This window comes from Microcaecilia unicolor, chromosome 9, assembly GCF_901765095.1.
Source record: "Microcaecilia unicolor chromosome 9, aMicUni1.1, whole genome shotgun sequence".
In the NCBI taxonomy this organism is placed as follows: Eukaryota; Metazoa; Chordata; class Amphibia; order Gymnophiona; family Siphonopidae; genus Microcaecilia; species Microcaecilia unicolor.
Genome location: NC_044039.1, coordinates 71,525,922 through 71,598,010, shown reverse-complemented (window position 1 = coordinate 71,598,010; position 72,089 = coordinate 71,525,922). Strand labels below are relative to the sequence as shown.

Genomic DNA, 72,089 nt, shown 5'->3' with positions numbered 1-72,089 from the left:
TCCCCAATCGAATCAAAAACCCTCTTACCCTCTGCCAAAACATGCGCACCTTGGGGCATTGCCACAATGCATGATATAACGAGCTGGGACCCCCTCCGCATTTAGAGCATCCCGAGTTGTCCGGCCCTAACATATGAGCCAGTTGTGTTCTAGACATATACCCCCGTAAGACCACTCTATAACCACACTCCCTCAGCCTCTCATCTGTTACCAACGCCCGTATGCCCTTCAAGGTAGCTGACACATCCCATGTTGCCAGGGAGATCCCCATATCTTGTTCCCATTTTCGCTTAAGATCAACGTATTGCCTCTGAGGCCTACGCCTAGCCAGTGCCCCATACAGTGCTGATACAGACTGTTTCTCTATCTGCAACTCCTCAATGAAAACCCTTAGCAGCTCTCCCATCCGCCCTCTCAGGGATATTTGGCTCAGGGACTTCACATAGTGTCGGACCTGTGCATAGGCAAATCTATTACCCCAAGCTGATCCCACTTTATCTTGAAGAGCGTCAAATGTTATCATTTCCCCATTGTCCAACAATAGGTGTTCCAATCTTGTGATGCCCAGCCCTTGCCACCTGCCAAATGTCGGGTTATCTATCCCTGCCTCAAAAACAGGATTGCCTACGATTGGGATTTGATCTGTAACGTGTGGTTGGCCCCCCATTTGCCGCATCCACCACTGCCACGCCTCCCGAAGGGGTTGTAGTATGATACTTTTTTTAAATTTAGAGGGGAGCTGACTTCGAGGTAAGTGGAGCAATGCTAATATATCATAGGGAGCAAAAAAAAGCTTCCTCCAAGCCCATAGGTGTATAATACTGCGTGGCATTCACCACATCTACTAAGTGGCGCAGCAAACACGCCTGATTATATAGGAACACATCCGGGATACCCATTCCCCCCTGTCTCCAGCTCCCTATTAACTGATTTTGGCTAACTTTAGGCTTTTTGCCTGCCCAACAAAATCTACTGAAAAGGCGCATCATCCGCTTCAAATCAACTCGCAATAGACGTATGGGTAAAGTTTGAAGAACGTACAACCAGCGCGGAAACAACACCATTTGTACTACATGTATCCGTCCCATTAATGACAGTGGCAGACTCATCCAAGAGTCCAATTTAGTTTTTGTATATTCCAGTAAGATTTTAACATTCAACTGATATAAATCTAATGTATTCATTGTGAGTCGGATTCCTAAGTATTTAAAGGACTCTCTGGCCCATCTCAACGGAAATTCGGGAGCCCAGTCCCTCTGGTTCACCTCTGGCGAAGCCAGCGCTTCTGACTTGTCTAGATTAATACGGAAACCTGAGTAGTCGCCATATTCACAGAAGGTTTCCAATAACGTATCTAAGGATTCCCTTGGGTTTGTGAGATGTACCAAAATGTCATCCGCAAATGCTGCAATCTTAAACATGTGTGTCCCTAAGCCAACTCCCCGGATCAAAGGGTTTGCCATGATGTCTCTAATAAGGGGATCTAAAACCAAAACAAAGAGAAGAGGGGACAATGGGCACCCCTGCCTCGTGCCCCTCCTAATACAGAAACTTTCCGATTCTATCCCGTTTACTCTCAGAGTGGCACATGGGTTGGCATATAAAGCATGTATTGCCTCAACAAATCTCCCTGAAAATCCATATTGTTCCAACGTGTCAAAAAGAAACTTCCAGTGAACCTTATCAAAGGCCTTTTCCGCATCAAAGCTGATCAGCAATGATGCTACCTTCGCCTGCGAGCTGTGTTCTAGTGATGTCAATATTGCTCTCAAGTTCTTACTCACAGCTCTACCTCCCACAAATCCTACTTGACTTTCATGAATCAACCTTGGGAGCAGCCTCGCCAATCTATTAGCCAAGATTTTTGCCAATAACTTGGTATCATAATTTAACAGGGAGATAGGCCGGTACGATGTCGGCTCTAGAGGGTCCCTCCCCGGTTTCAACAAAACTATTATTTGAGCCCTATTCAAGTCTGGGGGTAACCTTTGTCTCTCTATCACTTGGTTCAAAAATCTAGTAATTGCAGGTATAACCCCTCCTTCCATTAATTTATAGAATTCTCCCCTTAACCCATCTGGTCCCGGGGCTTTTAGTCGTGGGCTGTGAGCAATAACCATACTGACTTCATCTTCAGTAATTAATTGATTGAGACTATCCAGCTCTTGTATTGTAAGCTTTGGTAAAGCCAGATTTTCTAAATACATCTGGTTTAGCAGACCGTCTTCCTCTGGGGAAGCGTACAGCTCTTGATAAAAGGCCCGAAAAGTTTCACATATTGCTTTGTCTGATGTGTGGAGCCCTCCCCCCCTTTGTCTCAGTGCCAAAATATTCTTTGTCCCTCCCCGGGGGCTAATTATTTTTGACATCAACTTGCCTGTTTTATTACCATGTTTATAGAGCATATATCTATAGTATAACTGTGACTTGTGTGCCCTTTCTTGCAAAAGTACATTTAAGGCGGTCTGAAGTTCCAGCACTTGTTGTTTATCACCTATCGCGTGTGTCTCCCCATATCTCTTCCGTGTCTTACAAAGTTGGGTACTCAAACGCAAGATGTTTCTATCTCGTGTCTTCCTCACAAAGTGTGCATGACTTATCACTTCGCCTCTAAGAACCGCCTTAGCCGCTTCCCAAAACAAAACTGGGTCTTCTATGTGTTCTTGATTATGAGTACTATATTCCGCCCAGCAAGCTTGTAACCTGCCTTTAAGCATTGGATCTGAACTGAACTCCAGGGGAAATTGCCATTTGTATTCCTGTGGAGTTGTACCGCTTGGTATCCACTCTATCTTAACCCAGGCGTGGTCCGACACCATGTACGGTCCTATCTCCGCTGTTGTCACTTCCCCAAACATCTGACGTGATGTCAGAATATAGTCAATTCTCGACTGAGTGGAGTGGGCCCGCGACAGGTGTGTATAGTCTTTCTCACCTGGGTGCAGCACCCGCCACACATCAACCAGGCCCAACATCTGGCTCAACTGTAAGAGGCCTCTATTATTATAACATGAAGAGGCCGTCTCCGGGGCTGATCTGTCCAGAGAGGGGTCCCAAGTTGCATTTAAATCACCCCCCAGCACTATAGCTGCGTGCGGTTGCCTAAGCAAAAAGTTTATCAGAGTTTGATAAAACTTCCGATCATATCTATTTGGAGCATAAACATTACAGATAAGCAGTTTCTGTCTCCCAACTACCACTTCCAATATAACATAGCGGCCTTCAGTATCAATCAGAAGTGGATTAATTACAGAGGCTATGCCTTTTCTAATTAGTATCGCTACTCCTCCCTTTTTACCTTGTGCATTTGCTGCTATACAATCCCCGACCCACCAGGTGCTGAGCTTGGCATGTTCAATCTGGTTCAGATGCGTCTCCTGCAAGAGTGCTATGTCCGCCCTTTGCCTATTTAATTGCTGTAAAATCTTAGAACGTTTGATTGGCGAATTAACTCCGCCTACATTCCACGTTAGTATTCTTACTATTCTTGGATTTGAAAGTGTGTGCCTTTCTCCATAAATGTCCACTGTTGTACTCGAGGGGGACATCCCAGCCTCTGCCCCCCCCCCACTTGCACCTCCACTGTGTCAACTTCATTGTTATGTTCTACATCCTTACTAGTTAAGACTTGTGCCCTGCTTGCATCCCTCTTCCCTCCCCCCCCCCAAACCCTATATCCCTTATTCTCAGGTCCACCAATTAGGACCTTAACTTCCTTACGTCTCTCCCTCCCCCCTCCGCATTATACATTGTTACAATAAACATAAAACATAACTTTCTTGTCAAGCTGAGCAGACACTTACAGGGTCTCCCCCCTCTTACCAGGGGTTCAAATCGGTTCACCCACAGGCCATGTCTGCCATATAGTGTCTTAATTAACAGCAAAAAAAAAAAAAAAAAAAAAAATCAACATTCAAGTCTAACTCACAAACCATAGGACCTTAACTTTCCAACTGCAGCCTTCTTGCCAAGCTTTCTGCTACTATAAGTGGTCCATCTTTGTTCTTGGCTGGGAGATTACTGTAGTGTCATATCTTGACCAATCAGGTCTCCGCTGACCTCTCTGTATGACATTACTCAGTGTTCTCAGAGTGTTCTCTTTCTATGCTGTTCAACTTGCATCTGAAGATAATGTTCCCAGCTGTTGTAGAAATTCTTTAGCCGCCCCTGCCGTCTCATATGTCTTAGTAATACCATTATGCGTGACCCGCAATTTGGCAGGGTATTGTAGTGCAAATCTTATTTTCTTTTGGAATAGCGTTGAGCAAACCTCCGAAAACTGTCTCCTCCGTGTTGCTACCCCTGCTGAATAATCTTGGAAACATCTTACTGGGATTCCTTCATACTCCAATGCTTTCCCAGCTCTCAGCAACTTCATCACTTCTTGTTTTTGCGCATAGTTCAAAAATTTTAGAATTACCACTCTTGGCTTATTGGTGCCAGTCATTTTCATCCCGATGCGGTGAGCCCGTTCTATTTGTATCGGCCCCGAGGCTTCTGGGTATTGTAGTTCACTGGCAAACCAGCGTGCCAAAAAAAACCTCCAAGCCCCGTTCGGGTAACGTTTCTGGCAGGCCCACCACTCGGATATTATTTCTCCTGGACCTGTTTTCTAAGTCCTCAATCTTTTCCTCCATCGCCTGCAGCTTTTTTTGAGTTATTTCTTGTATTGTCTCCACCTCCGTTACTCTATCCTCAATTTCACTCACACGTGTTTGAAAGCCTGCACAATCCCGAGAAAGATCTATGAGCTGTTCTTTTACCTTTTCCAGGTTAGTATTTATGGGGGAAAGCCGGCGATCCAACATAGCTTCTAACACTGAGGACATTGCTGAGGTTATTTCGGCGATCCAAGCCGATGACACTGTTGGGCCCGGCGGACTTGCGGGCGGCGCCATCTTGTCTTCTGCTCCTCTACCACGGAGCTTATCTTTATGTACATTTTTCGCTGCCATTACGCCGCCAATTAAGTTAAAGTGTACGTTGCCGGCCTCTCTGCCGTTTCAGGCTGTGGCGAATTTCGTTTTTAGATCGCGGTTTGTGAGCTGATCATGCGGAGGGGGGATTGAAGCCGGAGAGATCTTTTTCCTTCAACCCCTCACGGTCATGACGTCACCGGAAGTCTTAATTAGGGGTTATTTGAAGGTACCAAAAAGCAAAGCAGGTATTCTCCGAGGACAGCAGCCAGTTAATCTCACATCATGTGGATAATGTCATCCACATCGCCCAGTGTGGAACACTGTTACAACATATAACATCTTTAAGAGGACATGCCAGCATCCCCACTGCGCATGTGCGAGTGCCTTCCCACCCGCTGCAAGAGCGTGGGACCAGCAGTACAGTAAATAGCTATACAAAAAACAACTCCGAGGGGAGGAGAGGGGATATGTGAGAATAACTGGCCTGCTGTCCTCGGAGAATACATGTTACTGGTAAGTATCTTCGCTTTCTCTGAGGACAAGCAGGCCATGTCATACTGACATATGGAAATCTACCAGGCTCACTGAAAACAACAACAGTAGGACAATTGTAATTCACAATGGCAAGTTCAAAATACTAATTAACCTGAAACTATATACATTCTGTGTGAGATTGCAGCCTGGAACAGAACAAAAAGGGCCTATGAGGGTGGAGTTCGATTCTAGACCCCAAACAAATTCTGCAGAACTGTCTGTCCAAACCGACTATCACGTTGGGTATCTTGCTCATGGCAATAATGAGATGTGAATGTGTAGACTGAAGACCACATTGCAGCCTTTCAAATCTCTTCTGTAGAGGCTGTTCTCAAGTGGGCTACTTACGCAGCCATGGCCATGGCTCTGACATTATGAGCCTTGACATGACCCTCAAGAGTCAGTCCTGCTTTGGCGTAAGTGAAAGAAATGCAATCTTCCAGCCAATTGGAGATTGTGTGTTTCCCAATGGTGAACCCCATCCTATTGGGATCAAAATAAATAAAAAGCTGGGGGGACAGTCTGTATGACCTAGTCTACTCCAAGTACAAGGCCAATGCTCATTTGCAGTCCAAGATGTGCAATACGCTTTTGCCAGGATGGACATGACATTTGAGAAAGAATGTTGGAAGAATGATCAACTGGTTCAGATGGACCTCCTACACAACCTTAGGGAGGAACTCATAGAACTGCTCTGTTTTGATGAAATTTTTTAATTTTATTTAATTTTATTTACTACATTTATATCGTGCCTTTATCCAAGGTGGGTCACAATATCCACATACATAGTCTTGAACACATAACGATCAACAAGTATATTAGCAGCTTCCATGTACATAACCTTGAACGTATAACAGTTGCTAGGTATATTAAGCTAAAGCAAGGCCATTAACCTGGTCCTAGCATACAGCAGATAAACAAAATGCAAAACAATAGGATAGCGAGAAAAAGAATCCTGTAATAGTCCAATAAGTTTTTATGTATTCAAAAAGGTTTTGACAAACAAATGTATTTTTAGCAGCCATTTGAATTTCTGAATGTCTTCACATGATCTGAGCTATCCAGGTAGAGCATTCCATATGGATGGGGCAGCGATGGAGAAGGCTCACAGATTTGTCTCTATGTAATTGTATGATTTCGTGGGGAGTAAACAGAGCTGATGGGACGTCTCATATCTTAGTGCTCATTTCGGTTTGTATGAGTGTAGGGTATTTTGAAAGTAGGCTGGAACATTCCCAAATATACGTTGATGAGTCTGAACCAAGCTCTTGAATTGAACTCTGTATGTCACAGGAATTTGGTGTAAGGTGGATTCATTACTAGGGCCTGAAGCTTGCTGACCCTGTGAGCTGAAGTAACAGCCACCAAAAACAAGATCTTCCAGGTCAAGTGCTTCAGATGACAGGAATCAAGCAGCTCAAATGGAGCTTTCATCAGCTGGGTGAGGACAACGTTGAGGTCCCGTGACACAAGCAGAAGTTTTACAGGGGGCACTGGGCCCCCCCAGAGGCAAACAGAGAAGGGTAAGGGACAGGTGGGAGCGGTTGTGCGAGTGGGGGACAGCGTGAGGGCGGGTCAACTTGCAGCGGTCCAGTTCTGCCCCGGGCCCAGCTATGTCTCTCGGCAGCCCTGACTTATTGCACTAAGGTGAACCCTTACAGAGCTGTTTTGAGACCAGACTTAGAGAGGTGCAGAAAGTATTCAAGCAGGGTCTATGTAAGGCAAGAAAGAGGATCTAGGGCCTTCTCATACCAGACAGCAAACCTCCTCCATTTGAAAGAATAACACTTCTTAATGGAACCCTTCCTGGAAGGCAGCAAGACCCTAGTGGCACCCTCAGGAAGATGCAAGGAAGCAAATTCTAAGCTCTCAACATCCAGGCTGTGAGGACCAGGAACTGGGGGTTGGGATGTAGAAGAGACTCCTCATTCTGCGTTATGAGGGTCAGAAAACATTACAGTTTCCAAGGTTCTTCAGAGGACAACTCCAGAAGAAGAGGGAACCAGATCTGCTGGGGCCAAAAAGGGGTGATCAGGATCATGGTTCTTGCCTGAGTTTCTGCAAAGTCTTCCCCATGAGAGGGATGGGAGGATACTCATACCAAAGGCCATTCCAATGGAAGAGGAAGGCATCCTGATGCTAGTCTGTTGTGTGCCCTGAACCTGGAACAGTACTGAGGGACTTTATAATTGAATGTAATGGCAAAGAGATCCACCGAGAGGGTGCCCTGCACTTGGAAGATCTTGCTGGCAATGCCCATGCTGAGTGACCACATATGCGGCTGCATGACCCTGCTCAGTCTGTCGGCCAGGGTGCTGGATTTCCCCACCAGGTAGATGGCTCCGAGAACTATCCTGTTCTGGATGGCCTCCTGACACAGAGGTTATGATCTGCTTCTTGGTGTAATGTACTGCAACCTGATTGTCCATTTGAATGAGTACAAATTGGTTGAACAGCTGATCTCTGAAAGACTTTAGAGCAATCCAGATTGCCCAGAGCTCCAGAAGGTTGATCTGAAGATCTGTCTCCTGAGCTGACCAAGCATCCTGAGTGTGAAGCCCATCGAAGTGAGCTCCCCACCCCAGGCAGGATGCATCTGTTGGGGCTGAGGAATTTCGAAAGGAAGTCCCATGATCAAACTGAATCGAATTTCTCACCAAAGGAGGGACTGAACCAACTCCAGGGTTACCCAGATGACATCCACTAGGTTCCTGGAGTCCTGACACCACTGAGAATCTAGAGTCCACTGGGCAGTTCCCATGTGAAGATGTGTTAAGTGAGTGATATGCCCGGTGGAGGCTATGTGGCCTAGTAACCTCAACATCTGCTGAGCTGTGACCTGCTGGCTGGCTTGAACTTGAGTGGCGAGTGCAAGGAGTGGAGGAGTGGCCTAGTGGTTAGGGTGGTGGACTTTGGTCCTGGGGAACTGAGGAACTGAGTTTGATTCCCACTTCAGGCACAGGCAGCTCCTTGTGACTCTGGGCAAGTCACTTAACCCTCCATTGCCCCATGTAAGCCGCATTGAGCCTGCCATGAGTGGGAAAGTGCGGGGTACAAATGTAACAAAAAAACAAAAACAAACTAGAGCGTCTGCCCTCAGCACAGAGAGAAAGGCTTACACCTGCTGTGTGTCTAGCAGGGCAGATGTGACTTTGGGTAGTTTAAAATGAACACTAGTATCTCTAGCACCCGGATAATCCTCCACATGGACTCCTGAGCACCATCCCTCGATGTGCTTTTCACCAGCCAATCATACAGGTAGGAAAACACATGGACTCACAGTCTGCATAGCAACACTGCGACTATTGCTAGACACTTGGTGAAAACCCTGGGAGGTGACGTGAGGCAATACATGGTAATATGGCCATACGAGGTACTATAGCAGTATGCGGCACTGGAAGTGATGTGTTCCCACCTGAAATCTGAAATGCTTCCTGTGGCCTAGAAGTATTTTTGTCTAGGAATTGGTTCAGGACCCTTAGGTCTATGATGAGGTGCATCCGTGAGAGTCTGTGCATCGCTATACTCTGAGCACACATTCTGGATGCCACACCTAAAGTATTGTAAGTGCCCTTAGCCAGAAACTTACGACACTCCTGCTGCCTGGCCAGCTGGCAAAGAGATATGGCCTGCTCCAGTGGGAGAGAATATGCCAAATCAGTCATACTATGCACTAAGTTCCACAAGTAGTGCCAAATAGAGGCTCGTATAGAGCTAGTATGACTGTGTATGGGAGATGAACAGAGGCCTGATACATTTTCCACTCAGTGAAGTCCAGAGTTCTAGCTTCTTTGCCCACAGGCACCAAAGCAAAGTCTCTGGAACTTCTGACTCATTTGAGCGTGGATTCTACCACCAAGGAATGATGAGGCAACTGTGGCCTATCAACCCAGGGGAACTCTGGATCCGATATATGGTATTTATCGTCTTAGGGAGGACAGGGACCGACAGAGGGGACTCCCAGGTCTTTACCTGAACATCATGCAACATCTTGTGAAGCAGGATTGTAACAGCCTCTCTAGTAGAGTCATAGTCCAGGACCTCGAATATCTCAGCCCTGGACTTGTCCTCCCTCTCCAAATAAATTGGGATGGCAGCTGCCATGTTCCTGACAAAAGCTAGGAAGGAGAGGCTCTCAAGTGGAGACCTTCATTTTTCCTCTGGTGGGGAGTCAGATAGGATACCATAGGACTGAGAAGTACCCATGAGTGCTCCGTATAGGTGTCAGAAAAGAACTCCTCATGGGAGGGCTGAGACCAAGCCTGTTTCAAGTGTGAGGAACTTGATCCTTTCCTGGAGCGGTGTTGAGATGCAGGCTCCACCTTCAACTCTGGCAAAGCTTTCTCCATCAATGTCGAGGGGGTACCCACATGGGTGACTGTTGACACCAGTACCGCGTGCAGCACTGGTGTCGACCTCATCATAGGCTGAGGGCACTGCAAATCAGCAGGTAGTGGCATGGCTGGAGCAAGCACCCCTTGATGCCAATGCACTCTGCTGTAATATGCCCACTAATTGCTCCTGGAGCATGGCCCAGATGCACACATCTAGGGCCGACATCAGGAACGGCTGGGGCACTGGTTCAGAGACAGGCAGCTGAACTGCCAGTGTCAACTCAATTACCTGGTCCTGGCTGCATAGAGACCCCAGCATGGAGACCCTTCCAGTGCCAATGCTTCTTGAGGACTGGATTCCTTAGTGCCCTGGTGCTCCCAGCACCATGCATCGAGGAGGATCAATGCTTGTGCTTCTTGGCCTTCACCCGATGCCAAGCATTGACATCCTTTGGTGCTGATGAGGACGATGCTGAATCCTCACTCCTTCTCGGTGTCAGGTCCAATTTTGACATGTCCCAGGGGCCTGCACAGCGGATAATGTCAAGTTAAATGGAGACTTGCTCAATGGATGTCCATTCCCAGTGTCATGGGTCTAGCAGCCATGGGGACCAATGCACTCAATGCTGGTGCAACCGTTAATGTTGATGCCAATGTCAATAATTCGGACCTGGCTCCAAAAGAATTTTTCTCTCTGAATCTCTCTGGACAGCCGTGTCCTTTTCTGCATATGCAGACAAAGAAGACACCTGGAAGGGCTATATTCTGGCCCCAAACACTGGATATACCAGGAATGGGTGTGAGTTCCAGAGATGGTCTGATTGCACAGCACTTGAAGCCACTGGGAACCTTCGATGGCATGGCCAAATCAAATTACTCGATGATAGTAAAAAGGGGTAAATCGCCAAGAAAAAAAGGAGGGGAAAAATCCCGACTGACGCTCAGGCCTAAGTGGGCCTTGTGAGTATAGGAAAAACAATAAAACTTTAAAAGTACAAAGATTATAGGAGGGGGGAAGGAAAAACTCCAGAAAAAGGAAAAAAAATCTGGGCAAAAAATACCCAAAAGGAAGACAGAACACAAGCTCAAAAAGCGGCAACATACCAAGCGCTGTGAGGAACCACAAACAGCATGTTATCTCCTCACAGCGGATGAAGAGAGACGACTGGTCCTGTGCTCTCATGGCAGGCAGGAAGGCACTCACACATGTGCAGTGGAGGATGCTGGCATGTGCTCTTAAAGCTGTTATATGCTGTAAAAGTGTTCCTCACCAGTTGACGTGATTGATGTCACCCATATGTGGGTATGACATGGCCTGCTTATCTGTGGAGAAATCATTCATCAGTTTTTTTGCACGACAAGTGCTTTTGCTAGTTGGCTGTCCTGGTGGAATCAAATGTTTCTGTGACTTAGGAGTCAAGGGGGTAATTCTCTATAGATTGCCTAAAGTTAAACACCAGTAGGATGTACGCTAAGCACAAATTCTATATCGGCAATTGTTCACACAATTGTTATTATAGAATACTAGCACAAATCCACAGTTAGGCACCTAACTTTAGGTGCAAGCAGTTACACTAGCTCAATGGCTGGTGTAAATGCAAGTGCTTAACTTCTGGCAGTTAGGAACGTAACAACTAGTATTCTATAACTGGTGCACACAAGTGCTGGGCTCACCCCTGAAACGCCTATGCCCTTCCCAGGATCATACCCCTTACAGTTGGGTGCTAGGGATTTTTTGTGTGCACAGTTTATAGAATACTGACTTAAGGCAGTTACACATGCCAGTTAACACCAATTATAACCAATATCTGGTTGTTAATGAAAATTGGCAGCTAATTATTGTATTAAATTATGCACATAACTGACAACATTTCATAACTTGGGCATTCAACTTTGCAAGCTAAGCATAAAATTGTGCATGCAAGTTTATAGAATTAGGGGTCAAAAGTACAGAAAAAGCACAAAAATAGATACAAGACAAGCCAGGGGAGGATTGAGAGAGTAGTAGAGGAAGTAAATCAAATAAACATGTAATTTTGATTTTTTTTCCCCATCAGGGGTATTTTTTCTTCAATTATTTTTTATTGATTTTGTAAACAGAGAAGATGACAAACCAAAACAGTATTAGACAAATAAACAGTAAATATTTTCAAATGTATTACATATAAAAAAAAACAAGTATACAGAAATTCAAATATATCCGAGAGAGATCAATTTTCAATTTCGATATAATTTTCAAATGGTGCCCAGTTCTTTTTAAAGCTGGAAAGTTGATGGGATTTGAAGGCTACAGTTTCTTTATACTTATTAATAGTGCAAAGATGACTCCACCATTCATGAAAGTTTAGTTGTGAAGAGTTTTTCCAGTGTAGGACAATCAGATGTGTTGCAAATGCCATCATGGTGTTAAGTTTATAATGTTCTTTTTGAAGCAAACGATTTGGCGATGAAGATTGTAGAATTATAATATCATAAAATGGGATTGTAGGAGATGAATAGAATTTTATTGGTGTTTATCAGTTTAAACATAAATCAGAAGTCCCACTTTATAAAATATATTTACTTGCTTAAATAAAGCTTTCTATTCTTTGGATAGTTTTTGACTATCATGTTTTTGTCTTTAATGTTATTGTATGATTGTATTGAGGGAAAAACATTCTTTACCTTTGGAACAGGTCAGAATCCAGTTTCTTTCATAAAAATTCCCAATAAGGCTTCCTTTTCTTTTCTAGATGCATAATGCATATAGGCAGTACTATATCTTGCAAACTAACTATACTACAGCAATACATTTTTTAAAAACGTGGAGGGGCATAATCAAACGGGGCACCCAAGTTTTCCTGGGGCCGTCCTCGCAGGATGGCTCCATGAAGGGGCGGGGAAACCCGAATTATTGAAACAAGATGGGCGGCCATCTTTCGTTTCGATAATACGGTCGTGGACGCCCAACAGTCCGTCGTATTATGCCATCTGGATTACTGTAATAGAGTGTATGCTGGATGTAAACAGCAATTAATTAAGAGACTGCAGACAGCCCAAAATACAGCGGCCAGATTGGTTTGTGGAAAGTCCAAGTTTGATAGCGCCACGCCCCTCCGAAAGACACTACATTGGCTCCCTGTCAAACATCGTATCACCTTTAAACTCTGTTCTCTAGTTCACCAAATCCTATACGGTGAAGTTCCTGGCTATATGATTGATCTCATCAACCTACCGCTTCGGAATACGTTCCGACTCTCCCGTTCATATCTTACCCTTCATTATCCAAACTGCAATGGCATCAAGTACAAGTCTACGTATGCTACCTCCTTCTCTTTCATTAGCACTCAGCTTTGGAATTCTTTGCTGAGGACCATAAAAACCATCACAGATCATCTAACTTTCCGGAAATCTCTGAAGACCATGTTGTTCAGAAGTGCTTATCCCACGGCCTCTTCTAGTGTCTCCACTGCTGGAAGCGCATCAAGCTAGAGACATTTGGATACATCCCCCTTCCCTCAAAGTTTCCCTTCACCTTCTGTCCATTCCTACTCTTCCCTATTATCCTTTGTAGGTCTCCTGCTGTATTAGCTTCGTTTTACTGCATTGGCGTCTGCCTCTGCGGTGCATTGTAAGCCACATTGAGCCTGACACTGTTGGGAAACTGTGGGGTACAAATGAGATAATAAATAAAAAATCTCAACATTAAGGTCATCCTTAGAGATGGTCGTCTCCGGTTTTCAGCGATAATGGAAACCGAGGATGCCCATCTCAGAAATGACCAAATCCAAGCCCTTTGGTTGTGGGAGGAGCCAGCATTCGTAGTGCACTGGTCCCCCTGACATGCCAGGACACCAACTGGGCACTCTAGGGGGCACTGCAGTGGACTTCACAAATTGCTTCCAGGTGCATAGCTCCCTTACCTTGTGTGCTGAGCCCCCCCAACCCCCCCAAAAAAAAAACTCACTCCCCACAACTGTACACTACTACCATAGCCCTAAGGGGTAAAGGGGGCACTTAGATGTGGGTGTGGTGAGTTTTGAAGGGCTCACATTTGCCACCACAAGTGTAATAGGTAGGGAGGGATGGGCGTGGGCCCGCGGGCCTGAAGTGCACTACACCCACTAAAACTGCTCCAGGGACCTTCATACTGCTGTCATAGAGCTGGGTATGACATTTGAGGCTGGAAAAAAAATTAAGTTTTTTTTTTAATAGGGTGGGAGGGGGTTGGTGACCACTGGGGGAATAAGGGGATGTCATCTCCGATTCCTTCCGGTGGTCATCTGGTCAGTTCGGGCACCTTTTCATGGCTTGGTTGCAAGAAAAATGGACCAAGTAAAGTCGGCCAAGTGCTCGTCATAGACGCCCTTCTTTTTTCCATTATCGGCCGAATACTTTGTTATGCACAAGTGCCACATTTAGGCGTGCCTAATTACGCCACCCAGGGGCGTGCCTAAATGTAGGTGTGTTGAAGCCAACTATAAGATCATTTACATGCGCAAGGTTCATATACAGTAGGCTCACACATAAGTTGGGCATCTAAATTGTGACACCCAGTTACAGAATTTATTCCCAAATGTCATCCAGCTACTACAGAGAATATGCTGTAAACAAAATTCCTAAGAGTAACTATTTGATCTGGTGTTCTAGGCAGAAACTCAGGATTTTCTTGAGTACCTAAGTAGAGAGGTGTGGTAGCCGTGTTAGTCCACTCTTAAGGTTATCAATAGAAATCAAACAAAATAAAACATGGAAAAGAAAATAAGATGATACCTTTTTTATTGGACATAACTTAATACATTTCTTGATTAGCTTTCGAAGGTTGTCCTTCTTCTTCAGATCGGAAATAAGCAATATCTGCTACCACATTTGCTTATTTCTGATCTGACGAAGAAGGGTAACCTTCGAAAGCTAATCAAGAAATGTATTAAGTTATGTCCAATAAAAAAGGTATCATCTTATTTTCTTTTCCATGTTTTATTTTGTTTGATTTCTATTGAGTACCTAACAAATGTGTCCTAAACAGAAATGCTTAAGTTCTGCCATCAGCTATACATAGAAAACTGAGACTGCCCCTCATTATTTGCCACAAACCCCTCCCACTTCTTAAGAGCAGAAAGCCACCTGGCAAAACAGTGTTTCTCCTCAGTTTTACCAACTAGCTAACAGCACTACACATGCCCCATCATGTGGCTGATCTTCCTGATCTACTTTGTTAATGTTTTCCAAACAGGATGGGCTGTCCCCTTTTCCTCTCTAAACAAAACTGGTAAGTAATATGCCTTTATTTCCACCTATGGAGATTATGTCAGTATTTAATTTTTAATTTGATTTTAATATTACAAAGAAACCTAACTTATTGTATTGTATTACCATAGAAACAGATTAAAGTATGTATGGCTGAATATTAAACTAGCTGTCCTTTTTTATAGTTTTGAACAGCATGCTAAGACAGTTCATTTCAGACAGATGCAACCATGAGACTGTGTAATGCTGATTATGTGTGTGTGTGGGGGGGTCATACAAGGATTTATTTTTCATTATGTTAAGTGCCATTTGTACATCAAAGAATCATTTAAGGTGCATCATTATTTTGTCAAATATGTACCAGTATGCCATTTGCCTCTGATATTTAAAAATGTTTCAAAATTTGAATTCTATGTACAATAGTTGATATGACAAACCCAAATTCTGTATAACATATACAGTGTTGCCCAGGGCCAGAGAAATGTTCATGATAATACTGATGCAATGCAACTAATAATAATTGTGTATTATATTATTAATATCCTTTTGACATGCTGTGTACATAAAATTTCAATTATTATGAGGTAGGGATGCCTTTTTGCTGCCCATATTAAAATATTTGCTCTCCTGTGGCATTTATAGATTTGCACAGGGGAAACATTCTACAGGAGTATCCTAATGGTTAGTGCAGTGTGCTGAGAACCTGGGAACTGGGTTTGACCCATTGCAAGTCACTTAACCCTCCATTGCCCCAGGTGCAAAAAACTTTGTGAGCCCAAAAGAGACAGAGAAAATACCTGAATATAATAAATGTAAACCACTTTGGCTGTATTACAGAAAGGAGGTATTTCAAATCCATGAACCTTTGTCATTACAATGCACTGGCTCCCAATCTGGGGTAAGATTTGGTACTGTAGTTCTAGTATCCATATTAGTCTTAGAGAAAACTGGAATCTTAGGAAATTGTGATAAGTATGTTGGTTATTTAAAATGTATGTTCTCTGGCAATCAAATAGGTCTCAGCTTGAATAGGAGTTATTAAAGCATGCATCTGATAATGTTGACTGGTCCTTAAAAGCTTGTGCCTCAATAAATCAGTTACTGTATAAAGTGCTATCAGCTTTTTTGCTCCCACAGACTTACACTGCTACCCCTCTGGAAGTTTTCATCCTTATTTGTGTTAAAACCATTAAGGATCTGTGTATAATACCTATAAAGCAAGGTTGCATTCCTCTCATATGCTATACCATTTTCTTTTCATATCACATTTAGAAAGCAGTATCACTGCAAACTTTGCAAACATCCTGTGCTTTGAAAATGAATCTAAGTAGAATGAGAATTAAAACTCATAACAACAATTATAAGTAGAATATTAATACTAATAATAATGTAAAGATTTTAAAGAATGCTTTCATGAGTTTCTCACTGTTCAGATAAAGGTTCTAATTTATTACTTATGTAATATTGTATATCTAAAAATTAATCTTGATTTCCAATAAAAGGGCCCTGTTTACTAAGGTGCACTAGTGTTTTTAGTGCATACTAAAAATTAGCATGCGCTGTGTAGACGCCCATAGGAATATTATGGGCATCTACATGGTTAGCGTGCGCTAAAAACACTAACATGCCTCTAGTGCGGCTTAGTGAACAGGGCCCAGACGTCTTTTTTGTGGGTGAGATTTCATCAACAATGTGGAAAAATGTTTAAAAATCATACTGTTAAGTTTTATGGTCTGCTGCTTGTTTGGATGTCAGCAGTCTGAGTCACATGATCTAATGAAAGATCACCTGTGATGATTTGGCTTAAAAGAAAGCATTAACTTTATTGCTCTTATTTCCCAGCATTTCAGTTCTTTCCAATTGATAACAACATTTTGGGAAAGGTAATGGGCAGTTCTTTCATTGTTAATATTCCAAGCTGCCTTGCTGGCACAGGGTACAAAGCCACCACAATCAAAGTAGCGCTCACAAGTATTAATCAACCAGGTATGGATGTTCTGATTTTTGTTTAGTTCTTTACTGATATGAATGTAACCTAAATTGAACATGTGCTGTCAGAATCATTATTTAGAATCAGTGGCTGCCACAGGGAAGTAGAGAAATTATTTATTTATGTTTATATTTAAAATTAAATAAATAACCATGAATCAATTTAAATATATTGATAGAATGGAATAGGCCACTTGGCATCTTCCAGCATATAAAGCCCTTCTTCAAGTGTACTAGATAAATCAGTACCATAAAATATGGCCTCCCAAGGCCTCTCAAACCTGTTGTGACAAGGGAGTTGGGATTTTAGGATAGGAAAATGCAGGGCTTTATTTATTTATTTACCAACTTTTTGAAGGAATTCATTCAAGTTGGTGTACAGCAAGAATAAGTCAAACATAAGCAATAGACAATTACAGCAGTAAAAACTTCAAACAATACAAAGTATGGCAAAGTATGCTACATTTCAATGTCAGCACAGTACACAATAGAACATTTTAATAGACAGCATAGGGTGTAAGCAAAGATAGAACATATAGATAGATAAGTAACAGGAGTAAGAAAATAAGAGACTAGTTAAAGAGAGTTGCAAATGAGGTCAGAAAGGTGCTTGAACATTATATTGGCTAGGGTAGGAATGGATAAACATCTCCTGCTATAATATGTGCAGCCAGTGTCAATTTATTTCTTCCAGACTTTCACCTGCTTCCTGAAGTAGAGATAGTCTTGTGTTAAAAGCCTTTCATGGAGTGCATTGCAGAGTGTGGGGGCTACTCCGGAGCTTGCAGGTGTCACATCTTGTGATGTCCTTTGGAGAGGGTGTGGTTAGGGAAACTCCTTGGGAGGATCTTAGTGACCTTGAAGGTGTGTAGAGGGTGATCCTGTTCTTCAAGTACTCTGGGCCATTTCCTTTAATGGCCTTGAAGGTCAAGCAGAGAGTTTTACATTTGGTTCTGTATTGTACTGGTAGCCAGTGAAGTTTATGCAAAAATGGTGTGATGTGGTCACGTCACTTACAACCTTCTATTAGTCTCGCTGCAGCATTCTGAATCAATTGGAGCTGGTGCAAACTTGTTTGTAGCTAGACCGGTGTAGAGTGCATTACAATAATCCAGTCTTGATGTTATCATGGTATACACAACTGAGACAAGGCAGCGTAGTTATCGCAAGTGATAGAAGCTGCTCTTGAAGGATGCTTGGATTTGGGGGATCAGAGTAAGCGCTGAATCGAGCTGTATTCCAAGGTTCCTGACTTGTGATATGAGGGGGAGTTCATATTTCCCAAAAGAGATTTTGATGTCAGATATGTCCCCACTAATGTTAGGGACCCATTCTTGAGGAATGACTTCCAGAGCAACAGAGGTTTTCTTCTCCAGCCCCCTCCCTTTCAGGCAGCTTATGGAGAAGAGGAGAGGAAGGGGTGAACCTAGAATAGGGCAGAGAACAATCTCTCTACTCCTCAATCCATCCCTATTCTCTTGTTGCTCCTGGCTTTCCTGCCCCCTCCTCCAGCTCCACAGTTTCATAGTTCTATTTTCTTTTTTGCCTTTAAATTAAGCCCTGACCAGATGAGTATGCATGGAATAAATTTGCATATATATTTGACTTTTCTTATGCATATTCGTTGTGGCTATTCTGAAAATCCAGCTGGCTGTAGGGTCACTAGGACAGTGTTTTTTTTGTTTGTTTTTTAAACTCTTTATTAAGCATTGAAAAGACAATACAACAGCAGGTAAAAAAAACATAAGAGTAAACGCAAAATGCCATTCAAGATAAACACAACCAGAGTCGGTGGCGTAGCTAGGTGGGGCGCAGGGGGAGCGGTCGCTCCCCTAAACAGCTTTTTAGAAAAAATGGCACCTATGCTCCTCAACCTAATACATATTTTTTTTCTGCTCCCTCTTGAGTCTTTAATCTTTTCCTATCTCTTCTGCCCACGCTCTCCCGTTCGTGAGGTCACTTTTACTTCCCAAAGCATTCTCCCTCTGGCACCGGCGAGTCGATTTCACAGTCAGCCTTCTGCCAGCGTCGGGGCCTCTCCTCAGGCGCATCCCGCCTACTCTAAGCAACTTCCTGTTTTCCACAGAGGTGGGACGCGCCTGAGGCCTCGACGCTGGCAGAAGGCTGTGAATCGATTCGCCGGTGCAGGAGGGAGAAGGCTTCAGGGAAGTAAAAAGTGAGCATGCAGATGGGAGAGACGGGCAGAAGAGAGGGTGAAGCCAATTTGAGTAATCTATTCCCCCCCCCCCCCCCCCCCACGCAGCCGTTGTTGCCATTCAGTTCAAAAGAAGCAAACATGATCTGCTGCATACACGTTGTCGTTCTTTATTGTAATCTGCCTTGGGAAGCCTGATGTTAGTTATAAAGATGATAGAATATATTGAAATTAAATGGAAGTAGAATTAAACTCTCCTTTCATTGAGGCACATGGAATCGCATCTTCATCTGTGTTGTAGAAGTTTACATTTTAGATAAACAAATGGATTATTCTGTTTTGAACATGTATCAGGGGCAAGCAGTTTTATAAGTCAAAATAAAATTAAATGTTTTGTTTCATGCAGATCTCTTTTGTTTAAACATAAATGGGCTATAAATGCAGTCCATTTGTTTTCTTAAATTTTTTTTTTCTTATGATGACTTATACTGTGCCAAAACTGAAAACTCTTATCTCTATCTGGTCGATAATAAAAGGAACAATATCTGCCCTAAAAAGTTGTTTTGTGGCTCTACATGAGGAATTGTGATATTGAATAAATAAGTGTATGTTTGTGCCCCTAGTCATGCATCCTACGTTTATATAATCCTTTCAAGAAATCCAGTTAACTGTTTAACATTAGTGGAACATAGCTACAGAGGCATGGTATGGTTGCATTTTTAAGATACTAGGGCCCAGCTAAGAAATAGGTTATTTTGAGTTGGTCTTCACTGGACCAAACTTGCTTTCCTTGTGCCATTACTATCCAGCAGGATAGGCAGTGTCTTGAAATGTGGCGGATAAAGGATTTTTTTTTTTTACATTTATATCACACATTATCCCAAGCAAAGTCAGATTCAGTGTGGCTTACACATGCTAGAGTGTCCCTATAACCAGCCCCTCCAAATGACACACTGATTACGATTTATAACAAATTACTACTCTTCCTATGAAAAGTTATTCTGTTATTATACTTCTGTGTACATCTGTATACTGCACAAATCGACAAATATAAGTGAGATTAAATACAAATGCTACCAATAATAAAGAGTGACAACGTGGATGAAGCAACTCATAGGTTTGCTTTCTTTCTTTTGAGAGTACGGCAATGACAGCTGCACGGGGAAGGGGAAACTGAGATCGGCCTAATTGGTTTTAACATTTTGACGTCACTTGGTCTCCTGTCTATTAAAACCTCCTTGGAGCTGCCAGAGGATGGACCATGGGAGCAGGCCAGGGAGATATGTGGCCCTAAGGAGGATGGGGAGCACTGAAAGAGACAGGGAAGAAGGTTAACATGGGGAGAGAGAAGGATATAGTAAATGTTGGACAAGGAGGGAGAAAGACACAGAGTCGATACTGGACAGGGAGAGGGTAAGGACATTGGAACGCAAAGAGGCAATGCTAGAAAAAGAAGAAATGGGGACACAGGGCACTATGGAAAAGGGGGAGAGATAGGGGCTCTACTGAAATGGAGGGGAATAGGGACACAGAGGGGCACTGCTGGAAAGGGGAGGAGATAGGGACACTACTGAAAATGGGAGGAGGAGATAGGGACACAGAGGGGCACAACTGGAAGGGGGATATGGGGACAATGATGAAAAAGGGGTGAGATGGGGACAAAGAGGTAATGCTGGAAAAGGGGGAAGATGGTAACAGGGGTAATGCTGGGAAGATGGGGACACAGGACAATGTTAGAAAAAGGGACAGGTAGGGACACCAGGACAGTAGATGCTAGAAAGGGGGAGATGAGGAGACCAGGTAGGCTTGTGCTGAAAAGGGAGGGAGATGGGACACAGAAAGGGCAGATGCTGAACTTGGGGGTAGGATAGGGACAAGGGACACAGAAGGGAGATGCTGGACGGGACAAATAGTGGTGCAGAGGAAAAAAGGATGGTGCACTTGGAGACAGATGTAGAGAAGGAAATGAAGACAAGAGGCGAGAGAAGAAATGGAAAGGCCAACCTGGAAAAGAATTTGTAAGGCTGACTCATGGAACATGGAAAAAAAGACTAGGATCAGGCAAATTCCCAGACAACAAAGGTATAAAAGAACTATTCTTATTTAATACTTTGTAAGGACTGAGATGTACCTGCTTTGTAAAATGTACAATTTTTCTCTTTTTATTTTGTAATGTACAGGAGAAAATGCATTTCTGTCTTTCTTTTTTTTTTTTTTAACCAGTATTGCACTTAGAGTCTGGCTTCCTTGGGTGGGGGGGGGGGTCTCTATTTCAATTTTTGTAGTTGTTGGGGGGGGGGGGGTTGTGGCTCCCTATTCTGCATTAGATTGGTAGCATGGAATGTTGTCACAATTTGGGTTTCTGCCAGGTGCTTGTGACCTGAGTTGGCCACATTGGAAACAGGATACTGGGCTAGATGGACCATTGGTCTGACCCAGTATGGCTCTTATGTTATATAGATGAGGGTCTAGCCATGTTCTGCATGTGTGACTGAGATGAAGGATTCTGCTAGCATGTAGTATCTGTGTAGGAATGTGTAACAGTGCAGCTTGTTCCAGTTTCCCAATAGTAGGTATATTGGTGCTCCAGAGCCCAGTGTAATATATCTATATATATCTATATAGCACTGTCTTCTGATAGGTGGGTTAGGGCTGTTATGGTGTGGTAAGTTTTGTGTTCTAGGGCAGTTCTGGAGTACCCCCTTACCATGTTTTCAGGCTATCCACAATAAATATCCATGACTGCCTCCATTACATGCAAATCTTTTTCATGTAGATTCATTGTGGATAGCCTGAAAACCTGAATGGCAAGGGGGTACTCCAGGACCACCTAGGGAAACACTTCTCTAGGTCCCACTGTAATATTTCTAGCACTGTCTTTTCATAGATGGGTTAGGGCTGTTATGGTGTGGTAAGTTTTCAGTATAGGTTTTGGGTGTCTTTTTGCAGGGGTTTGTGTTATTTCACAAAGTGTCTAGCCTATTTGAAAGTAGGCTCTGGGGCATAGAGCTATAAATAATACCTCAGCAGCATCCTGAGCCCCAACTGTAATGTGGAAAAAAACAATCTAAATATCCTAGGAACCTTCCATATGGACATGTACAGCATTTATCACTGTGCTGCTGGGTGACATCTACCCATTCCACTCAGTATTTTATAGACCTCTATCATTTCTCCCCTCAACCATTTTAATTATTTTTGACAAGAAAATGAACAATAAGTAGTACATAGGGTACCAGTGACATGCCTTTACATTTGGCTTCAGTTTAAATCAGTATGAGAAACCTGAGACAGATTTCTGATAGGAGAACTGGAAGTATAGATCCAGAGATGCAAAGAAATAAAGCCAGAACTGATTTAGGAATAATTTGGTAAGACCAATTATAAAGAACCTTAAGGTCACAAAGAGGGGCATAATCGAACGGGGCGCCCAAGTTTTCCTGAGGGTGTCTGGGCGGGGAAACCTGTAAAATCGAAGCAAGATGGGCGGCCATCTTTCATTTTGATAATACAGTCGGGGACGCCCAAATCTCCACATTTAGGTCGACCTTGGATGGTCGTCCCCGATTTTTGGCAGTAATAGAACCCAAGGACGCCCATCTCAGAAACAACCAAATCCAAGCCCTTTGGTCATGGGAGGAGCAAGCATTCGTAGTGCACTGGTCCCCCTCACATGCCAAAACACCAACCGGGCACTGCAGTGGATTTCAGAAAAAGCTCCCTTGTGTGCTGAGCCCCCAAAACCCACTCCCTACAACTGTACACCACTACCATAGACCTTAGGGATGAAGGGAGGGCACCTAGATATGGGTACAGTGGGTTTCTGGTGGGTTTTGGAGGGCTCACATTTACCACCACAAGTTTAACAGGTAGGGGGAGATGGGCCTGGGTCCGCCTGCCTGAAGTACACTGCAGTACCTACTAAAACTGCTCCAGGGACCTGCATACTGCTGTCATGGAGCTGGGTATGATATTTGAGGCTGGCATAGAGGCTGGAAAAAATATTAATTTTTTTTTAGGGTGGGAGGGGGTTAGTAACCACTGGGGGAGTAGGGGGAGGTCATCCCCGATTCCCTCCGGTGGTCATCTGGTCATTTAGGGCACATTTTTTATGCTTGGTCGTAAAAAGAAAAAGGACCAAGTAAAGTCGGCCAAATGTTCGTCAGGGACGCCCTTCTTTTTTCCATTATCGGCCGAGGACACACGTGTTAAGCACACCCCAGTCCCGCCTTCGCTATGCTTTCGACACCCCCCCGGGAACTTTGGTTGTCCCCGGGACAGAAAGCAGTTGAGGGCGCCTAAAATCGGCTTTCGATTATGATGATTTGGGCGACCCTGGGAGGACGCCCATCTCCCGATTTGTGTCGAAAGATGGGCGCCCTTCTCTTTTGAAATTGAGCCCAAAACTCACTTCCTCCTCACAGAAAAGAGAGGTCTTGGGAAATGTAAATACAGGGCCCAATATTCAGCCACTGGTGGGCAGTGCTTTTGCTATCTGTCACTGGCATTAAACCTGGATATTCAATGCTGAGCCATTTTTGGCAACCAGCATTGACTATCTGGGGGGGGGGGGGGGGGGGGGGGTAATAGCTAAAATGTTAACCAACTAAGCTGATATTCAGCGTTAATCAGTTATCTATTGAGCAGTTATAGATTAGGCCTTTTTAATCACTGAACATAGCCGGTTAAGCTCTGAATATTAGCGCCTATCCGGTTATTCATGGTTAGGTGCCGATATGATATTTAACCAGTCAATGGCTGTGTCTGGCCAGTTAAATCAGTGGCGTAGCCACAGGTGGGCCTGGGTGGGCCAGGGCCCACCCACTTAGGGCTCAGACCCACCCAACAGTAACATATGTTTGGTGGTAGCTGGTGGGGATCCCAAGCTCAGCCAGCTGAAGACTTCCTCTTGATGGTAACAAAAACAGTACTCTCCACGATACCGGTGTAACAGGATTCTCGGCTAGTAAATCAGGAGACAAGAGGCAACTGGTTCCAAAGGCAAGACAGCTTTTATTGCTAGCAATGTACAGCACTGAGTTCAGTCTCAGGATACTGTGTGTGAGAAATCATCTGACACTCACATTTATACCTCCCCTAAGGGCCTGCGCATTAGGCACGTTATAAATCATATCTGACATGCGCAGTAAACATTTGTAGTTTTTGTAGTTCTTACAGTACATAATACTGAAATGATACTAGCAAAGAAAACGAAACTTATCGCCCTGTTTTAGCACACACACACATAATCACACAATGCTTCTTTCACAGAGTTGATAAGGCTCAATGGAGCTTAAGGCTCAGAGATGCAGGGTGGGGGTGGCGACACTCCCAGACTATCTTTTATTCATGTAGCGTCTACGTGCAGGCTGGTTTTGTGTGCAAGCCTTGGCTACTAAATGTTACAAGCGGTTATCTACTGCACCTGCATCCTGTCTCAAACAGTTATTCCAGCAACTTTGGTATCTTGCAAGCAGGAGCTGACAGTTTGTAGTTAAGGCACAGTACAAGAGAATGTAAAAGTTCAGGTCTGGAATGTGGTATAAAGAAGGCAAAGTCCTTGGGTAAATATGGGCTTGAGGCCGTCCTGACAGTCCTGATCCAGTGGTGTTGCAGGCCGGATCCGGTGGCCACTCCTACACCGGCACCTGCTCATGTTCAGTTTTTTGAACATGCAGACTGAAAAGGTAGAAATTAGTGTTTTCTCACCTACTGAGATATTTTTTTGGTGTGGGGGGGGGGGGGGGGGGAGAGCACTTGGTGCCCACCCACTTCTTGCCTAGGCCCACCCAAAATCTGTAGTCTGGCTACGCCCCTGAGTTAAATAGCTTTGAATATTGGGACGGACGGACGGACAATGTACATTCAAAAACCTAGACAAAGCCAACAACAGCCATGACAAATATAAAATGTTAAATGATTATTGCTAGAACAGAGTATTATTGTAGCAGTGACTGAATTCAGCCATTTAAGTGAAGAAAATGCAGTCAAACCCATGTTGTTTGTTCAAAGGTTCATTCAAACCCTTTGTACATTGTTTAGGCTCGTCCTCTTATGCCATGTCAATGGAAGACACAGGTTGTCACCCCTAAATGTGCCAAATGACGTATGTAATTTATATGATTCTATAAACTACATATGCAACTGGGAGACATGCCCAAGGCTGTACACTACCCTTGTAGTTAGGTGCTATGGCACTTAGGTGCTACCTTATTGAATAGCACCTAGTGCATGTAGGTGCCTTTCAATTAATGGTGCCTTTGACAGGCATAAGTGATGCGTATCTCTAGGCTCCAGTTTATAGAATCATCACATATGTGATTAGCTCTCCACCCATTTTAAAAGGAATGCTAATTTTATTGGTAAAATACATTTATTATTAAAATTTATTTTTTATACCTCTGTTTTTCCAGGTGTGACTGACACCGATGACATCAAATCCCTCAGAGATGACCCTACAGCTAAAGTGTACTATGCTGGAAAATTTGGTGTCCTCCCTTGTAGAGTGACCAGGGATGTAATCCAGGTGAACTACAGGGATTCCAGCTTCACACTCAATATAGTATTAGGGTACCAGGTTGGAACAGAAGTCTGTGCAAACACTAAAGGGGAGTATTGCAATCGAGTCCTCCAGCCAGCATCTTTTTATAGGTAGGAACATCTTAAACCAGTTCACCAAAGGAAGACAAAATCTTGAGCAGAATAGTCATTTTTCAGATCTTCATATCTAGACATTTTTGACTAAACATACTGAAAGCAATTTTAGGATACATATGGTACTATTGATTCCATGGTTGTTTAACTATGCACTGGGAAGTAAACGGAACGGTCCAATAGTGGGGCATAATGGTAGGTACATAAACTATGGAAAGAAACTTTGCATAGAGTATTCAGTTACCAGGGGAACTTGGAAATATGTATTAACAATTCACACATGAGAGAAAAATAGGTTACTTTAGGGACTCTTTTACTAAGCTATGCACAACAAACGAGAGGAAGCCCATAGGAATTGAATGGGCTTCCTTTCATTTAGTGTATTTACCTATGCCTTTCAAGTTATGTTCAGTGCTTCTATTTTTAGATGTTCGTAAATTGTAATGCAGGTGTTTATTTTCCAGCTACTTAGGAATTCTTAGAGGGTAAAAAAAATTTAAGTTGCATTTTACTTGAGGATTATTTTGTTTTGCCTATTTACAGTTAAATTACATTTTGTCATTTTTGACAAGGATCGAGGTCAGCCCCCTTCTCCCTATACCATTAACAATTCAAAAATAAGCCTCCTGGGGCTTTCCCTTCTCCCAACATCCCCTTCTCTTACCCCATCACAGCACAAGTTTGGCATGCAGGAGGTGTCTTGGACCAACACTATTTTCTTTTTGTTTTGCATCAGTAAGGCCAATGCAGACTTACTGCTCACTAAACAGGAAGTACCGCCGGGCTACCGCAGCAGCCCGGTGGTACTTCCCACCCCTAGCGTGCTGTCATATCCGGTGCTAAAAAAATATATTTTATTTTTGTAGCGCCGGAGTGTACCCAGCGGTAATCATTGCCCAGTTACCACCAGATAAGCACGGGAGCCTTTACCGCCACCTTAGTGGGCCATTTCCTGCAGGAATGAGAGACTTCCTTTTAACTGCTGCGGTAAAAGGGGGCCTCGGTACGCGTGAAAAACACATGTCAATGCCAGTGCAGGCCCCCTTGTGCCACAGCTTGGTAAAAGGGGCCCAAAGCTGGCAGCTGAAATGAGGGCTGATTGAGAAATAGCAGTATAGCAGGAGATTGCTTCAGCCCATAAAATATGGCAGCTACAGTAAAAGTGTCTGGAGGGTCTGTGAGGGGAGATCCATGAGAGCCCATGGAGTATCTGGAGAAAGCAGCCAGCCAGTGATTTAAAAATGTATGCGAAAAGTAAACAAAATGAAATATGAATATTTGTTTTTTTTTCTTTCAAATCAAAGGCCCAAGGAGGTCATTAAGTCTTTCTATTAAAATCTTCATTCTGTGAGGGGAATTTTATAAACAGTTTTCTGAATGTAAAGAATGTGTTACACATGGAAAATGGCTCATAAAATTCCAAAGCCAAAATATGGGACAAACTTATATTTACCCTGTAATTAGGTGTTCCTGGAGACATAGTTTGAGCACACTGTGGGGTGGAGTTGCGGTGTACAAACATATTTTTTTACAGTAGGCCAGCACATGCACACATTTGCATCATCTTCAGAGCAGGTGCAAATTTGTGCATTTGAATTTGCATGCTATTGGAGCTGGTTCTGGTGCCTATTTTCTAAAGGAACATATGTGCCTATGTTGCCTTTATATAACACCACCCAAAAATATTCTGTGTAGATAAGAGAATCTACAAATCATGCAAAGAGAATCTACAAATCATGCAATAACCAACACCTCTACCTAAGGGCTTCTTTTACTAAGCCATGCTAGGGATTCCCATGCAGCAAATGAGAGGAAGACTATAGGAATTGAGTGGGCTTCCTCTCATTTGCCTCATTGGGAATTGCTAGCACAGCTTAGTAAAAGAGGCCCTAAGTAATGTTGGGGAACATCAAAATATTAGAGTTTTTTTCTCACAGCAATCTAAATAACTCTGTATTCATGGCCAATACATCAATCATTGGTCCCTTAATGTTTTCTTTTTTTAATACATATGTGCAAATTAGTATTTAGGAAGTAAGTTATCAAAGTGGGCTACTGTAAATTCAGGTATTTTACCACGAGTCAGGTTATAACTGTACAGTAGCCCACATATTTAATTTCCACATATGAATTAATAAAACAAACATTAAGGACCCCAATGATTGATATATTGGGCAAGAATACTGTGTTATTTAGATTGCTATGAGAAAACTCTAATATTCTGATGGTCCCAACATTATTTGGTAGAGGTGTTACTACTACTACTATTTAGCATTTTTATAGCGCTACAAAGCGTACGCAGCGCTGCACAAACATAGAAGACAGAGAGTCCCTGCTCAAAGAGCTTACAATCTAATAGACAAAAATAAAGCAAGCAAATCAATTAATGTGTAGAAGAAAGAGGAGAGGAGGGTAGGTGGAGGCGAGTGGTTACAAGTCAAAAGCAATGTTAAACAGGTGGGCTTTCAATCTAGATTTAACTAACTACATTTAAATGGCTTTTCTCCTGTGTGGATTTTCTGATGCTTGGTCAGTGTATTCTTCTCAGTAAAGCTTTTACCACACTCACTACATGTAAATGGCTTCTCTCCTGTATGGATTTTCTGGTGTGTGATCAGTGTTGCCTTTACACTAAAGTTTTTGCATGATTTATAGTTTGTTTTTTTAATCTACACAGAATATTTTGGGGTAGTGTTTTATAAAGGCAACATAGAGGGGAATAATCGAATGGCGCCGGCGAAATACATGGCCGGCAGTGTATTTTGGCGGTGCCGCAAACAGCTGGCCAGACCCGTATTTTTGAAAAAGATGGCCGGCCATCTTTTGTTTCGATAATACGGTTCCGGCCAGCCAAATGCCTTGGATTTGGCCGGGGTTTGAGATGGCCGGCGTCATTTTTTAGCGATTAATGGAAAGTTATGTCGGCCATCTCAAACCCCGGCCAAATTCAAGACATTTGGCCGTGGGAGGAGCCAGCATTTTTTAGTGCACTGGCCCCCCTGACATGCCAGGACACCAACCGGGCTCCCTAGGGGTCACTGCGGTGGACTTCAGAAAAGCTCCCACGTGCATAGCTCCCTTACTTTGGGAGCTGAGCCCCCCCAACCCGCCCCCCAAAACTCACTACCCACAAATGTACTGCACCCACTAAAACTGCTCCAGGGACCTGCATACAGCCTCTAGGACTTATTGCTGCTGTATAACTTTGGCACACCAGTTCACATCTGAAGACTAATCTCTTTGAAAAAGTCCTTTATTTGAATAAGCACATTTACTCACAGTTAACTGCAGATCAGAGGTTGTGCCCCACTGGCAAAGAGTCCCCTGGTACTAAGATGAGCAGTAGGTCAGAGCTGGCACAGTGGTGTACAATGCCCTCTTTCAGCACCATTCAAGGTAAGAACTACATTCTCTAACGTGGGTAACACAGGAAAGGGAACTAAAACTGGCTTACAAAAATGGCCACTACCGCATGGACTACAACAGGAAACAAAACAGGGCACTCTGTGACCCAGTAAGCAGGGGGAAAGCACCAGAGGAGTAGAGCCTACCAACTACCAATACCTACACCCACGACAATGCATTGCTGATGTGACTCTGCAGTGCAAATAACAGAAAAGGTGTCACACTCACCCCAGAGCCACATCACAAGCAGGAAAAGGCTGTCAGAGGACAGAACACATGGAGGTGGGTACAGCATTTGAGGCTGGCATGCAGGCTGGAAAGAAAGTGTTTAAAGTGGGGTTTTTTTTGGTGGGAGGGGGTTAGTGACCACTGGGGGAGTATGGGGAGGTCATCTCCGCTTCCTTCCGGTGGTCATCTGGTGAGTTGGGGCACCTTTTTGAGGCTTGGTCATGAAAATAAAAGGACCAAGTAAACCCGGCGAAATACTGCTTAACTCCATTTTTTTTCCATTATTGTCGAAAGCCGACTATCAGGTAGCCACGCCCGTACCCGCCCATGTCCCGCCTTCGCTTCGCCGCCGACACGCCCCTTTGAACTTTCGCCGGCAAGGCGACGGGAAAGCGGCGATGCTGTCAAAAAAAGCAGCTTTCGATTATACCAATTTCGCTGCTTTTCCGCGATCGCCGGCCATCTCCCGATTTGTGTCAGGAAATGGCCGGCAATCACTTTCGATTATGAGCTGGATAGACACTAGGTTCCTTTATAAAACAGGCACTCAGAACCAGCCCCAATATCATGTAAATTCAAATGCACAAATTTGCATCTGCTCACCTCTATTACACTCTACAGGAAAGCTCTGCACTTTAACATGTAGTGAGACCTAGTTAGTCTTACATACTGAAATACTTCTACAAAAAATCTTATCTATGAAACTAGCTGTAAGTCAGAGACTCCTCTATGAAAATGGGGTTTTTGAGCTGCAAGGATATATTAGGAATGAAATTATAAGTTTGAATTAGATATATGTCACTCTCTACACCTCCTTGGGTTACACTAATACACACTGCAGCTCTTTCACTTAACAATGAAATAGAATATTCAAAAACAAGCAACACACTGGATTTCACAAAATAATAAAACATTTAGGGGGAAGTTATCAATATGGGTTACTGTAAAAATGTACTATTTTACCATACGTTGTGCCATTTTAGCACAGTGCCTCATTGCATAAAATGGGACACTATGCTAAAATAGCATGATGTGGTAAAATAATCAATCTTAATAGTAGCCCACATTGATAACTCCCCCACCCCCTCTTTTACTGAAAGAACAAATAGAAAACGGTGGATTGGATAATGTAGTTATATATATTCACCTAATGTGCATCTTTAATTTGCAATGGTTTCCTTTTTATTTAAGGGTGAATTTCTTTATTTTGGATGAAAATGGTAGCCCAAAAGCTTATACTGACTGGTCTAATCCTGTACAGACTTTAAATGGTAAGTTGTCAAAATTGTAAAATACTGACTCCAGCCACATATATATATTTTTTGTTACATTTGTACCCTGCACTTTCCCACTCATGGCAGGTTCAATGTGGCTTACATATTGTATACAGGTACTTATTTGTACCTGGGGCAATGGAGGGTTAAGTGACTTGCCCAGAGTCACAAGTTGTTGCCTACGCCTGAAGTGGGAATTGAACTCTGTTTCTCAGGACCAAAGTCTACCACCCTAACCACTAGGCCACTCCTCCACTCCAAATGTCAGGATTGTTGAGGTACTCCAGTACCCAGAGAGGCAAATAAGCTGACTGTTTTTAGATTAAAAGCAACTTTGCCCTTATTTTCTGATTGTTTTATTTTGAAAATGAATGCATGTTAAAAGGCACACATGTTTATTGCACTATTCAACATTCACTATATAAATACAGCTACAAGAATTTCATTTTAGAACTGGTACATTAAGCTTTGCCTGTTTCTTGTTACTCATTTATATCCCTTTGCCCCTTTTTAATTGTCTAGTAGAGGAGAAAGGTTTTTTAATTCTTCCCAGTTTTTAATTGGCATAGAGCATGGAATTTTTGCATTGTTGCCCTTTGACTTTGAGCTTGTATAAATCTTACCCATCCTTCCATACATTTCCTCTATTATAGATCTTGCATTGATGTATTATATTATGATGATATAATTGATTATTGCAATATTTTGTTTATTGTAAACCACTTTGTCAAACTTTTCACTAAAATAACATAATATTGAAAAATTTACACCTTGCACATAGAAATGTGAATACTAGTCTAGGATTGAGGTTCTCAGCCCAGTACTCAGGACACATCGTCAGTCTGGTTTTTAGGTTGTGCACAATGAATAGATTTGCATGCATTGACCCCACTGCAAATTGTTTTCAAGAAATAGGGTTTACTGAACTGAAATGTAGGCATTTCTTTGCATTTTGAACGTTTTTATCATGCATAGGGCTCTAGCATGCGCTAAATCTATTGGTGCACCTTAGTAAAAGGATCCCTTATTGAGGTCCTCCAATGTAAAGGGAATGGGACTTGGTATACTGCCTTTCTGTGGTTACAGTCAAAGTGGTTTACATATTATATATAGGTACTTATTTTGTACCTGGGGCAATGGAGGATTAAGTGACTTGCCCAGAGTCACAAGGAGTTGCAGTGGAAATTGAACCCAGTTCCCCAGGTTTTCAGACTACTGCACCAACCACTAGGCTACTCATGACAATGAGTTACTACTGCTGATTCTCAAGAGACCCTAAAAGAGCACAAGATCCTCTTACAGAAAACATGATGAACTTATGCACAGGATGATGATGGCATCTATTTGGATGAGTTAATCATGAATTGTGATTATATAGATCTTTTTAGTGTACAGTCTTGAGTTTGTCATGACAGAACATAGAATGATATCATGCACAATCGAAATTCTACTGACTGGTCTAAAAGAGTATGCTGAAAATGAAATCAAAGAAGTGAATCCTAGGGGGCAGGAGCAGTGCAAAACAAAACAATCTCAAGCTCTTGAGTTATTGGTCAAGCTGTGGCCCTTGCTCGCTCTATTCCACTGCCTATGCTAGAGGGACTGCAACCCATATGTCATCCAAACTATACAAATTGTTGATATACAAGGGTTACTGTACAAACAGCTCTGCAGAAATGGTCCAGTTCTCAAGAACTCTAAAAATTATGCTGCTACAACTGCTGGAGGCAAGCTCTGTAGAGTACGAAAAATAAAATACATTTTAATTTATTCAATAATGTTAAACATTTATTTTCAATTTCCTTTGTATGTTCATTTATTACCTAGAATTTGGTTAGCATATAAAATGTACTTTAATAAATTTGTAGATCATACTGGGAAGAAACCCAACAAGACTAGTATTCAAAAGAAGTTATGTGGTCAATGGTGGCAATGACTGCATTAGTTCTTCTTTAAAAAAAAATCCTAGTGCTTGTACATATAATTTTGGCCATTTTATTCACACAATGGGAAACATTATATGTTTATGTTTCAACATTTTTTATTGATGACATTGCAAAAGCGCTGCTTCCAACAGTAGAATAATCCAGAGACAAAGTATAGCAAACAATATCACAAATGAGGGAAATCAGATGTACATGTTATCAGACAACTTTTAACAATAGCTTACCCTACCCACCCATGATGCAATAAACATACTGTCAGGGGATTGTGTTCTTATATCCCCTAACCGCATACAAGTTTGTTTCAACAGTTTCTATAGATAAACAATCAGAATACTATCCAAATCATCAATTCAATACAACCCAACAGTAATCATAGCCCCCGTACACTGGATTAAATAAGACAGGGTCATCAATTATCATTTCCTCCCCTTCCCCTCCCTCCCATCCCATCCCCACCTTGCCCGCCCCAGCCCCACCTGAGCCCCATCATGTGGGTTAGCAATTCAGAATATAACTCCTCCCACGAGAAGGCAGAGTCATTCAAAGAGGCTCCCATTGGGCCTTAAACCTAACCCCAGGAACACTATCCATGCTCTTCTCCACATCTATCCACCTACATCTGCTGTATCAACTGCGACCTCCATAATTGTAAAGAAGGGCCCGAAGGGGAGAGCCACGTCAAAATGGAATTGATTCCAAAAAATATAGCTATCTCCATGAATCCTTTAAAACCCCCCGGGGGGACCCCAGTAAACACATACTTATTGAATAGAAGCAGTGGATTCCAAACTATCAAACAACCCCGCATAACCTCCACCCGCGCTAACATCCCTTTCCAAAAGCTACTCACGGCAGGACATGACCAAAACATGCCCCAGTGTAGCCAGACCTCCCCCACACTTCAAACACAACCCGCTTCCCGCAATTTTTGCCCGAAAGGCCCGTCTCGGAGATAAATGTAACTGCAGGAAAAAGCGATAGAGTTTCTCCCGCTGAAAAATTGACAACAGTAGCGAGTATAAATGCTTAATGTAAGCTTTACACAAATCCACAGTAACCTCGCACCCCAAGTCTTCAGACCAGCTGTGGGCCAGCCCCAAATAGTCCAGCTCAACCATAGTGTCCTTAAGTTGTTGGTGATGGAATTTTAGTCGTACAGATTGCTGCGAGCCCAACGAGTAAGCCTCAGACAAAATATTCACCACATCTTCCGTTAAGTCTGTCCAAACCAAAGATGAGATATAATGCTTTAATTGAAAGTACGCAAAACACTATCCCACTGGCTCCATAACAACAAAGGCAAATCTTGCCACAATGTTAGCTTCCGTTTCATCATCTCTATTAGGGGTCTTACATTCACTGAGTATAACAAAGACAGGTCTCTAGTAATATAAACCCCCAAATACTTTAGAGCTGAATCCTCCCATCGTAATGGAAATTGACCCTTCCATGAGTGCCGCACCTCATCATCAAGTGCTAATGCACAAGATTTTTGCAGATTTAAAGAAAAACCGGACAAGGATCCATAATGCTCCATCATATCCAGTGCCTTTTGTAATGATCTTTCCGGTTCCGAGAGAAGAAGCATTATGTCGTCTGCATATGCTAAAGCCACAGTCTCCTCTCCCCCGACCGAGAGCCCTTTAATCCCTGGCGTATTATTCAACAACCTAATCAAAGGTTCCAACGAGATATCAAATAGGAAGAGGGATAAAGGACACCCCTGCCTAGTCCCCCGCCCCACTGCAAAGCGGTCCGATCTACCACCATTAACCACTATCTGTGCTTCCAACCCAAAGTAAAGCTCTCCCATAGCCTTTAAAAGCCAGTCTGGTAGCCCCCCCAACTCAGTACCTGGAATAGATAGCCCCAATTCACTTGATCAAAGGCTTTAGCCGCATCTAAACTCACAAGCAATGCCCCCCATTTTGGGCCATTGAGAGGAGAATCCTCCGTACATGCTGAACCGAATGTCGTTTAGAGATAAACCCCACTTGAGCAGGACTGATCAAGTCCACAATATGGGGCTGCAACCTATTAGCCAAAATCTGTGCCAACATTTTGATATCTACATTAATCAAAGAAATGGGGCGATATGACTCTGGTTCCTCCAGTGCTTTACCTGGCTTGGGCAGAAGGGACAGCAACGCAGTATTCTCATATTCTGGGAACGAACCCTCTTGAATGACCGACTGATGATATTCAAATAACGCGCCCCCCCACAGAGGACTGTAGAATCTTTAAAAAAGTCCCCTGTGTATCCATCTATTCCTGGCACGGAATGGGCCTTCAACCCCTTCATCACCTGTTGTAGTTCTTTAAATTGCAACGGGGGCTCCAAGACTTCAATCGCTGCTTCTGACAACTGTGGCATACCAGCCCGCCTCAACAACTCTACTACCGACGCCCGGGCTGGTTCCCCCCTGCCCTTGTATAAATCACAATAATGATCTCTCAATATCTCCCTCATCAAATCAGGTCGATTAGTTATCCTTCCTTGCCCATCCCGTAATGCAGAGATAGTTCGATTCCCTCCAGAGGCCTTCACCAACCGCACCAAAAGACCCTCCCCCCCCCCCCCCCCGGTCGGTTCCCTAATCTATGGAAACGGATTTTTTGATATAGTAGCTGGCGCTGTGTCTGCTCATGCAACACAGAATTGACCGACACCTGCAAAGAGACATATATATCTGTGTTCGCCTGCGTGGGGGTCCTCAAAAATACCCGCTTTGCCCTCTGCAGACTTCGCTGTAAGTTCACAATGTTCGCCACAATCTTCTTCCATCGTGCTGCCATGTAAGAAATAATGTCCCCCCATAACACTGCCTTAGCAGCACACAAAAAAAGCACAGATGCTGAGCATTGTGAAGTACATAAGTCTCCAATTATTTCCTTTAAAAAACCCTGGAATTCAGGATCCTTAGCCAGAAACCCAGGAAAAGTCCAACTTTGTGCCTGAGAAAACCCACTCGGTGCCTCCAGATGCATCCAAACAGGAGCATGATCAGACTCCACCACCTCTCCCATCTGGGCCTCCGTGACCCAGGGAAAAAGTTTGGAAGAAATAGCCATGCCCAGGTATCATGAGCCCGAGATCTATGTGAATAGTTCCTCTCCCCCGGATGTAAGTGCCTCCAAGCATCCACTATCCCAAGCGAGGACGAGAAGGAGCGCAACTGGCCTCTGTCAGATCCTCCCGCGAGCCCACTGCTTCTACTCCCTGTACAATCGACCCCGGGGTCCAAAAGAGTATTCATGTCCCCCGTTATAATAAGATTAGCTCCCTGATATGGCATAAGTATCTTCAACTCAGGAAAAAAAATTTTCTCATAAGGTGTGGGAGCATAATCCGTTAAAATATACATCTCCCTATAATGCAATGATAAAACCAGGGGACATGTTAAAGAGATACCTCATGGAAAATTTATGTATACCAGAATTAAATTTGCCACCCTTTTCAAGAATTTTCTATCTTCCTCCAAAATTGACGGAACAAAGTGCACAACAGACTTTGGACATTTCAGCCTTTCTTGAGACATCGGATACATTACAGGCCACACCTGCGACTTTGGTCGCTACTGTGGCTCTAATTCCTGATAAACAATGGCTTTTCCAGATGTTTTTTAAACATAGGGAGAAGCCATTTTTAGGTCTGCGAATTTCCCTGTTTCCTGATTTTTCAAGAGGGACACAAAAGAAGAGGAAACAATTTCTCATGATGAAGCCGGCGGTAATTCAATTTGGGGGTACCTTTTTTTGAGGTACCCCTGTAAATATGTTTTAAGGTTTGATAATGTTAAATATACTTTCACTGATCCATCTCAGCTTTCCAAACTAATCGCCTCTAAGACACCAACTGGAGCAACATAATAATTTATCACTGTAACCCTTCGCGTATAGCTATTCTCCTTTTCTATTTCCTTATTTCTCCTCTAATTCCTAAGTCTTGGAATCTATGTTGAGGACTTGAGTGATTTTTGTGATACTTTAGTTGTTATAACTTTTGTTATTGGATAACATGTTTATATCACTATCTTTCAAGATGTTATGCTTGAAAAATTATTGTAAATCATATAAAAATAAAATAAAAAATATATATATACATCTCCTGCCCCTGCAGCCACAATTTAATTAATAAGTATCGACCCAAAGGATCCTGTAAAAGCACGTTTGTGACTTTTTCCTTGGGTTGTGCTCCTCTCGCCCTCTGGTGGCCAGAACCGGTGGCCGCCATAGACTGTCTAGCTTTCCCTACCCATTCCAGAAGTCAGGCCGGTCCAGTCCGGATATTCCAGCCTCCCAGATTGTCTTGGGAGTTTTGGAACTTAGCAGCACCCTTACCTGGTGAACTCCCTTGTATGTGGCCTTTATTAGCCACCTGGAAGCTTCTGCCTTTTGCATCGCCTAAGGTCCCTGGTATGCTGGTGTGCACTATGCACTTCTGCCTAGTCCAGTATTGTCTGTCTGTGAGTCCTAGCCCAGCTTCCTGCCTTGCAGTCCATGTATATTCCTTTCCCCTCTGACCCTCAGTCACTGTGTTGCCTGTTGGTATCCAGCTTCTGCCCTGTCCTGCAAAGTCCTGCCGGCCACCTGCACCCAGGGGCTCAACTCCTGGGGAACGGCAGTCAAGTGCAGGTGAAGCCTAGCTGTTTCCTGCTCTGCCTGTTCCAGCTTGTTTGCCTCTGCTGCAACTCCAGTCCGGGGTTCCAGTCCTATTCTGCCTTGTCTCTGGTTTGGGGGTGGTTTTGCCTGCCACTGCCGCTCCTCGGCAGTGGTCCAAGGGCTCACAAACCCAGTGCTTCCGGGATAAGCCTGACTATAAGCTAGTTTTTTATGAAACAGTATCGCAACTCCTCCTCTCTGAGACCCTGCAGAAGCTGAACAAACCTGCCCCACCCACCCCCATTGTATCTTACTATGTTCTAAGGTGGACAACCTAGTTTCCTGGAGGCATACAATATCGACATGTAAATGTCCAAAATGTGACAAGATCTTTTTCCTCTTAATCGGGGACGAAATACCCCCCACATTCCATGAAATTATGTTATATCCTGTCAAATTCGCTCTCCAGATTGACCACTCCAACTACACCTTATTAACTTAACCCCGGGGACCCAGCCCAATCCCCGGAGCTTCCATAACATCACAGACTCTCCTCCCCCCGCATTCTCCCAAACAAAACTCCATTCCCTGTAAAAGTTCCACACCCCACTCAGCCATACGTCTCTTAATCCCCACCCAACGTACCCCTCCCCTCCTTCCGCCCTCCCCACCCCCCACCCATACCTCATCCTTTCCCCCAACTTCTTCCTTACCATACTCAACCAACATCCCACCCACCCCTGTTCCCCAACCCACATACACCCAAATAGCCTCGAGGAGGCAGTCCCCAGCGAGGTAAAGGTCACAACATGCTGAGGTCCCCACTCCCTCCCCACCCCCAGCCCCTATTAATCCAAGCACCTTACACACAGTAAATATCATCCCCTCCTACAACAGCCAATAAGTTGCTGAACTCCCAAACTCACACCGCCACCACCATCATGCCTCCTCCTAGGGAGGAATCTCAAAGTCAGGGTCAGTCTTAGGGCAAGGCGACTGAGGCAACGGCATAGGGCCTCGCGCTCAAGGGGGCCCCACGCGGCGCCCCTCTGCCTCGACCGCCTGAGTTCCAGATCCCCCTCCCTCTGAATTTTAAAAGTTACCTCGTCGGGTTACAGGCAGCAGCAGGTGGCAGCAGTGAAAAGCGTGCGAGCTGCTCGAATCTTCAGGAGCCTTCCCTTCCCTCATTGTCCCGAGGGCGGGACAATGAGAATGAACGAATCAGGAAGAGCTTCTGTTCTGCTAGAGACGTCGGGGGAACTCGGGAGGGGAGGAGCGCTTTCAGTGATGCTGCTGTGCTGGATTCCGGCGACGGAGGGTAAATTTAAAAGAAAAATTATCCTTCCTTGGTTGGGGGGGAGAAGAGGATGGCAGGAAAGGGCAGGGGGGACAGGAGGGTCGCTTGACATGGGTGGATGGCAGGGGAGGGGGGTTTCTGGACAGGATGGCAGGGGTGGGCAGGGAGGACAGGAGGGTTGCTGGACATGGGTGGATGGCAGGGGAAGGGGGTTTCTGGACATAGGTGGATGACAGGGGAGGGCAGAGGGGACAGGTGGGGTTTCTGCACATAGGTGGATGGCAGGGGGGACAGGAGAGTCGCTGGACATGGGTGGATGGCACAGGAAGGGGGGTTCTGGACATAGGTGGATGGCAGGGGAGGGCAGAGGGGACGGGGGGTTTCTGCACATAGGTGGATGGCAGGGGATGGCAGGGGGGACAGGAGGGTCGCTGGACATGGGTGGATGGCAAAGGAGGGGGGTTTCTGGACATAGGTGGATGGCAGGGAGGACAGGAGGGTCGCTGGACATGGGTGGATGGCACTGGAGGGGGGGTTTCTGGACATAGGTGGATGGCAGGGGAGGGCAGGGAGGACAGGAGGGTTGCTGGACATGGGTGGATGGCAGGGGAGGGCAAAGGGGACAGGGGGGTTGCTGGACATAGATGGATGGCAGGGGGGACAGGAGGGTCGCTGGACATGGGTGGATGGAGGAGAGAGAAGAAATGCTGGACATGGATGGAGGCGAGGGAAGAGTGAGGAAGGAGATGAGGTGAGGGAAAAGGTAGAGAGGAGAAAAAGTGCACATGAACATAGAAAATAGGCAGAAGCTGGATCCACTGGACAGTCGTCTGCGGAGGACCCAGCTTTTACTTACGGATGTAGGGCAAGAAATGAAGAAGAAAGGCGGAAAGTAAAGAAATAAATGGAAAGGAAGCCCTGGAAACGGAGTTAAGAGGACAGATAGCAGCATGATCAGAAAAACAAAGTCACCAGACAACAAAGGTAGAAAAAACTATTTTATTCAGGATTTATTAATTGGAATATGTCAATTTTTGGAAATGTGCATCTGTGATATTTTTCATGCAAGTTTCAGTTTTTGTAGTATTGCTGCATGCTGATTCTGACTTCTTGAGGTTACTTTCCAGTTCAGTATTTTGCCTTCATGTGTTTTTCAGGTGTGATCAAGGAAGGTGCAGTATTCTGCTAGCGTATAGTTTGCAGCCATTTTTGTCTTTTTGGTTTTTTTTTCACTAGGTTGTGCACTGGTGTTTTAGAGCCCGGTGTAATTACAGTTGGCTTTCCACGCCACGCATAAGGTTGTAGCTCGTCCTGTCCTTGGAATTAGTGCTGTTTATGGTTTCATGATAGCATTTTGCTTATTATTTCAATCAGTTTTTTTGTACAAGTTTAGTGTCATTTGTCTTTATTTGAAATTTCATAAATAAAAAAATTTTCTAAAAATTGAATAATCTAAGCAATGGGGTGGGGCTAGGGTGGGGGCGGAACCAGGCTGGGGCGGGGCTATGGTGGGGTGGGGCTAGGATGGGGCCCCACCAAATTGGTCTGCATAGGGCCCCGCATTTGCTAAGACCGGCCCTGGCTAAGAGACAGCTACTGCTCCCACTGCATCACGTGACCGCCACATAATATGTTTAAAAAAGGGACATGGTTTGAGGTGGAGCAAGGGAGGACATAATTCAATCAATAAAGGTGTAACTTTATATGTCCAAGGGGCAATGCAAAACAGTTCTAACTTTAAGGGGGTAATTTTATAAGGAACCACATAGTTTAAGATGGTTAGAACACATGTAAATGCTGATATTTTAGTCGTTTACAGCTGTTAAGTGGCCACATATAAAATAACCAACTACTATGAAAGTATGTGTCTATGTTTCATGGCATGTATTTTCACTGTAGGCATGTATGAGGTGGAGTTTGGACAGCATCCATACCTACACATGTAGATTATAAAATTCCTTTCTGTATGTGCATACTTGCAGAAAGTAGGTACTAAGATTTACACCAGCCTTTGAGATGGTGCATTTTCTTTTGCCTACTTGAAGGCATATACTTAACTTTATAAAATAGGTGCATGAAAATCGAAGATACTCACCTGTAGCAGGTGTTCTCTGAGGACAGAAAGCCAAGTATTTTCAGAGCTGGCTGATGTCATCCGATGGAAACTAGTGCAGACGCTTACTAGCAGTATGAACAGAGAACTTTAAGGCAGAGTCCAACCGCACATGAGCTGGTGCCTTCCCGCCTATGGGTCTTTCAGTCATTTCATAAATCTAAAGAATACAACTCTAAGGGGAGATGGGAGGGTATGTGAGAACACTTGGCCTGCTGTCCTTGGAAGGGCCGCTGAGAGGGGGGGACAGGGGGGACAAAATTCCCGGGGCCCGGGCCTCCAAGAGGGCCCGGTGCTGACGTCCCACCCGCCACCGGGCCCCTTCCACCTGAACCCCCGCCAGCAGAAGTGCTGTCTTCAGTTCTGACTCCGGCGTGCGCGGCCCACACAGACGCGCTCCTCTCAGCTGATCTTCGCTGTACTCTGCAGGGCTTCTGTGTGTCTGACGCGCAGAAGCCCTGCAAAGTACAGCGAAGATCAGCTGAGAGGAGCGCGTCTGTGTGGGCCGCGCACGCCGGAGTCAGAAGACAGCACTTCTGCTGGCGGGGGTTTGGGTGGAAGGGGCCCGGCCCGGTGGTGGAGGCGGGTGGGACTGTGGCACCGGGCCCCCCTCAGGGTTGGGGGGGGTGATGACAACCTGGGGGGTGGCAGTGGGGGCGTGGCCTGGGGGCGGCCTTGTCCCGGGCCCGGCCCAGTTTCTCGGCGGCCCTGGTCCTTGGAGAACACCTGCTACAGGTGAGTAACTTCGCTTTCTCCAAGGACAAGAAGGCCATCGTATTCTCACAGCTGAGAATCCCTAGCTACCACGCTCACCGAAAACAACAATGCCTAGGACAACAGGGACCTGAAACGTCAAAGCCTGTAATTCATTCAACCTGAAACTATTTATATACTAGTTGTGGCGGTGCGGCCTGGAACAGAATGAAACCGGGCCTAGGGGGGGTGAAGTTTGATTTGTCATGGGCCTGGAAGGGTGAGCCCTTGGGCTGCAGCCAAGGTGCCTAACAATCCCGGAGACTAAGTAGGCCTGACTGGCGGCAGGCGAGTCCCACCCAGGTTAGGATCAAAACTGGCCAAGTCTAGTGGTTCACCAGGGGAGTAGGAAATACTGTAACAGGGCCATCAGCAGGCGAGCTGGCCCAGGTACCAACAATTATACTGAAGAGGCTTGAGAAAGTCCAAATAATCCCAGAGTACAGGGCATGCTGCGATCAAGGCACAGTCAGATGAGCAGGAGTCAGAGCAGGCAGCAGTCCAGAGGAATCGAGGAGACAAGCCGGGGTCTGATCTGAGAAGTCAATCTAAGTAATGGAGCAGGAATAAGACAGGCTGGCTAGAGAGATGGACTGGAACAAGGGCAGGCAGGCAGGAGAAGCGTACTGGAACAAGAGCATGCAGGCTGGAGAGGTGGATGGAACAAGAGCAGGCAGGCTGGAGACATGTACTGGAACAAGGACTGGCAGGCTGGAGAGACGTACTGGAACAAGGGCAGGCAGGCTGGAGAGATGAACTGGAACAAGGGCAGGCAGGCTGGAGAGACAGACTGGAATGAGGGCAGGCAGGCTGGAGAGACAGACTGGAACAAGGGCAGGCTGCAACTCACCCCAGGCAAAAGCTAGAAGACCTGTTGCAAAGGCAGTGCGTAGGAGTCCCAAGATCCCTTAAATAGGCCCCAGCTCCTGATGTCATCAATGGGCGTCCTGGAACTTACCTGCTGCTGGCCCTTTAAAAGAGAACTCCCTGATGCATGCATGCACCTAGGGAAAGTCAGTATCAGCCGGAGATGGAGATCTCAGGAGGAAGCAGCTCTGCATGACTGGTGGGTGCCCCACAGTGCCAAAGGCAGCAACGCAGGCAGCTTGTCACACCAAAGAGGCAGACCGGGACCCCGGATAAGACCATGGAGCCCAACCCTGTGAATGCCTATTACCTGCTGCCGAGGCCAGCAGGTGAGCTGTGGCACAGGGCACGGCTGCAGCCATGACAGGATGCTAGACACTGAACAAATGCTGCAGGACTCCTTGCCTGAACCAGCTGCCAAGTTGGGTATCCTGAAGAAGGCAGTAGTGAGATGTCAATATGTGGACTGATGACCACTGCAGCTTTTCAAATCTCCTCTATGGAGACTGACCTCAAGTGAGCTACCGACGTAGCCATGGGTCTGACATTATAAGCCTTAACATAACCTTCTAGGGTCAGCCTAGCCTGGGCATAAGTAAATGAGATGCAATTTGCTATCCAATTGGAAATTGTGTATTTGCCAATGGCTACCCCCATCCTGTTTGGGTAAAAAAAAAAAAAAAGGCTGTGTGGACTTTCTATGGGTTTTAGTCCACTCCAGATTGAAGGCCAAGGTTTGCTTGCAATTCAAAGTATGCAGTGCACTCTCACCAGGATGGGCATGTGGTTTTGGGTTGTTAGTAGAACGATTGACTGATTGAGATGGAACTCTTATACTACCTTGGGAAGGAACTTAGGGTGCGGGCAAAGAATTACTGAATTGTGATGATATTTAGTGTAATGTGGATCAGCTACTAGGGCCTGCGAGCTATAGTGACTACCACCAGAAATGCAACCGATACTCTCATATCACCCCTCTCCTCAAGTCACTTCACTGGCTCCCGATCCGCTACCGTATACAGTTCAAGCTTCTCCTACTGACCTTCAAGTGCACTCAATCTGCAGCCCCCCCTTTACCTCTCTACCCTCCTCTCCCCGTATGTTCCCACCCGTAACCTCCGCTCTCAGAACAAATCACTCCTATCTGTACCCTTCTCCACCACCGCTAACTCCAGACTCCGCCCCTTCTGCCTCACATCACCTTATGCCTGGAACAGACTTCCCGAGCCCATACGCCATGCGCCCTCCCTGCCCATCTTCAAGTCCTTACTCAAAGCCCATCTCTTCTCCCTTGCTTTTAGCGCCTAACCACCTTCCCCATTCATGATACCTACACTGACTACATAGTTTGTTACCATTAGATTGTAAGCTCTCTTGAGCAGGGACTGTCCTTCCCACGTTTAAACTTGTACAGCGCTGCGTAACCCTGGCAGCGCTATAGAAATGCTAAGTAGTAGTAGTAGTAGTAGTAGTAGTAGATCAAATATTTCAGATGACAGCAATCAAGCGGCTCAAAAGAAGCTTTCATCAGTTGGGTGAGGACAACATTGAGATCCCATGACCCAGTTGGAGGTCTGATAGGGGGCTGTGTCAATAACAAACCTTGCATGAAACAAACAATCTGCTGCATTTCTTTGAAGGGGTGAACAAACGTGGATAAAGGTGAGCAGGTTGATGTGGAGGGGCATAATCAAATGGGGTGCCCAAGTTTTTCTGAGGGTGTCCTTGCAGGACGTGTCCGCGAAGGGGCGGGGAAACCCGTATAATCGAAACAAGATGGGCGGCCATCTTTCGTTTCGATAATACAGTCGGGGGCACCCAAATCGCCACATTTAGGTCGACCTTAGAGATGGTCGTCCCTAGAGATGGTCGTCCCCGATTTTCGGCGATAATGGAACCCGAGGACGCCCATCTCAGACATGACCAAATCCAAGCCCTTTGGTCGTGGAAGGAGCCAGCAATCAAAGTGCACTGGTCCCCCTCACATGCCAGGACACCAACCGGGCACCCTAGGGGGCACTGCAGTGGACTTCAGAAAAAGCTCCCAGGTGCATAGCTCCCTTACTTTGTGTGCTGAGCCCCCCCAACCCCCCCCCAAAACCCACTCCCCACAACTGTACACCACTAACATAGCCCTTAGGGATGAAGAGGGGCACCTAGATGTGGGTACAGTGGGTTTGTGGTGGGTTTTGGAGGGCTCACATTTATCACCACAAGTTTAACAGGTGGTTATCTGGTCATTTAGGTCACATTTTTGTGGCTTGGTAGTAAAAAAAAAAAGGACCAAGTAAAGTTGGCCAAGTGTTTGACAGGGACGCCCTTCTTTTTTCCATTATCAGCCAAGGACGCCCATGTGTTAAGCACGCCCCAGTCTCGCCTTTGCTATGCTTCCGACATGCCCCCGGGAACTTTGGTCATCCCCGCGACGGAAAGCAGTTGAGGGCGCCCAAAATCGGCTTTTGATTATGCTGATTTGGGCGACCCTGGGAGAAGGACCCCATCTCCTGATTTGTGTCGAAAGATGGGCGCCCTTCTCTTTCGAGGAGGTAGTGTTCTATTGTGGATTCAAAACTGGTTAAAAGATAGAAAACAGAGAGTAAGTTTATATGGTCAGTATTCTCAATGGAGCAAGCAAGATGCGGGAGACATCCTCCAGAAAAAATTAAGGTTTCAAATTCTATGCTCTCAACATCTAAGCCATGAGGGCCAGGGATTGGAGGTTGGGATGTAGAAGAGATCCCTCATTATGCATAATGAGGGTCCGAAAATGGCCCAATCTCCATGGATCTTCAGAGGATAACTTCAGAAGAAGAAGGAACCAGATCAGTCTTGACCAGTAAGGCACGATCAGGATCACAGTTCCCTGGTCTTGCTTGAGTTTTTAAGCAGTCTTCTCTATGAGAAGTATTGGAGGATATGCTTACAGAAGTACCCCCCCCCCCCCCCCCAGTGTAGGAGAAAGGCATCTGACGCTAGTCTTCTGTGCAATCTGAACCTGGAACAGAACTGAGGGACCTTGTTGTTGAGATGAGTGGCAAAAAGATTATCGAGGGGCTGCCCCACTCTAGGAAGATCTTGAGAGCTATGCCCATATTGACTGTCAGCACTTTCTGAGGAGGTCCCACAGTCAAATTCTTCCAAATGGTCCACCAGAGAAGGGCATGAGTCAATTCTGTAGGAATTTGGATGACATCTGCTAGGTTCCCAGCTGCCCGAGACTACTGGGAAGCTAAGGTCCACTGAGCTTCTCTCAACTGGAGACATGCCATGGGACTGATATGTACTGTAGAGGCCATGTGTCCCATCAACATTTGCCAAGCTGTGACCTGCTTGCTGCTTCGGATTTGTGAGGTGAGTGTCAATAAGGTTTCTGCTCTTGCTTGTGGAAGAAAATCCCGAGCCTGCAATGTATCTAGCAGGGCTTCTATGTGTTCCAATCATTGAACTGGGAGAAGGTGGAACTTGGAGTACTTTGACAAACCGTAGTAACTCTTAACTCCCAAATAGTTAGGCGCATTGACTCTGTTGCCTCCTCCTGTGACGTGCTGTTGACCAACTAATCGTTCAGATAGAGAAACACGTGCATTCCAGGTCTGCATAGATACACCATTACTACTGCTAGACATTTGGTGAATACCCTGGGAGCTGACGCGAGGCCAAATGGCAGTATGCGATACAGGTAATGGTGTTTCTGTATTCAAAATCTGAGATACTTCCTATGACTAGGAAGTACTGAAATGAGGGTATAGGCATCCTTTAAGCCCAGAGAGCATAGCCAATCATTTTCCTGACTCATGGGGAGAAAGGAGCCCAAGGAAATCATCCTGAACTTTTCTTTGACCAGCAATTTGTTTAGGGCCCTTAGGTCTAGGATGGGAAAAAATCCCCCTGCTTTCTTGGGTATAAAGAAGTACCAGAAATAGAATACCTTCCCTTCTTCCCCTTGTGGCACAGTTTCAACTGTTGTGGCCTGTAGAAGGGTGAAGAGTGACGACGCTTTCAGTGGGCAAATTTGTGGTACATAAGTACGTAAGTGTTGCCATACTGGGACAGACCAAAGTTCCATCAAGCCTAGAATCCTGTTTCCAACAGTGACCAATTCAGGTCTCCAGTACCTGGCAAGATCACAAAATAGTACAATACATTTTGTGCTGCTTATCCTAGAAAAAGCAGTGGATTTTCCCAAGTCCATCTTAATAATGGCTTATGGGCTTTTCTTTTAGGAATTTATCCAAACCTTTTTTAAACCCCACTAACCTAACTGCTTTTACCATTCTCTGGCAACGAATTCCATATTTTAATTACACATTGAGTGAAGAAATATTTTCTTTGATTTGTTTTAAATTTACTACTTTGTAGATTCATTGTGTGCCCCCTAGTCCTAATATTTTTGGAAAAAGTAAACAAGCGATTCACGTTTACCCATTCCACTCCACTCATTATTTTATAGACCTCTATCATCTCTCCCTTTTTTTTTTTTTTTAGTTACATTTGTACCCCACGCTTTCCCACTCATGGCAGGCTCACTTTTCTCCAACCTGAAATGCCCTAGCCGCTTTAGCCTTTTCTCATAGGGAAGTCATCCCATCCCCTTTATCATTTCGTTGCCCTTCTCTGTACCTTTTCTAATTCCAATATATCTTTTTGAGATGCAGTGACCAGAATTGCACACAGTATTTAGCACATAAGCACCACCACGCTGGGAAAAGACCAAAGGTCCATCAAGCCCAGCACTCCGTCTCCGACAGCGGCCAATCCAGGCCCCAAGAACCTGGCAAAAACCCAAAATTTAATAACGATCAATGGACTTTTCCTTCAGGAATCTATCCAGACCCCCTTTAAACTCAGCAAGGCCAGTCACACCATGGAGCAATACAAAGGCATCATAATGTTCTCATTTTTGTTTTCCATTCCTTTCCAAATAATACCTTACATTCTATTTGCTTTCTTAGCCACCACCGCACACTGAGCAGAGTGATTCAACGTATCATCATTAATGACACCTAGATTCCTTTCCTGGTCGGTGACTCCTAATGTGGAACCTTGCATCACGGAACCTTTCACTTTGCACTTGCTCACATTAAACGTCGTCTGTCATTTGGATGCCAGTCTCTCAGTCTCATAAGGTTCTCTTGTAATGTTTCACAATCCTCTTGCGATTTAACAACTTTGAATAACTTTGTGTTGTCAGCAAATTTAATTACCTCACTAGTTACTCCCATCTCTAGTTCATTTATAAATATGTTAAAAAGCAGCGGTCCCCCTGGGGAACCCCATAACTACCCTTCTCCATTGACAATACTGACCATTTAACCCTACTTTCTGTTTTCTATCTTTTAACCAGTTTTTAATCCACAGTAGGACACTACCTCCTAACCCATGATGCTCCAATTTCCTCTGGAGTCTTTCATGGGGTACTTTGACAAATGCCTTTTGAAAATCCAGATACACAATATCAACCAGTTCACCTTTATCCACCAATTCAAACACGCACGTCTAGGCGGCAAATAGTTCCGCCGTGGTTTAGTGAGGACCTCAAAGAGCTCAAAGTTATTACTAGGAGGCGTGAAAGAGCCTGGAGAAAACAGAAGGATGATCAAAACCTCATTGCTTGGAAAAAATCTCAATGGGCATACAAATACGCAATTAGAAAATCTAAATCCAGGGCTTTTTTTGAGGGGGTACTTGGGGGTACTGAGTACCAGCACCTTTTCTGTTGTCTGCTAAAATTGACCCATGGACCCCAAGTTTTAATGAAAGAGCTGAGGCTCTACACACCAATTCTGCCTTGTCATACATTCTGTGACTGGTTGCAGGGGGCTTGGCTATTGTGGGATGGGTCCCTCAGTGATTACCCCACCCCTGAAGAGTGGCCTAGCATTTGAGTACCATTATACTATAAAACAAAAGTAGGACTAGATTACAAGGACATAAGAAAACTATACTTCTATGTCAACAAATTGCTAGATACTACAGCACTCACTTCATCTGCAACTGCCATCCCATCTGCTGATCAGCTTGCCGTATTCTTTAAAGGTAAAATACTTAAGCTGCAGTGATCCCTACCTCAGTGCTGTTCCAGAGTAGATCAGTTCTTAAATGACCTAACTCCGGATTTAGAAGGGTGCCCAGCAGACAGAACATTTTTGCATTTTTCCGCACTTACTGTCGATTCTGTCACGCAAGAGATCCGCAGATTTTCCAGTAAGTCTTGCTACTTGGATGCCTGCCCAAACTATTTACTCAAAAGTGCACCTACTTGCTTCGTTGCTGATCTAACACAGCATTTAAATTTCATGCTAGGAAACAGATTCTTCCCTGGGACCCACGGAAACATATTAGTCACCCCAGTTCCAAAAGATGCCAAAAAAGATAGTGCTGATCTAACTATCGCCCCATTGCATCAATACCGCTATTTGTTAAAATATTTGTAAAGTTAATGGAGAGCATGGTGAATAAACAGCTCACTGAGTATCTGGATAGGTTCTCCATATTCCATGAATCGCAGTCGGGATTTCGTACCCTTCACAGCACTGAAACTGTGCTCGTCACACTTCTATCAAACTTCAAGCAAGAAATAGCATTTGGGAAAAGCATTCTTCTACTACAATTTGACTTGTCAAGTGCTTGTGACATGGTGGACCACACCATCCTGTTAAGACTCCTCGACTACTTTGGCGTCGGTGGACATGTTGTAGCATGGCTGAAAGGTTTCTTAACCACCAGGACCTACCAAGTAAAGTCCAACTCATGGTTATCCCCTCCATGGCACCCGGTCTGTGGTGTTCCCCATGGCTCGCCGCTTTCCCCTACTCTCCAACGTAATGCTGATTCCCCTGGCCACAGTCATTTCAAAGCTTAGTCTTCACCCATTTATCTATGCAGATGACATGACTATTTACATCCCTTTTCGGACAAACTTCACTGAAATCACTAATGAAATCAGCCATGGGATAAACACCGTCATCACTTGGGTGAACTCCTTCAAATTAAAGCTTAATACAGAAAAAACTCATTGCCTTATATTTACCTCTCCCTTTAACAAATACATACCCACTACCTTAAACGTACCAGGCCTTACCTTGCCCATCTCTGAGAGTCTACGAATACTAGGAGTCATTGTGGACCGGAACTTAATACTGTTGGATCATACCACCTCAACCACCAAGAAAATATTCTTCTCTCTCTGGAAGCTAAAACTACTACTACTACTACTATTAAACATTTCTATAGCGCTACTAGACTTACGCAGCACTGTACAAATTAACATGAAAAGACAGTCCCTGCTCAACAGAGCTTACAATCTAAATTGGACAGACGAACAGACAGCTAGGGGTGGGGAAATTGCAGTGGTAGGGGTGATAAGTGAGGGTGTTGAGTAAGAGAGTCATGGTTAGGAGTCGAAAGCAGTAGCAAAGAGGTGGGCTTTAAGCCTAGACTTGAAGACAGCCAGAGACTGAGCCTGACGTACTGGCTCAGGGAGTCTATTCCAAGCATAGGGAGCAGCGAGATAGAAGGAACGGAGCCGGGAGTTAGCAGTGGGGGAGAAGGGGGACAACAGGAGACATTTACCCAGTGAACGGAATTCACGGGGAGGAGTGTAGGGAGAGATGAGAGCGGAAAGGTACTGAGGAGCTGCGGAGTGGATGCACTTGTAGGTCAAAAGGAAAAGTTTGAACCGTATGCGGAAGCGGATAGGGAGCCAGTGAAGCGACTTGAGGAGAGGGGTAGCGTGAGTATAGCGACTCTGGCAGAATATAAGACGCGCAGCAGAGTTTTGGACAGATTGAAGAGGAGATAGATGGTTGAGCGGGACACCAGCGAGAAGCAAATTGCAGTAGTCTAGGCGAGAGGTGATAAGGGTGTGGGTAAGGGTTTTGGTAGCGTCCTCGGAGAGGAAAGGGCAAATTTTGTTAATATTATAGAGAAAGAAACGACAGGTTTTGGCAATCTGCTGAATATGAGCAGAGAAGGAGAGAGCGGAGTCAAAGATGACTCCAAGGTTGTGCGCAGACGGGACAGGGAGGATGAGAGTGTTATCTACCGAAATAGAGAACGGGGGGAGAAAACGATTGAAGCCTTATTTTCCGAGAGGAGTATTTTGCAATTTAGTCAGAACGCTAGTCTTAAGCCGTCTCGATTACTGCAATGGCATATAAGCAGGGTGCACAGGCCTGCTTCTCAAAAAGCTACAAACTGCCCAAAACACAGCAGCTCGACTTATCTATGGAGCGTCAAAGTTCACCTGTTCCAGACCACTTCGTGAGAAGCTGCACTGGCTTCCTGTACAGGAGCGAATAACTTTTAAAATTTGTACCCTAGTCCATAAGATCCTCTATGGAACAGCTCCAGCATATATGGATGCTCTTGTCAACTTACCGTCAAGGAATTCACTTAAAACTGCTCGTTCTTTTTTTTTTTTTGAAATATATTTTTATTCATACAATGACAGGCTGTATTCACAAAGTATACATAGTAAGGCTCAGTATACAATCTACAAGTTCCAATTTGTAGTTATGATCTACAACCATGTCAGTCCAAAGTGTCCAACACAACCCGCATTGCATTTTATTTTATTAATCCCCTTCAGCCATACACCCTTGCACTCCCACAAACAAACCAATCCACTTCTCAACTTTCACACCGTCCCCCCCTCCCCCTCTCTCATCCCTACACACTCCTTCTCCCAAACCCCTTCCTGTTTTCAGACGAGCACATGTAAACACTCCTCCCACAGCATGGCATATTTCCGGGTCTCTGGTTTACTAGCCTTGGAGTAAAGTCGCCTTTCAAATGTACCAACTTCCCTCATTTTAGCTTTCCATACCTCTCCTAATGCCCCCTCTTCGGCAACCCAAAACTGTAAGATCGTTTTCTTGACCAACAGAAGGACAACATACACCAGCCTTCTATATGGTTGTGCAGGGCCGGTCTTAGCAAGTGCGGGGCCCTATGCAGACCAATTTGGTGGGGCCCCATCCTAGCCCCACCCCCACCATAGCCCCGCCCCCACCATAGCCCCGCCCCCACCCTAGCTCCACCCCATTGATAAAATTATTCCATTTTTAGAACATTTTTTTATTTATGAAATTTCAAATAAAGACAAATGAAGCTAAACTTGTACAAAAAACTGATTGAAATAATAAGCACAATGCTATCATGAAACCTCCCCTCCCCAGAAATTATTCAGTTCAAGTCCACTACAATTAGTAGTTCCAATTCTCATAACAAAGGAGAATAAAGGAAAAATATTAAGAAAAGATTCAGTACTTTCAAATTCCCCTATTACTCTGTAACCCATATATGCAATAAAATAAAAATGAAATGAAAAGATATACAATAAAATTAAGTGATATGTACAATATAAAAACATATAGACCACCAAGTTATTAAAATTGTTTTAAAATATATACCACAACTCTCTGACTCAAGAAGACTCCGACTCTGTCATCCATAATTGTCTGACAACACACAGAAAAAAATAAGTAAAAAAAAAAAAAGTCAGAATTAATACCTTATACACCAATATACCAGCCATACGGAAAATGCAGATTATCAACAATATGAAGCTAGCAAGGGATCATAATATCACAATTCTCATGTAGAGCCACAAAACACCCTTTTAGTGAGAGTGTGTCATGATTTAGGCTCTACACCCTTTCCGATGTTTGGTGCCACCTTAGTAAGGCCAACACACAATCTCTCCACTGCAAAACACTATACACAAACGTGTGCAAAAACACACTCATAACCTTAACAAACCATAAACAGCACTAATTCCAAGGACAGGACGAGCTACAACCTTATGCGTGGCGTGGAAAGGCAACTGTAATTACACCGGGCTCTAAAACACCAGTGCACAACCTAGTGAAAAAAAACAAACAAAAAGGGCTGCAAACTATACGCTAGCAGAATACTGCACCTTCCTTGATCACACCTGAAAAACACATGAATGCAAAATACTGAACTGGAAAGTTACCTCAAGAAGTCAGACTCAGTATGTAGCAATACTACAAAAATTAAAACTTACATGAAAAATATCACAGATGCACATTTCCAAAAACTAACATATTCTAATTAATAAATCCTGAATAAAATAGTTTTTTCTACCTTTGTTGTCTGGTGACTTTGTTTTTCTGATCATGCTGGCTCAGTATCCGATTGTGCTGCTATCTGTCCTCTTAACTCCGTTTCCAGGGCTTCCTTTCCATTTATGTCTTTACTTTCCGCCTTTCTTCTTCATTTCTTGCCCTACATCCGTAAGTAAAAGCTGGGTCCGCCGCAGACTTGACTGTCCAGTGGATCCAGCTTCTGCCTATTTTCTATATCCATGTGCACTTTTTCTCCTCTCTTCCTTTTCCCTCACCTCATCTCCTTCCTCACTCTTCCCTCGCCTCCATCCATGTCTAGCATTTCTTCTCTCTCCTCCATCCACCCATGTCCAGCGACCCTCCTGTCCCCCCTGCCATCCATCTATGTCCAGCAACTCCCCCTGTCCCCTCTGTCCTCCCCTGCCATCCACCTATGTCCAGAGACCCCCTCCCCTCCATCCACCCATGTCCAGCGACCCTCCTGTGCCCCCTGCCCTCCACCTATGTCCAGAAACCCCCTCCCCTGCCATCCACCCATGTCCAGCGACCCTCCTGTCCCCCCTGCCATCCATATCCAGCAACCCCCCGTCCCCTATGCCCTCCCCTGCCATCCACCCATGTCCAGCGACCCTCCTGTGCCCCCTGCCCTCCCCTGCCATCCACCTATGTCCAGAAACCCCCCTCCCCTGCCACCCACCCATGTCCAGCGCCCCTCCTGTCCTCCCTACCATCCACCCATGTCCAGTGACCCTCCTGTCCCCCCTGCCATCCATGTCCAGCAACCCCCCATCCCCTATGCCCTCCCCTGCCATCCACCCATGTCCAGCGACTCTCCTGTGCCCCCTGCCCTCCCCTGCCATCCACCTATGTCCAGAAACCCCCCTCCCCTGCCATCCACCCATGTCCAGCGACCCTCCTGTGCCCCCTGCCCTCCACCTATGTCCAGAACCCCCCTCCCCTGCCATCCACCCATGTCCAGCGACCCTCCTGTCCCCTATGCCCTCCCCTGCCATCCACCCGTCGTGGCCCTCCTCCCCTCCATCCACCCCATGTCCAGCGACCCTCCTGCCCCCCTTGCCAACTGCCATCCACCTACGTCCAGTAACCCCCCGTCCCCCCTGCCCTCCACCCATTTCCCGCGACGCGAGTCTCCTCGTTCCCCTGCTGCTCCCCCTCCCTCCAGCCACCTGAGACATCTCTCGTCTGACCCCCCCTCCCCTCCCCTCCCCGCCACGCCACGCCAAACGACCCTCTTCTGTCGCCCGCACCTCACCTGACCCAACCCAGCATTTTAAAAAACCCTCCAAGCGGCGGTGCCGGTGCCTCGCGTCTGAGGGAAGAAAACTCGCTTCGTCGTTGGCCGGCCTTCCCTCAAGTCCCACCCTTGCGGAAGTTACATCAGAGGGCGGGACTTGAGGGAAGGCCGGCCAACGACGAAGCGAGTTTTCTTCCCTCAGACGCGAGGCACCGGCACCGCCACTTGGAGGGTTTTTAAAAAATGCTGGGTCGGGTCAGGTGAGGTGCGGGCGACAGAAGAGGGTCATTTGGCGTGGCGGGGAGGGGGGGGTCAGACGGGAGATGTCGCAGGTGGCTGGAGGGAGGGGGAGCAGCAGGGGAACGAGGAGACTCGCGTCGCGGGACATGGGTGGAGGGCAGACGAGTGTGGTCGGCGAGGCAGAGGCGAGGCACGCCGCCCCCTTAGGCGCGGGGCCCTATGCGGCCGCCTCGGTCGCCTCTGCCTAAGACCGGCCCTGTGGTTGTGTTAGACCCTGTTGAATTAGAAGGGATTGTTCTCCCAGCAGCAAAGTTGCGTAATCCCATTCCAGGGTCCTCTGCACAACACTATTAAGCACCTGCATGGCCTCGTTCCACAGCGCCAGAGCCGGGCATTCTAAAAAGGAGTGCAGCAGCGTCCCCGCCCCACGGCATTTGATACAGCAATCATCCACCCAAAGTTCCAACTTTTTCCCTTTTGCCCTAGATATAAATGCTCTATGTAGAATCTTATACTGCGTTTCCTGCAGCTCCGCTGTCTTAACCATTTCATAAAGTGTCACAAACAGCTTCTGAAATGTTGGTTCAGTGTAGCTAGTGCCTAGCTCCACGTTCCACTTGGCCATCAGTTTCCTCATTTCCTCCTCCCGCCTGTTTTCATTCAGCACTTTATACCAGGTCGATAGCCCATTACATTGCTGTGGGATTTTAAGACGGATTCTATCTAATGGTCCCCATGTCCACGCTTCCCCATGTTAGAGAGGACCAGTAATGCCTAATTTGAAGATATTGTAACAGGTTTTTATTTGTCAAGTCCCATTGTTCCTTTACCCTGTCAAATGTGTGAAAGGTATCAGTGTCAGTTACCAGCAGTGGCCCCAGTATCCTACACCCATTATCCCTCCAGGTAGTAAACGCCGTTCTGCCCATTCCCAGTGGGAACGCTTCATTACCCACTAGACTCACGAAGGGTGAAGCTTCCGGTGTCTTTTTTTGCTGACGTCTCCACCACCCCCAAGCTCTCCGCATGGGCCCTAGTAGCTCCCTTCTACTAGCAATATTAATATCCCCGCTAGGGGTCCCGTGTATCAGGTTGATAAATGACCAAGGCCTGCTCCAAGATTCCATCCCCCCCTCTGGCAAGTACCGCTGCTGATCTATTATCCCTTCATAGATGAAACGCATCAGCGCTGCTACATTATACATTCGAAGATCTGGGAGGCCTAGTCCACCTCTCTCCTTTTTTAAAGAAAGTTTAACATAACCTATCCTGGCCCCTTTTCCTCTCCAGATAAAACTCCTGATAATGGACCGAAACAGTCGTTCTTCTTTTCTTAACACCCATATAGGGGCTGCTTGCAAGGGATAGAGGATTTTTGGCAGAAGGATCATTTTTACCAATGCTACTCTACCCGTCAACGAGAGTGGCAGGTCTCTCCATTTGTCACAGAGTTGCTTAATATTTTCAATTTGGTCAACCACATTTTTTTTATAGAAAAGCTTTGTATCTGTACTAAGAAAGACCCCCAGGTATCTCATCACTCCTTTAGCTGGTGTTATTGGTAACCCCTCCATCCCAGGGTCTCCCCCTATTCCTGACAATGGGAGTAGCTCCGATTTAGCACAGTTCACTCTCAGCCCTTACAAGTCTCCAAACTCTCTTATTAACTCCAGGGCTCTAGGCAGATCTCTGGGGCCATTCTCCAGATACAAAAGTATATCATCAGCAAATAAATTCAGCCGGAACTCCCTGTTCCGTACTCGGAGTCCCCTTATCTGTGCTGCACTACGGATCTTAATGGCCAGTGGCTCAATTGCCAGCAGAAAGAGGAGCGGAGAAAGAGGGCACCCCTGCCTAGTACCCCTACCCAAAGAAAACCTTTCAGTGAGCTTCCTATTAACCATTAATCGGGCCAAAGGACTACTATATAGGGCTTCAATCCAAGATACTACTGGACCCGATATTCCGAAGCGGCCCAGAGTTTCAAACAGGTAAGGCCAGGATATACTGTCAAAGGCTTTTTCCATGTCAAGCCCGACTATAACTTCTAGCCCCCCTTCTCCCCGAAACTTGTGAATGGCCATCAATGCTCGTATGATGTTCATAGAACCATGGCGGCCCGGCACGAAGCCTACCTGATCTTCATGAATCAACGTAGGCAATACCTGGTTAAGGCGCCTTGCCAATATAGCCGCCAGAATTTTAACATCTTGGTTTAGCAAAGATATTGGACGATAAGAACCCACCTGTTCCAGGTCTTTACCGGGTTTTGGCAGTAACACTATATGGGCCACATTCTGCTGTATAGTTAAACCCTCCCCCACAATCCCATTAAACCAGGCCTCTAGTGGAGGTGCTACTAAGTCGCTTAATATTCGGTAATATTCGGGGCCAAACCCATCTGGGCCTGGCGCTTTAGTGAGTTTTAGCATTTTTATACCCAACCGTATCTCTCTCTCTGTTATGGGCCCATTCAGGGAGCTCACTTGGTCCCCCGTCAATTGTGGTATCTGTAACCCCCGAAAAAACTCTGCATGTTGGGTTGCATCATAATCCCGTTCCCTATAGAGGGAACTATAATATTGAACAAATTGCTGCATAATCTGGGGTTCAGCGGTAAATACTTCCCCCCGAGCATTCTTTATGGAGGAGATTAATTGCCATTTACGTGGGGGCCTCACCAAGTTCGCTAGCAACTTTCCGGCCTTGTTGCCCCACTTAAACAGTTTGAAGCGCTGGTAATATATATCCCTCTCAGCTCTCTTATGCAAAATATCATCAATCTGTTTTTTAAGTTGGGCTAATTGCGCTTTGTGTGAGTCATTTATATTCTGTATATGTGCCCTCCTTATGTTATGATACTCCTGGGAAAGCCGCAATAAGTCTGCCTCTCTCTGTTTCTTTTTCCCCGCTACATATGCAATGATATGGCCCCTCATAACTGCTTTGGATGCTTCCCAGTACGTGCTGGCATTAACCTCTGGCGCATTATTATGTGCCTGATAGTCCAGCCATTTAAGTCGCAAAAAATCTCTGAACTCTCTGTCCTGGTAAAGATAGGGGGAAAGCCGCCACACCCTCTCGCCCGGCTCCGCAGCAAAGGAAACCGCCACCTCAACCGCCAAATGGTCGCTAAGTGCACTACCCACTATTTCTGCATTCACAATTTTTGGGACTAGAGAAGGTGCCACCAACAAATAGTCCAGTCTAGAATATACCTTATGTGGGTGCGAATAAAATGTATACTCCCCATCTTGAGGGTGCAGGAGTCGCCATATATCCTCCAACCCCAGCTGAGATGCCACGAAGGGAATTCCCCTGTCCTCCCAATTCCTCACCCTGGGTTTTATAGGTTTACAGTCATTAGTGGGGTCAGCTACTATATTAAAATCCCCTCCCATTACAATCTGATAGCCAGAATAAATTGTGACTCTCGCCACAAGGTCAGAGAAAAATTTATGGGAGTATACATTAGGCCCATATATATTACAAAAAAGAAGTTGTTGTCCCCATAGCTCTCCCATAACCAGTACATATCTTCCCTCTTTATCCTGAATCACCTTATGACAATGAAATGGTATTTGTTTGTGTATTAAGATAGCCACCCCCCTCTGTCTGGAGTTGTATGCTGAGTATCCAACCTCTCCAACCCATCCCCTCTTTAGCTTTTGATGTTCTGAGGCTGTAAGGTGGGTTTCTTGGAGATATGCAATGTCAGCCTTTTCTTTTTTTAACCAAGAAAGAATTTTAGTTCGCTTGATGGGGGAATGCAGGCCATCCACATTAAGTGTTATAATTTTCAAACTACCCATACCCCAGACATAGATGTCTAATGATCTGAGTCACTATCCAGCTTATAATCGAACGAGAATAACGCCCAAGTTCCGACCTAAATCGGGAGATGGGCGTTCTTCTCACAAAAACAAATAAAGCGGCATAATCGAAAGCCGAACTTTGGACGCTTTCAACTGCACTCCGTCGCGGATGCGGACAAAGTTGACGGGGGAGTGTCGGAGGCGTGGTGAAGGCGGAACTGGGGCGTGGTTATCACCCGAACAGAGATGGGCGCCCTTCGCCGATAATGGATGCGTTTGTAGCTAGAATTTAGGGCACTTTTCCTGGACCCTGTTTTTTGACGAATAAGGCCCCAAAAAGTGCCCTAAATGACCAGATGACCCCCAGAGGGAGTCGGGGATGACCTCCCCTGACTCCCCCAGTGGTCACTAACCCCCTCCCACCACAACAAATGATGTTTCACAACTTTTTACTTTCACCCTCAAATGTCATATCCTCCTCCCAAGCAGCAGTATGCAGGTCCCTGGAGCAGTTGTTAGGGGGTGCAGTGGACGTCAGGCAGGTGGACCCAGGCCCATCCCCCCCCTACCTGTTACAATTGTGCTGCTTAATGCTACTAGTCGTCCAACCCCCCCAAACCCACTGTACCCACATGTAGGTGCCCCCCTTCACCTCTTAGGGCTATAGTAATGGTGTAGACTTGTGGGCAGTGGGTTTTGAGGGGGATTTGGGGGGCTCAACACCCAAGGGAAGGGTGCTATGCACCTGGGAGCTCTTTTACCTTTTTTTTTGTTTTTGTAAAAGTGCCCCCTAGGGTGCCCGGTTGGTGTCCTGGCATGTGAGGGGGACCAGTGCACTATGAATCCTGGCCCCTCCCACGAACAAATGCCTTGCATTTATTCGTTTTTGAGCTGGGCGATTTCATTTTCCATTATCGGTGAAAAGCAAAAACGCCCAGCTCACACCTTGGCGAATAAAACATGGGCGTCTATTTTTTTTTAAAAATACGGTTCACTCCGCCCCTTCACGGACCCGTTCTCGGAGATTAACGCCCATGGAGATAGGCGTTTCTGGTCGATTATGCCCCTCTATGTGACATACCTTGCCAGCCTCCCAGCAGGACCCGCAAGGTCGTAATCTGTGTGTGCCAACCTCCCAGATGGATTTCCTATACCTCTGCTGCCTCCACAATTTGTTCACCTTACGCCCCACATATCCCTGATGCCCCATATGCCTCACATTCTCAATGATCAAAGTCCTTCTCCAACCCCCCATCCTCCCGCCCCCCCACACATCCAATACATCCATACCCTTACTGCCATACAATTTCCCATCCCACCTCCTCCTCCCTTGTCCCTCCCACCCCTCCGCTGTCCCTTCCCCCTTATTATTTGTCCTCATCCTTCACCTACCCGATACAGCCCAAAGAGGACATATGCCCCCCCCCCCCCGCCTCTCCCTGTTATCCTAATATTGATGCAAAACTGAATGTTATAAACATTAGTACCTAGGAACTTTCTCTATGCAACTATTTTTGTTTCTCCATCTACTTTCAACAGTTATTATTTAAACAACATATACATATTATTAACCAGCACACGTGCTTTGCAGACAGGTCTTCTCTGCCCCATACTGTCTGCCCACTGACTCTCTCTGTTCCAAACTCCCAAGCATAGGACAGTGAAATAATGCTTTACCCTTCAGTTCCAAATCCACAATATCCCGACGGAGCAGCACAGTAGGGCCCACTAGTCTCTTCTCCTGCTGCTCTTATAATATCACGATCATTGATCCGTAAGGACTCCCTGTGAGCAACCACTTCTGCCACTCCGTCTACTTTCATTAGTTATTAATTAAGCAATAGAAACTCATTTTTAACTTCTCACGTTTAGATCTGAGTAATGTTCCACCATTCAGCTCCAAATCCACAATTCTCCGGTGGAGCCGCACATTTGAATTCAATGGTCTCCTCTCCCGCTCTCTCATATCCCTTCCGCTCTCTGTTCCGGCTCGTGTTGGGCCCGATTTCTTGCTTGATTGTATGTCTCCAGGAAAGCCTGCGCCTCTGCCACCTCCGATAGTACCAGGACCTTGCCCTCATGCCAGATTCGTAGCTTAGCCGGGTATTGCAAGGCGAATTTTACCCCTCGCTTATAAAGCGCAGAGCACGTGGGCGCCATGGCCTTCCGCATGAGTGCCACTCTGGCAGAGTAGTCATTAAACAGTAACAGTCAGTGCCCTTCATATTCAAGTGCCTCCCTTGTTCTAGACGCTTTCAAAATGCGTTCTTTCGCCTGCCAGCTCGTATAATGAGCGATTGCTGTGCGGGGTCTGGTGGTATTCTCCCCCCTTGGTCCGACTCGATGCGCTCTATCGCAGCAGTAGGGGCCTCCCTGGACATCCAGCCCCAACCGCTCTGGAAGCCATTTGGCGAAGAAATCATAGAGGCTCTGTTCTTTTACCGCTTCTGGTAGGCCTATGACCCGCAGGTTGTTTCTGCGAGAGCGGTTTTCCTGCTCCTCCACCCGCTCTCGCATGACATCCATCTCCTTCTGAAGAGCAGCCATCTGCACAGCGGCACTCCGCGCCTCGTCCTCCCGCGCGGAGATTCGCTGTTCCACCTCGCTGATGCGAGCCGCATGCGAGTCGAATTTTTCATTTATTTCATCGACCGCCGACTGTAGCTTATTCAATTTATCTGCCAGGGCAGCGGATACCGAGCGAGAGATCTCCTGAGTCCATTCCGGCAGGAGCGTTAAGGTTGCTGGTGTTGTGAGTCCGCCATTTTAGGCACGCTGCTCTTCGGGGTGTTCGGCGGCTTTTTATGTGCTTTTGAGGGCATGCCTTAGATAACCACCCTGTTGCAGACTCCTAGTGGGTCCAGCCTTAGTCGCCAACACTTTCTTCCTGGTCAAAGCTATCCAGTTTTGCGCAAATTGCTGATATTAGCAGGTAGGGTGCGGAGCCTCTTCGTCTTGCTGCCGCTTAGGTAGCAGGCATCACGTGACCCCCAAAACTGCTCGTTCTTACTTGAACCTCCATTACCCTGCGTGTTCTGGACTCAAGTATAAAACCACATATGCTTCCACCTTTTCCTACATCAGTACTCATTTGTGGAATGCATTGCCCACATCTGTAAAAACGGTTCAGGATCCTCTGACCTTCAGGAAGTCTCTCAAGACCTACCTATTTGGGCAAGCTTACCCTAATGATCCCGTCTTGCCTCTATGATTCCTGGACTCCGACCCCTCTAGTGATCCTGTGGACTTAACCTACTTTCACCTATCCCTATACCTTTCCGCCCCACGTATCCCTCTCCATTTATTGTACTTGCCTGTTTGTTACTTAATTGTTGTAAGCCACATTGAGCCTGCCAGCGGTGGGAAATTGTGGGGTATAAATGATATAAAATAAAATAAATAAATGTTTTCCTGATATTCTTCGCACCTTATTGAACAATATTCTGCTATTGGTGATCGCCATTGCGACATAATGTAAGCTACATTGAGTATGCAAATAGGTGGGATAATGTGGGATACAAATGCAGCAAATAAATAAATGTTTGTTCACCCCTTCAAAGAAATGTAGCAGATTGGTGAGGCAAGATTTCCCTTCACTAAACCCATTTTGGCTTTGTCTCATTAATCCATGCTTTTCAATATGCTCTGTAATTTTCTAATTTATAATAGTCTCTACCATTTTGCCTAGCACCTACATCAGGCTCACCGGTCTATAATTTCCTGGATCACCTCTGGAACCTTTTTTAAAAATCGGCGTTACATTGACCACTCTCCAATCTTCTTGTACCATGCTTGATTTTAAAGATAAATTATATATTACTAACAATAGTTCTGCAAGTTTATTTTTCAGTTCTATCAGTACTCTGGGATAAATAAAATCTGGTCCAAGCAATTTACGCTTCAATTTGTCAAATTGCGCCATTACATCTTCCAGGTTTATAGAGATTTCATTCAGTTTCTCTGACTCGTCAGTTTTGATTACCATTTCTGGCACCAGTATTTGTCCCAAATCTTCCTCAGTGAAGACCGAAGCAAAGAATTAATTTTATCTCTCCACTATGGCTCTGTCTTCACTGAGTGCCCCTTTTACCCTTTTATGCCCTGCATTGGACTATCTGAAGAACCCACCAGTTGGACGTTACAAGGGGCCACCAGTGATAGTAAACATTCAGTTTCCTTCCTACCGGAAGGTTATGCTAGATGGCGGCTATGCTCTCTTGGAGCCAGTCAAAAGCTCTTCCTTTGCATCGACTGGGGCATTGGTTCGGGCTTCTGAAGATGGGATTCGTAAGGCTGAGAGTCAAAGAGTCGAAGGCCCCCCTGGCCACATATTTTCTGCACTCCAGCTGCTTACATGGCCAACTGGCCATGCTGGGACAGACCAAGGGTCCATCGAGCCCAGCACCCTGTCTCTGACAGCGGCCAAAAGAACAAGCATTTCGTCCCGCCTATCCCAGAAATAGTGGATTATTCCTATGTCCATTCAATAACATTCTATGTCCTTTTCCTCCAGGAAGCCGTCCAACCTTTTTTTAAACTCCGCTAAGCCAACCGCCCCAACCACCTTCTCCAGCAACGATTTCCAGAGTCTAACCACGCGTTGAGTGAAGAAAAACTTCCTCCGATTCGTTTTAAATTTATTACACTGCAGCTTCATCGCATGCCCCCTTGTCCTAGTATTTTTGGAAAGCGTAAACAGATGCTCCACACCAACCCGTTCCATTCCACTCATTATCTTATAGACCTCTATCATATCTCCCCTCAGTCGCCTTTTCTCCAAGCTGAAGAGCCCCAGCCTCTTCAGCCTTTCCTCATAGGGAAGTCGTCCAATCCCCTGAATCATCTTTGTCGCCCTTCTCTGTACCTTTTCCAATTCCACTATATCTTTTTTGAGGTGTGGCGACCAGAATTGAACACAATATTTGAGGTGTGGTCGCACCATGGAACAATACAATGGCATAATAATATCCTCCTTTTTGTTTTCCATCCCTTTCCTAATAATACCCAACATTCTATTTGCTTTCCTAGCCGCAGCAGCACATTGAGCAGAAGATTTCAATGTATCATCAATAATGACACCTAGATCCCTTTTTCGGTCCGTGACTCCTAACGCAGAACCTTGCATGACGTAGTTATAGTTTGGGTTCCTCTTTCCCACATGCATCACTTTGCACTTGCTCTGGGGCCTACATCTGTGGAAGAGTATCCACAAGCTTTGGTGTACTACGGACTAAAGATTGCAAGTAGAGGCTCATGTAGAGCTGGTAGGGCTGGATGAGGTCAATATCACCCCTCTCCTCAGGTCACTTCACTGGCTTCCGATCAGATACCGCATTCAATTCAAGCTTCTCCTTCTTACCTACAAATGCACTCAGTCTGCTGCCCCTCACTATCTTTCTACCCTCATCTCCCCTTATGTTCCCGCCCGTAACCTCCGTTCACAGGATAAATCCCTCCTCTCAGTACCCTTCTCCACCACCGCCAACTCCAGGCTCCGCTCATTCTGCCTCGCCTCACCCTATGCTTGGAACAACCTTCCTGAGCCCTTACGCCAAGCCCCCTCCCTGCCCGTCTTCAAGTCTTTGCTTAAAGCCCCCCTCTTCAATGCTGCATTCGGCACCTAACCCTTACTGTTCAGTGAATCCAGACTGCCCCAATTTGACTGCCCCTATCGGACCGACCGTTTACTTGTCTATTAGATTGTAAGCTCTTTGAGCAGGGACTGTCTCTCTTTGTTAAATTGTTCAGCGCTGCGTAACCCTAGTAGCGCTCTAGAAATGTTAAGTAGTAGTAGTAGTAGTATGTAGAGCTGGTAGGGCTGGATGAGGGCAATGAGCATCTAGGCCTGAAATGTTTTCCTCCCAAACGAGTCTAGTGTCCTGGCCTCCCTATCTTGGGGCACCAAGGCATGAGTCCTGGAACTCCTATTTCATTTGACAGTAGATTCGACCACCAGAGAATAGTGTGGCGTTTGAGCCCTCTCGAATCCGGGAGTCTTTTGGATATAGTACTGTGTATCCACCTTCTTAGGTGCAACCTGCATTGAGAGGTGAGATTCCCAGTTCTTCATCAGTGCATCCTTAAGGATAGGGTGCAGTGGTACAGTGACCCCTTCCTTAGGAGGTTACTTGTAGTCCAGACCAGTCAACATTTCCACCCTGGGCTCTTCCTCTGTTTCCAACTTAAATGGGATGGCAGAAGCCATTTTCCTAATAAATCCAGTGAAAGAGAGACACTCTGGTGGAGATTTTTGCCTCTCTTGAGGTGGTAAGGGAGCAGAAGATATTCCATAACACCCCTCCTCCAAGAAGTAATGTAGGTCCTCCTCTGAATCCCATGAGTGGTCTCATTCAGACTCTTCAGCATACTCAGGTTGTACTGAATGAGTCTGTGCCTGCCTCAACACAGTGGCCCTACTCTCTGACTCCAGGGAAGCTTCCTCCTCCGACGTCAAGGTCAATGTTGACACTCTGGGCGGAACCGGTGTCGAGGATCTTTGCACTGGCATGAAAGGAGCCTCAGGAAGAATCTGGGCTGGAGCTGCAGTTGGCTCAAGCACCCTTGATGCCTGAATGGTTTGTAACTGCAGCATCTGCACCAGACCGGTGCCGGTACTTCTCGGGTACCGGTGATGCTGATGTCTCTGCTCTCCCAGCACCATGCGTTGAAAAGGACTGATGCTTATGCACAGTATTGCTCTCCTTTGATGATGGTGAAGATGATGTCGAACCTGGACGCACCTTCAGTGTCTGGTTCGATGCCAGCCTACTCTCAGTGCTTGATGTCAAGGGAGATGGAAACCTCCTTGATGCCGGTGCAATCACAGTGGATGCTGGTCCTGGCAGCCATCGAGGTCATTGTTTCCAGCACCTGTATCGGCCTTCGAGGAGCCATAAAGCTTCTCCTGTGGAGCCTGCGATGCCCTCTGTCGTCACCTGCATTTGCAAACAGAAAGAACAAGAGTTAGGCTCATGGTCAGGTCCAAGGCTCTCAATGCACCAGTTGTGCGGGTCCGTTATTGAAATCACCCAATTACATTGGGCACACCTTTTGAAGTTACTGGGGGTCTTGGACATCAAGAAAAGGCTCGCAGCCAAATTAAACTCAATTTTGAACCAGAAAAAGGGTCAGTGTTCAAACTGAGGTCAGGGCTCTGGCCTAAAAGGGCCTAGCAACACAGAAAAATAAAGGAAACTTTAAGGGCCAAAAAAACTGAAAGAAATTAAAAGGGTAACTGAAATAAGGTTAAATTAAAGGAAAAAATGAGCGAGGGGACCAAAAACCCGCACAGGAAGGCACAAAAGAAAAATATATGCATTGAGTTGAACACGAAGATTTGTCCTCCCTGCTTCATGGAAGAACAAAGACTGAAAGACCCGCAGTCGCATGCCGGGTGGGAGGGCACCAGTGCATGCATGGTAGGAGACTGCTTGAAAGTTCTCTGTTAATACCAGTAATCAACATCTGCACCAGGCTCCGTCGGATGATGCCACCCAGTTCTGAGAATACGACAGCCTGCTTGTCCTCGGAGAAATGCACATTACAATGGAGCAACTTTATAAAATTATCCTCTAAATTAGGGGTGGGCAACCACTCTCCATTGTATGCTAATAAATCTCATGCATGTGGAAATCTTGAAGACCCAACTGGCCTGGGTTGTGGTCCTCAAGAACTGTGGCATCCCTGTTCTAAATGTATAATTATTCATTAAAACTTAGTGGATTTTCAATAACAGCACTTAAGACACGTGGAGGGGCATTTTCGAAAGAAACGTCCAAGTTGCGATTTGGACATCTTTGCAAAATGTCGAAATCCAGGGGGCGGAGAAAACCGTATTTTCGAAAAAAGATGGACGTCCATCTTTCGTTTCAACATCAAATTCTTAAATTTGGACATCTAGACATGGACGTCTTTAACTTAAGGCGATTTTCGAAACCAAAGATGTCCATGTCAAAAGGGAGGAGACAGCATTTGTAGTGCACTGGTCCCCCTGACATGCCAGGACACCAACCGGGCACCCTAGGGGGCACTGCAGTGGACTTCATAAAATGCTCCCAGGGACATAGCTCCCTTACCTTGTGTGCTGAGCCCCCCCCAAACCCACTACCCACAACTGTACACCACTACCATAGCCCTTATGGGTGAAGGGGGGCACCTATATATGGGTACAGTGGGTTTGTGGTGGGTTTTGGAGAGCTCGCTGTTTCCTCCACAAGTGTAACAGGTAGGGGGGGGGGTATGGGCCTGGGTCCGCCTGTCTGAAGTGCACTTCAGTACCCACTAAAACTGCTCCTGGGACCTTCTTGCGCTGCCATGGACCTGAGTATGACATCTGAGGCTGGCACGAAATATTTTTAAAGATTTTTATTTTTGAGGGTGGGAGGCAGTTAGTGACCACTGGGGGAGTAACAGGGGGTCATCCCCTATTCTCTCCGGTGGTCATCTGGTCATTTTTGGGCACCTTTTTGTGTCTTATTTGTAAAAAAAAAAAAAAAAAAACACGTCCGGGTGAAAACGTCCAAGTGTTCGTCAGGGACGTCCTTGCTTTTTTTGATTATGGGTCAAAGACGTCCAAGTGTTAGGCATGCCCAAGTCCCACCTCTGACATGCCCCCTTGAAATTTGGACGTCCTTGCAAAGGACTGCAGTTGGAGACGTCCAAAATCGGATTTCGATTATACCAATTTGGACATCCCTGTGAGGACATCTATCTTCCAATTTATGTCGAAAGATGGACATCCTTCTCTTTCAAAAATGAGCCTGATTTTCAGCAGCACTATCCATATAACTTTAAATGTATAAAGTTATAAGTTTAGAGTTGAACATCAGTCACATTCTTGAATACTTATATCAACATTTCCAAGCATTCGAGAGACTTTTTCTCATAGTCCTCTAATTATAAATAGCTGACTCCCTCTGGCCTATTATTTCTCAGTCCTATGGGTAGGCTGTATTTGTGACACTGCACAGTGTTGTACTCACTAACAACCACTATAACTGTGTTTCAGTGACAGATGTTTCAGCCATCCAGTCTGGGCTTCAACGGCGTTCTGGGGGTATGGTGGTGATCACTGTACTGTTGTCTGTTGCTCTCTTCATATTGGTGGTATGCTTACCTATCACATTGATCCTTGAGAAGAAGAAAGCACCCTAAAAATTCAGACTGCCTAAAATATCAGCAACAAAAAGTATGAATGAAATATGTGGTGTATGATTTGTCATGTGGTGATAAGTAATGACTGACTATGTTTTCATTCTAATGCCACATTTTGTGCTTCTGTGAAAAAAGTAAAGAATTTAAACATGTTGTAAGAATAGAAAAAATTGATAGACATAGCAACCCATTCCTTCCCCATTTTAGAGCTTAACTTACTGCTCCATTAGAATACCAGAGGGGTCCAAGTTGGAAAGGTTGAGCCAGTCCCAGTGTTGTCTCATTATTCACATGGACTCACAGTCCTGGTTTTCTTAATAGAATTGGAGCTACATAAACTGGATCTCTCTGTATTTTAGTTGCAAATTTCCTATAGATATTGCATGTTGGCTCCATGGCAGATTGCCTCTCCTTCTGTTTCTCCAATGTTGTCCTTGATTTCATGGTGCCTATGAAAATTATCTTTACTGAATAAGTCCCTTAGGAGAGAACAGTGTTATAAAGTCTGCAATTAGTTTTAAAATATATTTTCTCTTTGAAATTTGCCACAATTAAGCACATCCACAAAATTTGCACCTTCTTTTTCTGTAGATAGTTTTCTTGTTAAAGTCATTGCACATAATTTTGACCTGCAGATTAGGCATGATGTTTGCATGCCTCGATCTAAATCTATCACCATGACTACCACCACATGTGTCTAAAATTAAACACTATATAGAGCAATGAACCCATAACTTTGTTCCCATGTCAGATTTATCTGTTTAAACACATTTTATCAAATATACCTGAAAGCAAAGCTGCCATATCTCATTCTTCAGAATGAAAATTCCATTCCTTAATGATAAAAATTATTTTTTCCTGTCACTGTACAAAATGTCATTACTCAAGAGTATTTCACAACAGAAGTAAAAGATTTCTCTCTTGTCCCTCAACTATTTTGAATCACTTTTCCCTGGTCTACTTTCTAGATCTCACCAGGTACTGGCTGCTATTAAAGCATATTGTAAAATACTGTAAAATACATTCATTTGCATTTTATTGTCTTTAATGCAATCACATTCTTTAATCTAAATGTGTAATGATTCAAACCATAGACTGCTTGCTTCTGTGTATTTGTAATAAAATGCTTTGGTGTAAGAATTTAACCGAATATTTTATGAATAAAAATCCATTTTTGTTTAATGAAAATGTGGAGGTATATGATCTATTAAAGTAATAGGCATTCACAGCCCCTGGGGAGAGGGCAGTTTAGCCACTGTACCATGGTAACACCTAGCGATTAGATTGAAGATGCATATGCACCAAATTCTTAGGGGAGCCACAGTCTGTGGCTTCTGCCCAAGGACTGTTGCTGCAAAAAGCTGGGGGTGGGGGGTGAAGAGTTTTAAAAAATGAAGAAAAATTCCTTTAGGGCACCATATCTCAAAGCAGCAGGAAGAAATGGCTACAGACAAAAGTAAGGTAATGTGTACCCCTTCTGTGGAATGTGCAAGCATAAAATAAGTGGATTAATCTACAACATGGAAAAGATATAGGTACAGCGATGTGTACGCCTAAGGATATAGGTACAGCACTGCGTACGTCTAGTAGCACTTTAGAAATGATAAGTAGTAGTAGTAGTAGTTTTGAAATAGAAGAATATCTATTTTGTATTTTTCCCATTTATCTCCCCTGCCTTGCTACTATTACTACTTCTCCTAATCATTTCTGTAGCACTACTAGATGTTTGTAGTGCTGTACAAAAACACATAAGACCAATCCCTTATCAACAAAGCTTACCATCAAATCAAAACAGATAAATAAGGGATCAATGAGTTTCATTTATGTTGTTAAATCTTTTTTTTTTAGTGAGTTCCAACTAAACAAAGCTCCGTACAAGTTACTGCAAGAAACATCATACAGGAACAAATATCATGACCATATCATGTCAAACCCCTTTTCCCTTCTCCCCCTGCCCCCCAGGAGCTCACACCATGGGTAGTCACAAATTGAGGGGGTCTTTTACTAAGGTGTGCTAGCATTTTTAGCTTGCACTAGAAATAAGCTAGCGCTAAATGCTGAGATGCCCATAGGAATATAATGGGCATCTTGGTGTTTAGCTCCAGGTGATTTCTAGTATGAGCTATAAATGCTAGCGCACCTTAGTAAAAGGCCCCCTGAAAAGGAAAGTATTTTCCACAAAATCAGTTACTCCTTATATATTCAAGAGACCAAAAATTCTCTCAAGTCTCTTGGAACTCCCTACCAATAGGATATGTAAAATTGTGCACTCCCTGCCATTCTACATTATTTGCATTTGGGAAATTAACAGCGCACACCAATGAGGGTCCAGCTGAGAGCAGTCAACACAGCAGAATCGTTTTCTCGTCAAACAAAATGGCCTTTTTAAAGAATCGCTTGAAGCCAGGTGGCACAGGGTCACCTGCAAATGTAATGTCCAAACAGCATCAGAGGATCATAACATACTGTACAATTCCAATAGGTTTCTGTGATAGCCAGGAGTTGCTTCCAAAAGTGTATTACTGTAGTGCAATGCCAGAACATGTGTCTGAAGGTAGCATCTCCAGCACCACATTTAAGAAAATTAGCTTGGGAAGCTAGTTGTGCTTGATAAGTTATGTGAGGCAAAACATATAGCCTAAGTGCAAATTTGTACAACATTTCTTTATGCAAAACATTGTCTATGCACTTATGAAGGCCCACAACACACCCACGTAGTTGCTCCAGTAGTGTACAGTTCAGATTCTGAGACCACTTAGCAGTCAGGGTCTCATAGTCCAGGTCAGGGGTTGTATAGGGGCACAGGCATTTGAGACCCCAAGGTGCAAGTCTTCACTAGTGTTTCTTGAACATCTTCAGTTAAATCAGTCCAAGGCAAGGAAGAGATGTAATGATGGAGCTGTATATATGCAAAAATGTGTGAGGCTGGGAGTGAAAATTCATGTTGCAGGTCTGTAAAAGATATTAATTTTCCTTCCTCAGTTATTACTTGAAATATATATTTAACACCTTTGTATGCCTGCTGTGAAAAAGCAGTATTCCCCCTGTCCGGTGGAAAGGCTGGGTTATCACAAAGTGATAAGTAGGGAGTCATCTTAGCTGAAAAGTGATGCCTCGAACACAGCCACCTCCAAACTGCTCTACTGGTTTCAATAAAGGTATTTTTTAAAAGAGCTGGAGGGCAATCTACCAGAGGTATGTAAGATATGACTGAAATGCATCGGCGGTATCAAATGAGTTTCCAAAGCAGTTACTGAGAATTGTTGGGTGCCCCGATACCAGTCATTGATGTGGCACATGCCACTGTCAAATAATTTATGTTCAATAATCCAATTCCCCCATGGTCTTTCAGGGTCTGAATTACCTCCAAAGACAAATGAGGTTTCTTTCCCAACCATAAATAATGCTGTAAAAGCTGGACAAGGGCCAATTCATCATGGCGGCAGAGATACAATGGTAGTAACTGAAAAACATAAAGCCAACGGAGTGCTAACTTCATGTTAAACAAATGTATTCTGCCCCACAAAGACAACAGATATGATTTCCAAGGGTGCAATTTCAGTCAAGTACCTTCCAGCAGAAGATACTTTTTTTTTTGTACAAAGAAGACAGATCCATCGGTAAGGCAATCCCCAAATATTTCAAAATTTTCTCGCTTTTCAAAAAACATCATTGACTTCCTGTTCAGTTCCACATTCAATAGAAAGCTCTTCTTGCTTTTAAGGCTTTTCAACTTGGTCTCCAATCATATCTGTCTTCCCTCACTATACCTTATTCTCCATCATGGCTGTTTCGTTCCCTTAATAATCAACGTATAGTGCTTCCTGGACCTAAACTGGCTAGGCATGAATGCACCAGTGCCTTCTATTTTTTTGACACTTTCAACCTGGAATTCTCTCCCCTTGGATATTCGCTGTGAATTATCCCTTCCTAAATTTAAAACTGTAGTCAAAACTTGGCTTTTTAAGCAGGTGTCTGATGCCTAGTGATGGGTGGTCCTCATCTTGTCCCAGCCTGTTTGTGCCCTTTCTCTTCTCCCTCCCTCTCCTAGTTATTCCTCATATTTCTCTCCCATTTGGTTGTCATGAGTTGTTTATTTTCGTCTCTTTATATTTGGCCTGCTCTCCTACTATTCTATCTTAATTGTAGTTCTTTTCTGATTTTTGTGTTAATTTTATTTTGTAAACCACTTTGTTCTATGTTCTAGTCAAAGCGGTATAGCAAATGCAAATAAAGAATAAACAATAAAATGTGCCTTGTTGCACAGAAGTATATTTTACAACATCAGACGTCTCCTGAACCTCCTACTGGAGGATACAGTTGGAGAAACCAACTACATTTATTAATGATCCAGGAGGTGAGAGATGCCTAAGGCTCTCCTAAGTGGCAAAAACACTTCATGTTGATATGGGGTTCTTATTTACAAACACTAAGCCCAAGAGGGCATAGCCTTATTCTAAACATTTTATGATGTGGAATAAGTAGTGAGTGTTACAGTGGGTAGCCTATACCAGAACACCATCTGATAGGGAGGGAACGGGTGGGGTAGATTTTGTTTTTATTTTTATCTAGTATGTATTGGCTCAGAGAGTCGTAAGAGTCAAGGACCTCTGATAGCTGATGATGATGATTGCAGATTTCTGAGGGGTGGGTGGGTTGGGGTTAGTGGTGATTATGTTATTATTGTGGGGTTTGACTTTGCCAACCTCATACCTTTCCCAATTGCTTGATTAAAAAAAGGGGGGTGGGGGTTGGGAAATAAGGATATGGGGGCGAGGGGGTTAGAGGTTGTTCACTGTAGTTATATAACAACTGAGAATGACCAATGTTGTGGTTTTATTTTGTTTATTCCATTTAATGCATAAAATAAAAGCTTTGCTGGCAGCTGACCTGGCCATTCAGAAACCAGCCAAGATGGCTGAAAACCGGCCAGTTGGCAACTCTAGCTCTATTGGAGCACTCTGTGGGTGGAGACAGAGGTTCCAGCAAAAAGGTTATCCTAAGAACATAAGACTTGCCAAACTGGGACAAAGGGTCCATCAAGGCCATTATCCTGTTTCCAACAGAGGCAGTGGTACCACAAGACTATGGAGAAAAGTTGTGACTGTTATATTGGATGTGGCCATGGACAGGAGCAGAGAAGCATTGTCCTGTCCCAAAGGACCACACTAGACCACTGGGAGTGGAGGGGCTTAGATCACGAGGGTTGAGGAATCCAGAAAAAATGTAATTTTAGAAA

At 44.9% G+C, this 72,089-nt stretch overlaps 1 protein-coding gene across 1 annotated transcript; it reads left to right on the top strand.

Annotated features, from left to right (window-relative positions):
* The first annotated feature begins 14,962 nt into the window (after window positions 1-14,962).
* Window positions 14,963-67,947, top strand: LOC115477877 (uroplakin-2-like). Its single transcript, XM_030214997.1, has 5 exons — window positions 14,963-15,035; window positions 16,856-16,999; window positions 25,571-25,808; window positions 30,636-30,715; window positions 66,705-67,947. Exons 2-5 carry the CDS (start codon window positions 16,900-16,902, stop codon window positions 66,848-66,850), a joined length of 564 nt encoding a protein of 187 aa, XP_030070857.1. The 5' UTR covers window positions 14,963-15,035; window positions 16,856-16,899; the 3' UTR covers window positions 66,851-67,947.
* Window positions 67,948-72,089: the final 4,142 nt, after the last annotated feature.

Excerpts from the sequence above, each read along its gene's own strand:
- LOC115477877 (XM_030214997.1), top strand. The coding sequence starts at position 16,900 with ATGGGCAGTTCTTTCATTGTTAATATTCCAAGCTGCCTTGCTGGCACA. Across the intron at positions 17,000-25,570 it reads CACAAGTATTAATCAACCAG|GTGTGACTGACACCGATGAC; the intron begins GTATGGATGTTC and ends CTGTTTTTCCAG. Across the intron at positions 30,716-66,704 it reads TCCTGTACAGACTTTAAATG|TGACAGATGTTTCAGCCATC; the intron begins GTAAGTTGTCAA and ends ACTGTGTTTCAG.